We start from the raw sequence: 60948 nt of genomic DNA, 5'->3' as shown, positions 1-60948 counted from the left end.
ATAGGAAATGATCTCTAATACATATTATCATGAGAAAGTAAATAAAAATATACCATGCTATATATAGGATGCTTCTATTTCTCTATAAGAATGTATAAATACATACATATGCTTATATATCATCTGAAGATTTTTGTAATGGTATATAAGAAACCACTAATTGTATTTGTCTTTGGGAAAAAGACTGGAAGTCTCAGATAAGAGGAAGATTACTTTTTACTCTATACTCTTTTTGTACTATTGTACTATTGTAAATTTTACTGGAAGCATGTATAATTATTTTCAATTTTAAACATTTTCTTAGACTCTAGTATTAAATATGTACATAAAATACTATTTGGTGATATCAGACTCATTTTGCCTATTATAGTAAATAAATGATTCATCTAACATGATTAATTAACTCTAATTTTATACCTGTTAAAATATGTAATTTGGAAATTCACTTAAGTACCTGTTTTAGAATAAGACATTAAAAATGTGTCACCATTTTATTACAAAAGCAAAACATGATTATGAAAGAAAAATAGAAAATAAAGACAAAAGTAAACATTATTATTTCCACCAACAAGAGATTATCAGGTAACAATTCAATGAGTATCTTTCCAGAATTTATTTTATGCTAAAATATGTATACATAGAAGGGACTTATACATAATTATAATTTTCATTGATAATATATCATTAACATAATTTCTACATTTATAAATAGAATTAGTCTTCTAGAGCTGAAGAAACCTTAAAACTAATTTAGAACAGTATAAACAAAAATGGGACCTACATACAGCACTGCACACATTTCACCCTCCTTCTTTGCATGCCCATGACAGATTGTTGAGTCATCATGGCATGTTCCTATAGAGTTGAGACAGCCTCAAAGTCATCCTCACAAAGTGCTACACAAAACCACAACCAAAAGATTAAAGTTGTGCAAGGTGGATCTGTTTATTTTTGACTAATCTAAACCAATAATGAGGAGTCAAGAGATTTCTTGACCAAAGCTACATAATTAGCAGTAGATCCAAGGTTAGGAACTTGCTAAAATATTATATTATTGCAAGTTTTTAAATACTAGTTTATGGAATATACTTCAAAATATTAAGTGGTTTTTTTTCTGAGTCCTTGTGGGATTTTTTTTTTATTCAGACAGAAAGTCACAAAAATTATAATCATCCCCATCAATTCACTCAGTCCCATGTAATTAATTTTTTTTCATCCTGATCTTTTTTAAGTGCTTTTATGAATTCATCAGTTTTCCATTAGAGTTCTGAAAATGCTTATTCATTCAGTTCAGCAGTATAGTCAGTTACCAGAAACCTGTACTTGTCAGAGTCTTTTCCAAGAATTCCTTGAAGATGAAATCCTTTTATAGGAACATTTTTGCAAAAGCAGCAGAGTACACTCAGAACTGTCTGTAAATAACAAAAGACTTAAAAATGACCATGGTTAAAGATTTGACGAAAGTTCATAATAATGCAATTGACAAGGAAATTTAGTTATTTCTGAGATACACATTTTAAAGTAATAACTAGAATTATGACTTATAACATTATACCAGAATATATAAGATTTTTAGAAATTTCATGTAATGTCTGAAACATTTAAATTAACATATTTCCATACAAATAACCCAAAGAAAGTTTAGTATTAGTTCTTCTTTTTTGTTTGTTTGTTTGTTTTTATACTGCAGGTCCTTATTAGTCATCAATTTTATACACATCAGTCAATCCCAATCGCCCAATTCAGCACACCACCATCCCCACCCCACCACAGTTTTCCCCCCTTGGTGTCCATACATTTGTTCTCTACATCTGTGTCTCCACTTCTGCCCTGCAAACTGGTGCATCTGTAACATTTTTCTACGTTCCACATACATACGTTAATATATGATATTTGTTTTTCTCTTTCTGACTTACTTCACTCTGTATGACAGCCTCTAGATCCATCCATGTCTCAACAAATGACTCAACTTCGTTCCTTTTTATGGCTGAGTAATATTCCATTGTATATATGTACCACAACTTATTTATCCATTCATCTGTCGATGGACATGTAGGTTGCTTCCATGACCTGGCTATTGTAAATAGTGCTGCGATGAACATTGGGGTGCATGTGTCTTTTTGAATTGTGGTTTTCTCTGGGTATATGCCCAGTAGTGGGATTGCTGGATCATATGGTAATTCTATTTTTAGTTTTCTAAGGAACTTCCATACTATTCTCCTTAGTGGCTGTATCAATTCACATTCCCAACAACAGTGAAAGAGGGTTTCCTTTTCTCCACACCCTCTCCAGCATTTGTTGTTTGTAGATTTTCTGATGATGCCCATTCTAACTGGTGTGAGGTGATACCTCATTGTAGTTTTGATTTGCATTTCTCTAATAATTAGTGAAGTTGAGCAGCTTTTCATGTGCTTTTTGGCCATCTGTATGTCTTCTTTGGAGAAATGTCTATTTAGGTCTTCTGCTCATTTTTGAATTGGGTTGTTTGTTTCTTTAGTGTTGAGCTGCATGAGCTGTTTATATATTTTGGAGATTAATCCTTTGTCCATTGATTCGTTTGCAAATATTTTCTCCCATTCTGAGAGTTGCCTTTTCGTCTTGTTTATGGTCTCCTTTGCTGTGCAAAAGTTTTGAAGTTTCATTAGGCCCCATTTGTTTATTTTTGTTTTTATTTCCATTACTCTAGCAGGTGGATCAAAAAAGATCTTGCTGTGATTTATGTCAAAGAGTGTTCTTCCTATGTTTTCCTCTAAGAGTTTTATAGTGTCTGGTCTTACATTTAGGTCTCAAATCCATTTTGAGTTTATTTTTGTGTATGGTGTTAGGGAGTGTTCTAATTTCATTCTTTTACATGTAGCTGTCCAGTTTTCCCAGCACCACTTATTGAAGAGGCTGCCCTTTCTCCACTGTACATTCCTGCCTCCTTTATCAAAGATAAGGTGACCACAGGTGCGTGGGTTTATCTCTGGGCTTTCTATCTTGTTCCATTGATCTACGTTTCTGTTTTTGTGCAAGTACCATATTGTCTTGATTACTGTAGCTTTGTAGTATAGTCTGAAGTCAGGGAGTCTGATTCCTCCAGCTCCGTTTTGTTCCCTCAAGACTGCTTTGGCTATTCGGGTTCTTTTGTATCTCCATACAAATTTTAAGGTGATTTGTTCTAGCTCTGTTAAAAATGCCATTGGTAATTTGATAGGGATTGCATTGAATCTGTAGATTACTTTGGGTGGTATAGTCATTTTCACAATATTGATTCTTCCAATCCAAGAACACGGTATATCTCTCCATCTGTTGGTATCATCTTTAATTTCTTTCATCAGTGTCTTATAGTTTTCACATACAGGTCTTTTGTCTCCCTAGGTAGGTTTATTCCTAGGTATTTTATTCTTTTTGTTGCAATGGTAAATGGGAGTGTTTCCTTAAATTCTCTTTCAGATTTTTCATTAGTGTATAGGAATGCAAGAGATTTCAGTGCATTCATTTTGTATCCTGAAACTTTGGCAAATTCATTGATTAGCTCTAATAGTTTTCTGGTGGCATTTTTAGGATTCTCTATGTATAGCAAACAGTGACAGTTTTACTTCTTCTTTTCCAATTTGTATTCTTTTTATTTCTTTTTCTTCTCTCATTGCTGTGGCTAGGACTTCCAAAACTATGTTGAATAATAATGGTGAGAGTGGACATCCTTGTCTCCTTCCTGATCTTAGAGGAAATGCTTTCAGTTTTTCACCATTGAGAATGATGTTTGCTGTGGGTTTGTCATATATGGCCTTTATTATATTGAGTTAGGTTCCCTCTATGCCCACCTTCTGGAGAGTTTTTTAAAATCATAAATGGGTGTTGAATATTGTCAAAAGCTTTTTCTGCATCTATTGAGATGATCATATGGTTTTTTTTTTTTTTTTTTTTCCTGCGGTACACAGGCCTCTCACTGTTGTGGCCTCTTCCATTGCGGAGCACAGTCTCCGGACGTGCAGGCTCAGTGGCCATGGCTCACAGGCCCACCCGCTCCGCGGCATGTGGGATCTTCCCAGACTGGGGCACGAACCTGTGTCCCCTGCATCGGCAGGCAGACTCTCAACCACTGTGCCACCAGGGGAGCCCGATCATATGGTTTTTATTTTTCAGTTTCTTAATATGGTGTATGCCATTGATTTATTTGCATATATTGAAGAATCCTTGCATCTCTGGGATAAATCCCACTTGATCATGGTGTATGATCCTTTTAATGTGTTGTTGGATTCTGTTTGCTAGTATTTTGTTGAGGATTTTTGCTTCTATATTCATCAGTGATATTGGTCTGTAATTTTCTTTTTTTATACTATCTTTGTCTGGTTTTGGTATCAGGGTGATGGTGGCCTCATAGAATGAGTTTGGGAGTGTTCCTTCCTCTGCAATTTTTTGGAAGGGTTTGGGAAGGATTGGTGTTAACTCTCCTCTAAATGTTTGATAGAATTCACCTGTGAAGCCATCTGGTCCTGGACTTTTGTTTGTTGGAAGATTTTTAATCAAGTTTCAATTGCATTACTTGTGATTGGTCTGTTCTTATTTTCTGTTTCTTCCTGGTTCAGTCTTCGAAGGTTATACCTTTCTAAGAATTTGTCCATTTCTTCCAGGTTGTCCATTTTATTGGCATAGAGTTGCTTGTAGTAGTCTCTTAGGATGCTTTGTATTTCTGCAGTGTCTGTTGTAACTTCTCCTTTTTCATTTCTAAATTTATTGATTTGAGTCCTCTCCCTCTTTTTCTTGATGAGTCTGGCTAATAGTTTATCAATTTTGCTTATCTTCTCAAAGAACTAGCTTTTAGTTTTATTGATCTTTGCTATTGTTTTCTTTGTTTCTATTTCATTTATTTCTGCTCTGATCTTTATGATTTCTTTCCTTCTGCTAACTTTGGGTTTTGTTTGTTCTTCTTTCTCTAGTTCCTTTAGGTGTAAGGTTAAATTTTTTTACTTGAGATTTTTCTTGTTTCTTGAGGTAGGCTTGTATAACTATAAACTTCCCTCTTAGAACTGCTTTTGCTGCATCTCATAGGTTTTGGATTGTCATGTTTTCATTGTCATTTGTCTCTAGGTATTTTTTGATTTCCTCTTTGATTTCTTCAGTGATCTCTTGGTTATTTAGTAACGTATTATTTAGCTTCCATGTGTTTGTGTTTTTTACGTTTTTTTCCCCTGTAATTCATTTCTAATCTCATGGCATTGTGGTCAGAAAAGATGCTTGATATGATTTCAATTTTCACAAATTTACTGAGGCTTGATTTGTGACCCAAGATGTGATCTATTCTGGAGAATGTTCCGTGTGCACTTGAGAAGAAAGTTTAATCTGCTGTTTTTGAATGGAATGTCCTATAAATATCAGTTAAATCTATCTGGTCCATTGTGTCATTTAAAGATTCTGTTTCCTTATTTATTTACATTTTGGATGATCTGTCCATTGGTGAAATTGAGGTGTTAAAGTCCCCTACTATGATTGTGTTACTGTTGCTTTCCTGTTTTATGGCTGTTAGTATTTGCTTTATGTATTGAGGTGCTCCTATGTGGGGTGCATGTGTATTTATAATTGTTATATCTTCTTCTTGGATTGATCCCTTGATCATTATGTAGTGTCCTTCCTTGTCTCTTGTAACAGTCTTTATTTTAAAGTCTATTTTATCTGATATGAGTATAGCTACTCCAGCTTTCTTTTGATTTCCATTTGCATGGAATATCTTTTTCCATCCCCTCACTTTCAGTCTGTATGTGTCCCTAGGTCTGAAGTCGGTCTCTTGTAGACAGCATATATATGGGTCTTGTTTTTGTATCCATTCTGCAAGCCTGTGTCATTTGGTTGGAGCACTTAATCCATTCACGTTTAAGGTAATTATCGATATGTATGTTCCTATGACCATTTTCTTAATTGTTTTGGGTTTGTTTTTGTAGGTCCTTTTCTTCTCTTGTGTTTCCCACTTAGCATTTGTTGTAGAGCTTGTCTGGTGGTGCTGAATTGTCTTAGTTTTTGCTTGTCTGTAAAGCTTTTGATTTCTCCATCGAATCTGAATGAGATCCTTGTGGGATAGAGTAATCTTGGTTACAGGTTCTTCCCTTTCATCACTTTAAATATATCATGTCACTCCCTTCTGGCTTGTAGAGTTTCTGCTGAGAAATTGGCTGTTAACCTTATGGGAGTTCCCTTGTATGTTATTTGTTGTTTTTCCCTTGCTGCTTTCAATAATTTTTCTTTGTCTTTAATTTTTGCCAATTTGATTACTATGTGTCTCGGCATGTTTCTCCTTGGGTTTATCCTATATGGTACTCGCTACGCTTCCTGGACTTGGGTGGTTATTTCCTTTCCCATGTGAGGGAAGTTTTCGACTATTATCTCTTCAAATATTTTCTCTGGTCCTTTCTCTCTGTCTTCTCCTTCTGGGACCCCTATAATGCAAATGTTGTTGCGTTTAATGTTGTCCCAGAGGTCTCTTAGGCTGTCTTCATTTCTTTTCATTCTTTTTCTTTATTCTGTTCTGCAGCAGTGAATTCCACCATTCTGTCTTCCAGGTCACTTATCCGTTTTTCTGCCTCAGTTATGCTGCTATTGATTCTTTCTAGTGTAGTTTTCATTTTAGTAATTGTATTGTTCATCTCTCTTTGTTTGTTCTTTAATTCTTCTTGGTCTTTGTTAAACATTTCTTGCATCTTCTTGATCTTTGCCTCCATTCTTTTTCCGAGGTCCTGGATCATCTTCACTATCATTATTCTGAATTCTTTTTCTGGAAGGTTGCCTATCTCCACTTCATTTAGTTGTTTTTCTGGGGTTTTATCTTGTTCCTTCATCTGGTATATAGCCCTCTGCCTTTTCATCTTGTCTATCTTTCTGTGAATGTGGTTTTTTTTCCACAGGCTGCAGGATTGTAGTTCTTGCTTCTGCTCTCTGCCCTCTGGTGGATGAGACTATCTAAGAGACTTGATGGGAGGGACTGGTGGTGGGTAGAGCTCAAAATATTAAGTTTTAAACACTGAAATTTGAAGGATAAATGAAGTTTGGGGCAAAAGTATGAAATAATTAGGTACAGCTTAATTTCTATTTATTCTTTGTGTTTAACCTGCATTGACACATGTGGCAATTTTGCCTCTGTTGTAGCACACTGTCCTAGGAATACAATTGCTCCTCTACTCAATATTTTGAAAGACTGCTATAGATAATTCTAAAAGGTCCTTCAAAACTCTTGTTTATGAAAATCATCTAGGGTACTGAGATCCCTTGAAGCCTATGGTGTGCATTTTAGAATGTGATGCATAGGAATGTCACCTCTACCCTGAATTTGGGACCCTGGGAGAAGAAAACTATCTCTGCATGATTTATACTTTGGATTCCCGAATTTTTAAGGCACATAGTTGTCTGTGGCCTTAACCAAGTGGTGTGTAGTAGTGTCTTAGGCCAGGTTCACATATTGTATCAACAGTGTATTATAGCCTATAATGCACATCCTGGGATCATATTATACCAATTAATGATGACAAATACTCCCCAGTTGAATCAACAATACTCAACAAGCATTTATTGAGCACTTATTTTGTGCCAAGCACTGTGTTAGGTTCTGAGGCTACAAAGATTAGGCAGACACAGTTCCTGGCCTGAAATACCTTGCAGCAAAACAGGAGAGACAGACGTAAACAATATCGTTTTTTCTACTTTGGACTTTCCCATGGTTTGTACTTATCTCATGGATGAAAAAAAGAAGAGGCAATATTTACAAATCAGATCCAAGTTATAATCTATTTTTCCTTAATATTTTAAGAAATAAATGAGTAAATGGGACATAATTAAACTTAAAATTAAATGTTAACTTAAGTAAAATTGAACAAACTAAACAGCAAAGGAAACCATTAACAAAACGAAAAGACAACCTACTGAATGGGAGAAAATATTTGCAAATGATATGATTGATAAGGGGTTCATAACCAACATATATAAACAGCTCATACAACTCAACATCAAAAAAAGAAACAACCCGATTAAAACATGGGAAGAAGAACTGAATAGACATTTTTCCAAAGAGGATATGCAGATGGCCAACAGGCATGTGAAAAGATGTTCAACATTGCTAATCATCAGGGAAATGCAAATCAAAATCACAGTGAGATATCATCTCACACCTGTCAGAATGGCTGTAATCAAAAAGAACACAAATAACAAATGTTGACCAGGATGTGGAGAAAAGGGAACCCTTGTTCACTGTTGGTGGGTATGTAAATTGGTACAGCCACTGTGGAGAACAGTATGGAGGCTTCTCAAAAAACTAAAAATAGAAATACCATATGACCCAGCAGTTCCACTCCTGGGTATATATCCAAAAAAACCAAAAACACTAATTCCTACAGATACATGCACCCCAATGTTCATACCTGCATTATTTACAATTGCCAAGATATGAAAGCAATCTAAATGTCCATCAACAGATGAATGGATAAAGAAGATGTGGCATATATACAGAATGGAATACTACTCAGCCATAAAAAAGAATAAAATTTTGCTATTTGCAGCAACATGGATGGACTTGGAGGGCATTATGCTAAGTGAAATGTCAGACGGAGAAAGGCAAGTGTTGTATGAAATCAGTTATATGTGGAATCTAAAAAATACAACAAACTAGTGACTATAACAAAAAAGAAGCCAACTCACAGATATAGAGAACAAACTAGTGGTTACCAGTGGGGAGAGAGAAGGGGGGAGGGCAACATAGGTGTAGGGGATTAAGAGGTACAAACTGTTAGGTATAAAATAAGCTACAAGGATATATTGCACAACACGGGGAATACAGCCAATATTTTATAATGACTATAAGTGCAATATAAACTTTAAAAATTGTGAATCACTATATTGTACACCTGTAACTTACATAATATTGTATAGCAACTATACTTCAATAAGAAAACATAAATAAAAGCTCCTGTTAAAGTAAGAAAAAAAATTATGAAACACCAAGTTGTAGAATAATGTCTTTTTGTTTATTTTATATTCATAGCATATATAATTTTATTTATTATGTTGTTTATTTATTTCATGTATATGTATTAGATATACCTGTAACACTGGTTATATCAGAGGAGACGTATTGTCTGCAATGGGGCAGAGTGGGAAACTTCCCTATTTGTTTTACATTTGCTTTTCTTGCAAACTTTCCTATTTGTCTTACATTTGCTTTTCTTGAAAATATATTATTTTATACTTTTAAATAATAAAAGATATCTGTAAATAATTTCCATTATTTCAAGAATAGTGGTATATTTTCTTATGATCCTTTTAAATCATAAAAGTATGTTCTTTAAGAGATTTAACTAATTTTGAAATTCATGAAATCAATAAATCAAAACAGGTCTGCCCTGTTCCCAATGTGTAGCATAGTAAGCATGTTTTATGGTGATTAAAATATTTCTACAAGACCAAGTAGGTGTTAGAAGAAGAAAAAGGCTTGGCATATGTTCCCAATAATTTTGTAAAAAGTGTTTTCTCGAACTGAAACGACCATCTTCAGTCCTGCAGTTTCTTTGTGGACTTTATCCTATTCCAGGCTTTCTCTTGAGGTCAACCGGAGCCCATGTCCTTTCTAAGGAGCACAAACTAGATGCAAAGCTGCAATTCTGGGCTTCCCTGGTGGCGCAGTGGTTGAGAGTCCGCCTGCCGATGCAGGGGACACGGGTTCGTGCCCCGGTCCGGGAAGATCCCATCATGCCGCGGAGCGGCTGGGCCCATGAGCCATGGCCGCTGAGCCTGCGCGTCCGGAGCCTGTGCTCCGCAACGGGAGAGGCCACAACAGTGAGAGGCCCGCGTACCGCAAAAAAAAAAAAAAAAAAAAAAAAAGCTGCAATTCTATCTGATAGTGTTGACATACTAAGAAAGAAGGCTCAATCAATAGAATCACACAAAATTACTATACTGTCATCAGCACTATCCTATCATACTCTCCTTGTAATCCATGTTTTTACAGGTTAATGGTGAGTACATCAAGCCCTCAATATAAATGGGACACCAGAACAATGAATGCAATCCAAGAATTAATAATAATGATGATAATGATAACAACAGTATTGCTTACACGCAGAAAATACTTTGAGTGACAGAATAAAACAACTATAAGGTAGCTAAAAGGCGTGAGAAGATTGAGTGCTGAAAGAGAAAATTAAGAAAGGATTTTAAAAAATGTTTTAGCATTATAACAGAAAGCAGTACTGATATACAAGACATTAGGCATCCCATGGTGACAGCATCTGGACAGGTGACTATATTTTCCCTCCACCTTTCACACAGTCTCTGGTTTTGCTTTTTGTTTTTGTATTCTTTTTTCTTATGGTAAGATACACATTACATAAAAATTACCATTAAGTGTACAGGTGGCATTAACTACATTCACAATGTTGTGCAGTTATCAACTTTATCCATTTCCAGAACTTTTTCATCATCCCAAACAGAAACTCTGTACTCATTAAACACTATCCATTCTCTTCTCCCCTCAGCACCTGGTAACCTCTAGTCTACTTTCTCTCTCTATGAATTTGGCTACTCTAGGTACCTCATATGATTAGAATTATACAATATTTATCCTTTTGTGTCTGGCTTATTTCACTTAGCATAATGTCTTTGAGATTCATTCATGTTGTACCATGTGTCAGAACTTTTTTCCTTTTTGAGACTGAATAATATTTCTTTGTATGTATATATACCATACTTTGTTTATCCATTCATCTGTTGATAGACATTTGGGTTGTTCCTACCTTGTGGCTTTTGTGAATTCTGCTGCTATGAATTTTTATACCACAGCTGGGTGGCTATCTCCTGCTACTTCAAAGGCACAGGATTTTGATAAGAGCATATATTAACTTTGGAATGGTTTATTTTGTTTTTGCCTTGAGTGTTTGTACTGTGGCACTAAGGAAGCCACAAATTCAGAGACTCGGACCAATAACATTAGTACAGAGTGAAAGACAAGCCTCTGAGCCCGAAAGAACTCCTTACTTTTGCCTAACTTGATCTGTGGTATTGCCATATTTAAAGAATGCGTCAACAATTGGAAATGGCTTGTATGAAAGTATAGAAAAAGCAGAAGCTGAAGATGCAATTTGAAGTTGGAGAACCTTGATAAGCAAACTGTAAATTACAAGTCTATGGAACAGATACATCCATTGTGGAGACAGACAGCAAATTATTACAGTATGATAACACATATTTAACTAAATAAACAAAAGGCCAAATTGTAAACCTTAAAGTAAAAGGTCTTTCTTCATGAGCTGCTGGATGAGCATGCTCTGTCATGTGCTTTATAACTCTGAGGACTTTTTTACTCTGAGTTTTAAATTTAATAATTAGTTGTATGTCTCTTTGTTTACTCTTTCTCTCCCTTAAGTTCAGTGAGGATGGGGATTGTGTTTATCTTTTGCACAGTGCTTGCTACATTTATACATCAGTCTCTTATAAATTTGGTTGGTCTGATCCACTCAGACCAGAACCTAGAAATTAAATGCTAGAACTTGGAAAGTTAAAGCTGTAGATTTTAGGCAATTCACCAATTTACCTTATAATAAAGTCAATCAGGCAGCCTTCCCTGCAAAATCTTTCCAGCACACCGGGAGCCTCTCAAACTCCAATAGTACTCAGAATCGTTCAAGCACCACAAGGATATGATAGAAATTTTCATTGATGTTCCAAAACGATCTCTGTAGAAATGTGCACAAGCTCTTAAATTACTATAATTGTTTCTTCCTACCAAGATATTGTAAGATTTTAACCACTCTGTCTAAAGTGGAAACTAAAATATACATGGAATAATGCAAAGCACAAGTATAATATTGTTAATAATTTTCTTAATGACTCATTTACCTTTCTACTCAGATTTTTCAAACAATTTAGATACCATGATAATGGGGATGAGAAATTCACCTAAAGAACAAACAGAATCATGGAGAATCCCTTGCCTGTTCTCAGAACAGAGCAATGGCAGTGGTACGAATAGAACTGGCATGTCTTGGGTTTCCAATTTCAGGGTTTTTCTTTTTTTTTTTTCCCCAAAGAAAGACTATTTTCTGCATATGAAAGTGACCTGAGTGAACTATCTTCCACTGCAAGTCATGTTGCATATGGCAGAAATAAGCTTTGTTAAAGCAACTCCTATAAGCTGCTGTGTATCTCATTTGCCCTCTTGGAAAACCCATATCCTAACTCTTTCGTTCAAATAATACCCATCAGTTCAGATCCTATCAATAACAGTACTAGACCGTGAGGACTCTTTAATAGAGAGGTTTATGAGCATTAAAGAAAAGTACTTTAGAATGACTCACCATTCCTCATAGTGGGAGAAGAAGCAGGTATGGTTTTCTACATGGTTAACATGAGCAAAACTCTTGTACCATTCCGTAAGTTGCTGCTGCTAATTTTGGATTCCTTCTCCCTAGGAACCGTAGAAAACCTTTAGCCAGGGGTAGCTTGAGAAATGGTTATAATATGAATTTTTCTTCTTATTGGTCTTGAGGACCCTCTTTTGTATGTCCAACTGGGTTACTGCCTACATTTCATATTCTAATATCTAGGTTCTTACTTCCATTAGAGATTTTCCTAGGCTCCCTTGCATAACAGCAAATACTTATATAAAGTTTACTTTGTACCAGATACTGCTCTAAATATTTACATATTAAGTCTCACAACAAACCTCATGAGGTGTGTACCATTATAACTGCATTATACAGATAGGGAAAATAAGGCACAGAGAGGTTAAGAACTTGCCCAAAGTCACACAGCTAATATGTGGCAGAAACTGAGGATTCAAATTCCATGTGATTAACTATTGTTATATTGCTTTTCTAAGTACCAGGTACTTGATCACAGAATTTTTAAGGCTTGCTCCCACCAGTACGTTCAGAAAAATACCTATTTCTATTCCTTTTTTATCCAGTTTGGCATTCTAAACTCTAAATTAGTTTGAGTGGAGAAGGACCACAGGGGTATGGGAAGTAAGACCACACAGATACTATCTGTGTTTCCTTCGTAGATGAAATTAAGATCTTTCAGAATTTGCACTTGCAAAAGTACATGCAATTGTCTTAAACCTCTCATTTTCTCATGCCCTTAATTTTTAGGGCCTAGTGAGTTAACCGAAATTACAGTCCTATTTAAGTGTCAGAAAATTAAAGTACGTAAAAGATCATACGTGAATTTTGGGATCTAATCATTAGACCAGGCCCTGCCTTTAGCAATTCATTAATTTTTATTTTTTAAAAAATAGCCTTTTTTTTTGAGATTTAATGGATCACATATTCCTAATCAGAAAAAATAAAACAATTTCCATTTTGAGATATATATCTATGGTGAATCCAGGAGAAAAAAAAATACTTTTGGTGTCTCTTCTACAGCAGATCTACTTCCTTCCTTTCTTATCAACTGAAACCAGGCCATATGGTTCCAATAATGGAAAATAGATTCACTTCTCTCCAGGATTAAAAAATATAATTGAAATACATGCAAAATTTATTATATGTTTGTTGACACTAAATTTCTTTGCAAAGCCACACTTCTATTACTTAATAAAAAGATAATGCATACTGATAAGACTTTAAATGTCTCTTGAAAAAAAATCACAGTTGATTAAAAATGTTGAATTATTTTTATCTTATGCAAAGATATTTTACTGTTGTGCAAGATTGCCCTCTTGTGTTTTCTCTAGCTAAATCATTATTATTATCAATTTAATATTCAGCTTGTAACTTTTCAATCTAAAATTAACTCAGTACTAAATGAACTTCAAAGCCTTATATTCAAAACCATATAAATCAGAAACTAATGTTAGTGCTATGGCTTGTGATACATTCTACTCCTTTAAATCTCTGAATTAATCTATAAAATACTATGAGCTAAAGTTAACAAAAAGCAGAGTTAAGCAGAAGTAATTACATAAAGAAAAATTTAGAATTATGTCAAGGAATACTAAAACCCTGATATTAACTACCCACTTTACCAAGTTATGGAAAATGCAGCCAATTAGCCTATTAATATAGGTCTGGCTTAATACCCTTGCAGTCAGTTTCTCCCTTTAGCTCACTTAGTTATTATGGGTACATAAAAGCACTGTTAACATTTTAAATTATTTTCTATGATTTTTTCCTTGTGTATTAAATTAGCAGTTTTCTTTTAAAAGTTGCCTAATTAAAACAGGTACTCTCATATGTTGAAATGTAAATTTGGTACACTCCTTATTTGGTAAGTCAAATTGACAGTATATGTTAAAAGCCTTAAAAAAGGATTATCAGGTTTGCTTCTAGGAATTTATCTCAAAAGCACAAACTTAAGTACCCCCAAAACTTAATGCTCATACTACTAATCATAGTATTATTTGAAGTGCAAACATTCGTAACAACCTAAATATGACTGTGTGTTGAATTAGATCGGAATAGAATGATACAATGGAATTTTTTGCAACAATTAAAATTTTAATTTAATATTTAAAATAATACAATTTTTGTTCTGATGTTAAGTTTAAAAAATTCAGGATATAAACACGTGTGTGTGTATCACAATGATTTTCTAAAAGCAGTTCTCCCAAGACTAAAGAAAGTCTAAAAAAAAAATGCCTTAAAATATTAATAGTGGTTGTCATTTGGGGGTAGCACTATGGTAGCTTTTTCTGTATTTCACTTGTTGGTACTTTACCATGTTTTATTGTTGAATAATGTATTATTGTTATAATGGGGGAAGTCCCCATGTTCCTAATATCAGCAGAATTGAGGTACTGCCTTCAGATCTGGAATTTTTCGGGCTTTCTGTACAAGCTCAGAAAGCTTTTGTAAAGGAAACTAAGACCTCAGAAACTAGCTCAGATATAGCCAGTTGAGCCACTGAAGAAAAGTAGAGGGGTCCCTAGATCAGTGAAAAAGTGGGGAAAGTTCTTAGGATGGATACTTTCTCTCCTAACACTTCATCCTTTAGAAGAGAAAAAGAGTCAGGTGATGGTTGATTCCTTCTCCAAACACGTAAAAGAGCAAACAAAGCAACAACCATTTATTAAATGCTAAATATGTGCTAGGATGGTTGAAAAGGGTCAGAAGCTAAATGTGATGAATGGCTGAGAGAAATGAAGGATGGCTACAGCATTTCACCTCCAGCCCTCATGTAGGAACTTATCAGCTAGATTGGAGCTAAAGAGCTGGTCTTTCTACATGCAGTCCTGCAACAATTTTCCAGACTGCAGCAAGAGTGATCTTTTCAAAGAGCAAACCTTCAACAGATTCCCAGTGCCCCTGGGGATAAACTCTAAACTCCTTATGGTGGCTGACAAGGCCCTTTATCATCTGGCTTCGGCTTACATCTCTAGCCTCCTCTTCAGCTTCCACTGCACATTCCAGGCATTCTGACATTCACCAGGCTTTTCCTCAGGTGTTCTCTCAGGTTGGACTCATCTTGTCTCCTTTATCTAGCTAACTCCTGCTTACTTTTCAAGTCTCTGGTTAAATGTCACCTTCATCGGGAAAACTTAGCTGTACCCGCTGTGTGCTCCTATTATAATCACTGCTTCCCTTGTCAAAGCCCTTTCTGTATATAATTAAATTCTCTGGTTTAATTGTCCTTCTCATCTGGACTGCAGGCTCAGTGAGGGCCAGGGCTGAGTCTCCCCCGTTCACCTTGATACTATAATGTATGACCAGGGAGCAATAAATATTTACTGAATGAATGAATAAGTGCATGAATAAGAGAAATAGCCTAATTATATTCAGCTTCTCCAAACTTTCTTTAAAGAGGTACTCTAATTGATGCAAGTGCATATCAAAATAAAGAGGACACATGTTGTGATGGTGGTGGTCCTGGGGATGCTGGGAGTTCTCCACTCAGCACTTTAGTCCTGCATTGTTGTTGTCCTGCAGTTGTTTCAAAATTTGTTTTAAGACTCAAGGATAGGCATGAATATTTTTCATGCAGCACAGATATACTTAAAAATATTTTATACTGAATAGATTTAATAATGCAATGACCTTTAATGCAGATGCTACGAGGAGACACTACAAAACTATAATCATCTTAAATTTAACTTAAATATCCTTATGTTCAAAGTTTTTCGTATTTCTCAAGGGGAAACAATTTTATTAAAGAATATTTTGTGGACTTCCCTGGTGGTCCAGTGGTTAAGGCTCCGGGTTTCCACTGCAGGGGGCACAGGTTTGATCCCTGGTTGGGGAACTAAGATCCCACACGCTGCACAGCGTGGCAAAAAAAAAAAAAAAAAAAAAAAGAATGGTCTGCGAAATGGCTTAGAAAGTAAATTAACGCACATATTATTATGCCAAGCACAAATAAAATGACATTTTAAAACAAGACTAAAGGAGAGGTTAGAGGCAATTAACTAACTGTATAGTTACTCGAAGTGGATTAGGGGAGAGGCTAACTTGGGCAGAATTACCACTTGAAATAGTCAGGCCATAAGTAGCAGTTCAGACAGCTAGTCTGGGAAAGTCCCTCACCTGCACCACCTATCTCAATAGATCTAGGAAGTTGCTTTTTCTTTTGCTTGAACAATAGGCCCAGTGATAAGCAAAACTGTCCTCCTCCAAAGCTCCCTGAAGTGCAAAAAGACTAAGGAGATCAAAGGGACCATTAGCCACTCCCTGAACTTCAAAGGTTTGTCCTATGGGAACTCTGAGAAGCAGCTGTGAGATTACTTGGAGACTTCCATTACAGTGTATAAATATAACATTACAAATATCTTGGTCACCATATTCTTTTTATTTCCTCACTGTGGTTGCATTTTAGGTTTTACAGTTTTGTACACATATTAAAAGGAGTAACAAATCAAAATATATTAGGACTAGAGACTTACCCACCCCGGTGAGTCCTGAGGCACTATTCTTAGCATTACATTCATATCGTGCTAAGTCTAGATTTTCAATGTCTTGATCATTTCTATACTTCCTCATTCAGAAAAAAAGTAATAAAACAAGCATTTAATTTCACATAGTTTGTGTTTTAATGCAATATTCAAACAAAACAATTTAACTTTCCTGGACTAGTTTCACAGACCCAGTCCCTGTAATGATCAACGTGTCTGTTCTAAACCAGCTTTAGGATGGAGCTGACTCTATGAATGGCAGAAGAGAGGAAAAAACCTGGATTCTCAATAATATCATTGAACCAACTAACCCTGAACTTCACCCTGCTTCTGATCTCTTTTACATGATCTAATTCACTCACTTATTTAAAAACTAGATTGAGTTGTTTTTTCTGTTATCTGTGGCCAAAGTACCCCAACCAAAGTTTAGATTTGATTATTTGGCAGTGGGGAGTCACTGAAGAGATTTAAACAGGAGACTGACATAATCAGTTTGCATTTTATGAGGACAGGAGTGGCAGAAGTGCTGAGGTTGGAGGGTGGGATGGGAGACAGGCTAAAAGTTACTGAGGCCTTACTATGTGCTTTGTGCTAGTCTAAAACACTTTACATATATTAATTCATTTAACACTTCCAAAATTCTATGAGACATGTAATATATTACCCACGTTCAATAAGAGGAATCTGAAGTCCAGAAACATTAAGCTGTCCAAGACCACATAGCTAGTAAGTGGCAGAGCCAGGATTTGAAGCCACTTTTATTATAGACATTTCTTTATGCCTCCCTCCTACCCTCCAAGCCATAATCAGAAGAAGCTCATCTTACTCTCAGCCTCAAATAGACCTAATTGATATAAAAGTAAGCCCAGCCCCTTTCCAGTAATTGACACAGAAATAGGCTGGCAACTCAATTCTGGTTTGACTCCTAACCATCAATTCATACTGCATACTTCATAGGGTTATTGTGAGAACTGAATGGGTTACTGCTTATAACATACTTGGTATGGGGTAGGCCCACATAAACGCTAGCTACTACTATTATGATTGTAGACCACTATTATCAAGAAAAACAGAGAAGGAATGTTCAGAGAAGGAGGGCAAAGGATAGTGGTATGACAGAAGCCAAGCAAAGAGTTTTCAGTAGAGCACAGCAGGATCAAATGCCATGGAAGAATAAAGTGACACGAGAGTGGAAAAGAGTTTATTGGGTCTAGCCTTTATAACGGGTGACTTTTTTTTGGCCAACCTCTGCGGCTTGCAGGATCTAAGTTCCCCGACAAGGGATGGAACCCATGCCCCCTGCAGTGGAAGGGCGGAGTCCTAACCACTGGACCGCCTGGGAATTCCCATAAAGCATGACTTTTGCCAGAAAGGTGTTAGTGGAAGGGCTGAGGTGGAAGCCAACCAATTGGCTGAAGAGCCAACTTGCACCTGAGTGGAGACAGTGAGTGGCTACATATCTATTGCAGACTAGCAGTTTCACTGTGATGGAAAGAAGAGGAAGAAACCATGGTAGCAGGTCTCCAGATGGAGCACATTTATAAACTTTGAGGCAGTAGCTAGCAAAGGTACCATTGACAATTCAGGAGAGAGAAACAATGATGGGACAAGTCCCAAAGAAGACTGAAAGAGATGGCATCAAGCTCACAGGTGGAGGGAGGCATTAGTCTTGAAGAACTGGCCATCTCCCTCCCACTGAGACTAGGGGGAAGGAGGTTAAGAGTAAGTTCAGATATAGATGCATTTATAGGAGGGGAGAACACTGAGGGAGTGCACCTATGGAATACTTCATTTTTCTTAGTGAAACGGTGGCAGAATCATCTGCTGAGAAGGAGTGTGAAGCAAGCACTGTAGTGGTCAAGGATAGCTGCTGCTGGATGAAGCAAGCCTGGAAGACAGGTAAGATAATTCTAGAGTGCTGTGCTGGGAGCATAGCTAAATTGAAAACCGAGCGTTTTCGATAGCTTTAATATGTAGGTAGGAATACCTAATTCTCCCCAGTCCAGTTGGAGATTTGTGAATCAGCCTGTCCATGTCTTTGGGCAGGTTATGAAAATTAGAATGAGGTTGAAAGTACTAGAAATGGGAACCATTTGACCATAGCACTCTCCGGTTCCTCATACTCTCCTGGGGCCTCAGTTCTACAAGCAAAATCTGTGCCTACAATGGGGCTTGCCAACCACTGTTCTCAAAGGGAAAGAGGGTCAAAGAGCAGACTGTCAGCACTCACCCCTCCCCACCACAAGTTCAAGGGGAAGAATCAAATTGTTAACTAAAACACTTTACCTGGGAATCTCATAGTGTTCCAGGATTACAGGTGGTAAAACAATATACTAATATTCATACTTTGATTAAATTCTATAGCCCTCAAATTTGATACATGCCTTTTCTTTCATTTAGGATAAAACAAAGCTAAGGACACTCATATTCATGGCTTTATGTATAACAGATAGGATTAGTAGGAATAAGAACCACATGGCATGTAAAATAAAACTACACAAATATTTAATTGTGGTTTGAAACAGACATATCTTTAAACATTGTATGTACACTTGGAAATATAGCTTTGTTTTGTACTTTTTAAAAACCATACATGGGATCACATTGTACTTATTATACATCTCATTTATTTACCCTTAAGGTATTTAGGAGGTCTTTCCATGTAAGCACCTGTGGCAACTTGTAATTTCCAAAGACGCCACAGCCAATACTTCTGGTCCCACATGCTGTTTAAGAACTTTGCGTCTCCCCAATCAAGAGATAGGGTCTATTTTCCCTCCTCTGGAACCTGGACAAATAGAGTGCAGCAGAAATGACACTGCATAATTTCTAAGGCTCAGTGATAAAAGGCAATATGCTTTTACCTGGCTCTCTCTCTCTGTTAGCACACCTGCCCTTGGAACCCAGCCACTAAGCTGTGACGAAGCCCAAACTAGCCCATACTAAAAGACAACATGGTCTACATGAGATCAAACTGCGGTCTCCCAAACTGCGGTCTCCAGCCAGCAACAACCGTCAACAGGAGAGTGAAAAGTTTTTAGATGATTCCAGTCCTCAGCCTCCAGTCTTCCACCTGAAGCCCTATGCACGATGGAATAGAGAAAGTCATCCCTGTTGTGCCCTGTATGAATTCTTGACCCACAAGAATCTGTGAGCATAAGTAGTTGTTTTATACCACATGCTGTGGGGTAATCTGCAATGCAGCTATAGTAGCGGGAGGAGTGCCAATATATGTCTGTTTCAATCTTTTAAACAATTACATAATTAACAGTAATATTCTATAGTATTTATGTATCATAAGATCATTCCTGTATTGATAGATACTTAGGTGGTCTGGAATTATTTATTCCTACTATAGAAAAGGCTGAAATAAATAAGCTTCTACATGTCTATTTGTGCACAAATGTATTTCTATAAAAACCTATAAATGAGTTAATACATGTAAGATATTTAGGACAGTGCCTGGCACATAGTAACACATTATATTATTTTTATCACTATAGGTTGACCTTCTAGATAGAAGGTGATAGTACTTGCTTAACATCTTTGGTGACAAGGACCTTAACGGCTATCCAACAGCTACGCTACAATGTATTCTTTTTTTTACTTTAGATTACGGCAAAAATTGCAGTCAGAGAATTATATCCCTGAAAACATTCATCTGCTGCATACCTGCCCGGTTCTACATTCAGTTTAAAAAACTTAACTTCCTCAGTGTGCTGGTGAGTTAACACTACCTGTGTTTCTCTTATGAAAATCGTGGCTGTGGACCAGAGCGGAAAGAGCGGAACCTCCCGCTCAGGCGCGTGCGGCAGTTCTCTTCCCTCTGCATCCGCGCAGGGGGACCACTTGTTAAGAGAAGGCTGGGAGCAGGTTCAGGACACCTCTTGACTGGTGCTTCTCACCCTGTCACAATTCGGGTCACAGGTTTAGGAATGTGCTTCTTAGCCATTGTCACTCTCTTTCAACATCTCTAACTCTTCCCCAGGCGTGTTTGCAGCTGCCCCCGCACCTGTTAATCCCATTTACTTCCAGTTTTCCTGGGCGGGGTGAAGGGGATAAGGAGAGAGGAAGAGGACTACCTGTCCACTTTCTCTTGCTTCGAAGCGGCAAAGACTAAACCTAATTCACATTGCAAACGACCAGGTTTCATCAGTCATTCCCATATTTTTCACAGTTCAAAGTTTTTAACTTCCTCTCCTTTTCAGGGATTTTTCTCTCCAGATTTGCTCCATTTTTAAGGGACGCGGGTAGCCCTCCCCCCGCCCCCGGTCAGAGGTAAGGTTAAACGTTGTACAGTCGAGGAAAAGCATTTTTAGGAGACTTGTCCAAGGCCGGGGCAGCAGGCCCGGAGCGGGCGGGCTTCGCGACAGCACCGTGGGAGCGCCTGTCCCGCCCATCCTTCCCGGGCCTCGCGTTGCAAGATCCAGGGTTGAGCCCCAAGGCCGAGGACAGTGGGTTGGGAGCTGGTGACTCCAAAGCCCTCTGCAACTTCCCCGCCCTACAGCCCCACCCATTAGCACGCGGTCTCCCCCGGGGCCCGTAGGAGACACCTTCGTCCCCGCCCCTCCACAGGTCACCTCCCTCCACGCCCCTTTCCCTCGGCCCCGGCAGCCGGCAGGCAGGGAAGTGTCGTAAAGCCAGGCCCAGGAAACTTTACCCGGGGTAACAGCCGAGGCGCTTTACGGCGACGGCGGCTGAGTGTGAGGCTTGGCGGCGGTGGAGGCAGCCGCGGCGGTGCGGGAGGCGGCGGCGGCCGAGGAGGAAGAGGAGTGGCGGCAGTGGCGGCGGGGACCTGTGCGGGGTGAGCCTGCGGTGGGGACGGGGAGGGGCCGCGGGTGACAGGGCTGGCGGATGGGCGCGGGCGGACGGGGACGGTGGCCGGCTGAGCAGCTGGGCGGCGCTGAAGAGTTGGGGGGGGCCCGCGGAATTGGGGCGCCAGCTCTGAGGGACGGTTTCTGCCTTTGTTTCCCCCCCAACCCTGGCCGCCCCCCGCCCCCCGCCCCCTCTATTCCGCGCTTGTCCGCCGGGTCTCATGGCTTCCCCTCTCGGTCTGTGTCTCCTCTAGGATGGCGGAGGTACCGCCTGGGCCTAACAGCCTCCTCCCACCACCAGCACCTCCGGCCTCGGCGGCGGCCGAGCCCCGCTGTCCCTTCCCGGCGGGGGCCGCCCTCGCCTGCTGCAGCGAGGACGAGGAGGACGACGAGGAGCACGAAGCCGGCGGCGGCGGCGGCGGGAGCCTGGCGGGCGGCGAGGCGACGGCGGCGGCCAAGGGGCATCCGTGCCTCCGCTGCCCCCAGCCGCCGCAGGAGCAGCTGCAGCTCAACGGATTGATCAACCCCGAACTGCGGCACCTCCGGACGGCCGCCTCCCTCAAGAGCAAGGTTTTGAGCGCGGCCGAGGCGGCCACGGTCACGGCCACCCCCGCCGGGGGCCCCAGAGCGACTGCAACAAAAGGAGCCGGGGTACACTCGGGCGAGAGCCCCCCTCCTTGCCTCCCCAATAATGCAAGAACTGCGCTCCCCAGCCCCGCAGAGGCAGCGGCGGCGAGCGATCCCGCGGCGGCCCGCAATGGACTGGCGGAGGGCCCGGAGCAGGAGGAGGAGGAAGACGAGCAGGTGCGGCTGCTGTCTTCATCCCTGACCGCCGGCTGCAGTTTGAGAAGCCCTTCAGGCCGGGAGGTTGAGCCTGGGGAGGATCGGACTATACGTTATGTCCGATATGAATCCGAGCTGCAAATGCCCGATATCATGAGACTGATCACCAAAGATCTGTCTGAACCCTACTCCATTTATACCTATAGATATTTTATCCACAACTGGCCACAGCTGTGCTTCTTGGTAAGTGGGTGGAACGAAAATAGGGTGAACCCAGCAGACAGATCCAGGCCGTGCGGGGCAGGGAGTGTGAGGGCAGGAGTGGCAGTGGATGTATCCTGCATTTCATAGTATGTTACGTGATGTAAAGTGCGTGTATGCACTCCTAATTATTTAATGAAACTGCTTTGGAGGTAAGGGTTCATGATCCGGGTTAACTTGATACTGATGTAAATGCAATAAGCCTGTGTGTTGCATGTTGGGGGTCTTGTATCCTGTTTACATTAGCTTATAATCATGTTTAACCGTCTTTAATTATCCTCCCTCATCCTCAAAGCACTTTGCAGTCATTTAATTTGAACATGGTTCTGTTCGGATACAGGCCTTATTAATCTCTCAATTACAGCCATAATCAGGGAAGAGTGTATGCATAAACATGTTTTGGTGAACATGATTGTCAGTAAACTTGCTGTGGCCACAGTGGAGAATTAAATCTTAGAAGCGTATTCCATAATTATGGAGATTGTTTCCTTTTACTTAAGCAGGGCAGTTAGCAGTTGTAGCCAGCCTGCTTTCTGGTGCACGGTTGCAGAAGGTGCTACTAACACTTCTGGTGGCTGAAAGACTCCAGAAACTTGAACAAAATACCCTTTTTGGGAGTGTAGGAAACTGTGAAATTGTTAAGTAATCTAATTTTTTTTTCTTTTTTTAAAAGAAGCTGGTCATAGATATGCTTAAGTTCTAGTACTATTGCTGGCTTGTGTGTAATGTAGTTGACAGAAATTTTTTGCTTAATATATGAGTAAAAAAGACTTGGCTTAACCAAACAAGCTGAATTTTTTTTTTTTTTGACTTACGTAGTACTGGTAGTACCAAGAGTTTCCCAATAATATTGACTAATTTCAGTCTGTATGAAACCTTTCACTTAAATATTGGTGGCAGGTATGTGCTTTATATCATGTACTCACAAGCATGTTGTTTCCATTGAATTTTATTGAAGAAAGACAACATGCTTTTAAGGAGTGCTTTATGATATGTGAAGGGAAAAGCCACTACCATTATTTGCTGTTTTAGAATTGACTTAATTGCATTTACTAATTCCCTGTAAGATGCTTTGACAATACTTCAGAAATCTGTCTTTTTGATTCTATAGCTTGGTAGTGATCTGAAAATATAACCTCAGTATTGTTGATAATGGTAACTGTGCTATTTTCTGCGTTCACTTTGCTAAACTTCAGTTTAGTATGTTTGTTTAAACTGGGACCTATTTTATATTCTACAAAACTGCTCTTACAGGATTCTAACCATTGCATCAAAATAGAAGTTCTAAGACACGTCTGTGTCAAATGAATATGGGAAGATGGTTTTCATAGCATTATTATAAATGTCATATCAAATGCTATTATAAATGCTGAAGATTGTAGATTGATTTAATTGTAAGTTAATTCATAAAAGCATACAATTTAGTTACAGTTTAAATAGAAATAGTGTATGTATTTCTGTTAATTCGAGAAAATAGTTGTGTATGTGTGATGATTAGTCAGCTTTTGAGTTCTGGTATTACCTAGACCTCTCTCAACTTGTCTGCCATTTTAAACTCTGATAAACTGAGTATTAGTAAACTTTACTTTGATTTTACATAGACTCCTCCCAATTCAACAGCTAATTTGAACTTTAACCCTTAATAGCCAGTTTGTTTAACATTAAACTCTCAATATCTAGAAATTGTGATAATATGCAAGTGGTTGACCTGTAAGGTTTACTAATGCAAGTATGGATCTAGACGTATTGAACATAAAACAATAGTTAAACAATCAGAGGCCATTTGGAACTGGGGCCTTTATATTGGCGTTTAAAAAATTTGAATTTCTCATGAGAACTAACTTAAAACAAATATAAGTGTATGTTTATTTCAATTCATATTATTTTAGAACTATAAAGGATCCTAGAGATAATCTAGTTCAGCTTAATTTTTTTTTTTAATGAAAAAAAATTAAAGACCAGAGTGACTTAAAATGTTCGCATCTCCAGATATTTAGGGTCCAGAGATGTAAAGCTAGAACCCAGGTCTCCTGGCCTGTCATTATGGAAACAACTAAGAAGCTGAAAAATGACATACCCTTGAGTCATTCAGCCAAGATCCTTGTGTCACCAAGTTATGCTTCACCAAGTAATAGTTGTCCTTGCAGACAACAATACTAAGAGACTAGAAATCTTCAGAATGTTCCTGGTTTCCATGAGTAACCTGCAGTGGATCAGATGGAATATATGTGGTTGGACCTTAGAAAATCGCCAATACTTGACCATATTTGACTAACAAAAGTGACAGTTTCTAATGATTCTTCCTAATAATTGTAACAGATGTGAAAGTATGGTACTGTACAAATGGGAGGCACTGTCATTTACTCTGTACTTAAATAATTTGTCTCTTTTGAGTTCATGGTATTTTCAGTTGTTGGTGCCTTTTTGAACTTCTTAAACTTATTACCAGTGATATACTATAGTACTTCTGTTATTTGTTCTAAATTTAAATTTCCAGATTCCTCTGTTTTCCTATTTGTGATATTCTGGAATTTGGGAATCTGTATTTCACACAGCTTGTATTTTTCAAGTTTTATAGATTGACAAGCATTTGGCCTTGTAGAGTTAAATTTTAATCTTGCCTGGAATTTTTCAGTTCCCATCCTTGAAAAAAAGAACACATTTTAATAGCATGAGTTCCAAATTTATGTGCAGAAGCTTTTATTTGTAAAAACTTAACATGCAGTTCAGTGATTCTTGTAAGTGTATATTCATCAGCAATTTACAGAAAAAATACAGAATTGGCCTTCCTCACTAAACATCTTACTAATGACAGTGAATCATATATTGGGCTTTTATTTTTAAATGATGTGTACAACTTGATTTTTGTTCCTATAGATTCTTGATTAGTAAGAACTCAATCTAGTCTAAGTGAACTAATATAATACTTTGCTTATTACTTTCTTGTCCGAGGACAAAGAAGATTTGTTTGAAATGCCTATCCAGTTTGAAAGTATTGTCCAGTTATAGTGTGTCTAGTGGTTTTAATTTTTTCCCCTTTTGGATGGTTTATTAACTGTGAAATGTAGCTGTCCTATAATTTTGTATCATAGATTGGTATAGATTTCCATTTCTCCTAGCTTATGAGGTCAGGTCAAAAATTTTTTAATGTACCTCTCATCTCTGATATATGCACACACACACACAACCACACACATCTATTTGAAATAAGTTATGTTCAAATCAGAAAATGCTGTTCAACCAGGCAACTTTGGTATATGTTTCAGGACTTAATACAGAAAGAAATTATACTTTTCAAAAGAATTTTGAAAGAACCAGATTGATATATCATGAATGAAAATGGAAATAACAGTTTTAGAGGTTTATTGACCCCAAATAATTTTGGAATGTGTTGATAAAACAGAAATGAATTAGTGTGGATTGTTGAATTTAATATCCCTTCAAAGTAAATCAACTATACTTCAATTAAAATAAGTAAATAAAATTAATATCCCTCCTGACCTAGTTTAGGCTTGCGTGAAATGGATTAGAATTATCCTGCCTAAAGATTTCTCCACAGTTGAAAAAAGCTTTTTAATCAATTTACAGAATGATGAACTAAAAAAAAGTCATAACAGATTCAAGATAAGAGAGGTATTAAGTGTAAATTGGGCTTTGCTTATTGATTTTTTTTTAACCCATTCCTGGTTTTTGTTGTTGAAATAGTTTCTGAAAAGTTAATTTTATTAAGAGATGATTTGAAGCTTTCATATTTTTTTTATGAGGGCTCTTTACAGCAAACAAGTATTTCTGTCTGACACATTATTAAACAATTGGAACTATTGCCCTGTATATTTACCAGAGTACAATATTTACTAGAACTTTTTGTTGGTGATGGAATTTTTGAAAAACATATTTTCAATGGTGATACTGGAAATTTTAATGAAAATGGAGGCTGATTAGCTTTTATTTAATAAGTAATCTTTGTGTGGAAGGCTGTACATTTTTATTAAAATAGAAAGCTCTGTAAAAATTACAGCTTTTGCTTTAATATGAAGCTTTGATTTTGAGATCTAGATATTCTGTGAGCTTTATGGCAATGACTCACACTGTCAGTAGAGCCCTAAAAATGAGACCATCGTATATCTAGTTTTTGTAGTCCTTCAATAACAAAAACCCCTTGGGTAGGATCTAAGGAATACCTTAAAAATAATCCTTTTTCTTTTAGATTTTTTTTCCCTGATCAAAATCTAACTATTATTCAGGTGTAAATATTATGTCTTATATCTGTCTTTCACTAAAACTTTATTATAATTAAATATAAATTTATAGTACTCTGTTGATAAGTTTCACAATATTTTGTGATATCTAATGAAAAGACTTTCTTAAAAAATTATTTTCACATGTTTCCCCTTTCCTAGATCTTAAACATGTAGCTCTTTATTGCAACTAATTGTAAGCACCTCATAAAGTACTTGAATGTTTACCATGTGGAAATTTGCTTTTTTTTCCCCCCTAGGCTTTAATAATGAGCCTAAGAAATTCATGTCCTAAAGAATGTTGTAAGATTTTAAAACTAGAACATTTGAAGGAGTTCTGGGATTTAGATTTCTGACACTTCTGTGACTGCTCTCTTGCTAGAATTCTCATTATTTCTTCCTCCCTCAGAAACACTGACCAATGGTTGGCTGCTGTTTCTGTGGGTAATTATGCAATACCTGATGGCAATGTATTCTTTGTAACTGTTTGTTTATTTTTAAGGCCATGGTAGGGGAGGAGTGTGTAGGTGCCATCGTTTGCAAGTTGGATATGCACAAAAAGATGTTCCGCAGAGGTTATATAGCCATGTTAGCCGTGGATTCCAAATACAGGAGAAATGGCATTGGTAAGAAAAATATTATGTCACAAAAAAATGCCTAAGTTATTTTCATTTTTTTTTTTTGAAGCAGAAGACTTAAATGTAAATAGTATGTAGAAATGAGCATGAAGCTGAGGGAAGAAAATTGATTGCTTTTATTTCAAAATATTTTCAAAATGTTTTAAAAATGAATTGTTTCCTTTATTACTGTTTAATTATTTGAGAGATTATCTTTCTAACAATTAGAAGGTGATCAGTTTTCATCTCCAGACATTTTTTTGATCATATCCAAACTGCTTTGCATTATACTAAGTTCTGCAGTTTTTAATAGCATTATTAGGGTGCTTGATCACAGCACTCAAGCAGCTGTGTGTACTTGGGTTAAATGGTCCTCAATCAAGGCAAAATTATGGAGAAATTGTTACCATTATTTAGTACTAGTCATCAAACATTATATTAGCAATTCGGGAAGGACCAGGAAAAAGGAGAATTGTTTCTTACTACTATTCCCAAACTCATCTCTTTCCTGGGCTACCTTTCCTGGCCTTTGCAGTTAATCTTATACTCATGGTTTATAATGGTCATTAGAATCATCTGGGTGGTTTAAAAACAAATGCTTAAGCCCCTCCCCTTGAGAATCTTATTTGTCCTGTTAGAAGTAGGGCTGAAGGTGGCTGTGATGTAAGCCTGTTAAGAACAGCTGTCATAGTGTCTAAGACCTACTGGCTCTTTGTTCAAGATGGAGGATCAGGTAGATAAGCACTTGTCTGAGCATGGCACATTCTGAGAGGTACTGAAGCTAAGTAAGTATTCATGAAAAAAGAGTTTGATGCCTGTACCAGTATTTAATTACTAGCAGTTTTGTCACTTGTAGTTTTTTCTTTTTAAACTATGAGTGTCCAGTTTAAGACTGCTTCACACAATCTGAGACATCATGAGAAGTCATTATGAATAGGTTTACTTAGTACATTAGGTTCAGCCAACTTTTCTTATAGTGTTAGTTTGCCACTAAGATGTTTAATGAATTGGGCTTGTTATACAAGCCAAGTTTGAGTCTTTGATGTATTAAAAAGAGCTGGTAAGGACTCATGGAAAATGATAGGCAAATTGCCTGGCTACTTCAGAGGGCAGAAACCAGTGCCTTGAAGATTGCATCCTGGCCCTCAGACATATTTTGTATGGCCCATGTAACGTGTGCTTGCTTGTATTCATGGTTTGAAAATTGAGAGAGAAAATTTGGATTTCTTCTCTTAAGATCAGATTTAGCATTTGTTTTCCCTTTAATGTGCTAAGTATACCTGACCCTAAACTAGGATACAGACACACCACTGACGTCATTTGGTGTGCCCAGGCTTACTATAAGGTTTGTGGAAACTAACACAGTGTCTTGGGCCCACTCTGGGTCACAGCAATTCTGGTGTGATCTTTGGCAAGATTGGCTCAAAGGTCATGGAGTGAGTTCTTACCAGCTGAAGAAGTTCCTGGGTTGCTCTGGCCATATCTTACCTTTTTTCTTGGAATTAAACAGCATTTACACCTGAGAAAAGGATATATATCAGGAGATAGGTCTTTCAAGAGGAAACTTGTATTGCTATGCACAGGTCCTATTGGGCTCTCAGTTTTAAGTCTAAATTTTTTTCCCCACTTATTTGAGATAATCTGTGTATCTCATTCAGGGTAGAACCCAGCATTTGACATTTCTTTGCTTCTTATGAGTATTATAATTTAGGTATCTTTAAGAAACTAATTACATTTTTTACTTCATTAATACTCAGCTCTGTATTCTAGGTACTAACTTGGTTAAGAAAGCTATATATGCTATGGTTGAAGGAGACTGTGATGAGGTAAGTCTTCCTAAATGTTTAAGACCTTTTATCCTGGGCTGTATTCTACTGGGTATTTTTATAAATAGCCCATAATAAATTGTACTGCAGATTTCATTGCAAGCTATTATTATACAAATGTAACGTGCTGAAAATTACATTCCGTTGAAAAACATATGAACTTTGACCTAGAACAAATTTTAAGATGATAATGGGAGCTAAAATTTGTGTCAGAATGTAAAGGTAAAATTTTAGATATTTTTAGTAAATGGTATTCAGAACTCTGATTTGTTATCAGTTAAATCATTTAAGGTAGCTCTTATTATAAACCTTATTGTAATTTACTTGTGTATTGGCCTTGGTTTCTCTCTAAATAATACTTTTTTTTTTTTTTTTCCTGTGGGCCAACTGTCAGCCCATATGAAGAACATTTCACATTTGAAAAAAATCTCTGCATTAAATAATAAGGCTGGAGGGAGGGAAAGACAACCACTTTTTAAATGTAGATCTATCTATAAATTAGCATAAAAGCGTCTTCTCTCTTCAGATTGTTTGTAAGGCCTGAAGGCAGGTAGTATCTTTGTATCCTGCAGCACTGTGCTTTACATACGGTAGGTGCTCAATAAATAATAGTGATGGTTGGGAATGTTAAGATTTACTATTATGTAATGTGGAAGGGGATAAGTATAAACTAGGGAAGTACAGATATCTTTAATATAACAGTGGTGACTAAGAAGGACCAGAGTTGTGCTAGTAATTTTATGAGCATTACTGCTAACACTTGTCTTTATTATTGGAGGGCAAATGTGCCTTAGAGAGTTCTCAAAATACTTGAAATTAGGTAATTTTTTTCTCAGACTGCAATAAGTAACTTGTTTTGGTTACTTTTTTTTTTTTTTAAGTGGGGTTTTTTTGGTACAGAATTTATTCACAGTCACTAACCATCATTATTTGTGTGTATTTGGGGTGCAAAGTCCTTTCTTTTACCATCTTCACGCTTTTCAACTCTTCATCTTTCTTTCCACTAATAGCTGCTATTAATCTTGCAGTTTGCATCCTCCCATTTTCTAAGCACATGTGAATGCAGATGTTTACACTTTTTTTTTTACAAATGAAATCACAGTTATTTTGCTATAACTGCTTTTTCCACTTAACAGTAACTCATGAACAGGATTCCATGTCAGTACAGATGTACAGCAGAGTATTCTCACGCTCCTTGTCCACATTCATAGTTCGTAGTTTGACAGATCACACTAAACCGTGGTTGTATGAGAAGGCCTACAGACATATTGGGCAGCACGGGGAAGACATCCTGGGATTTACGGATATTTAATTTTTTTACCCCGAATAAGAAAATTCACACATGGCAAAGGATCTCATATTCACAGCTTTTAATTTCAAAATGTAAAAGGTACAGTGATGATCTGTAAAAAAAAAAAAGTAAAAGATACCCTGATTATCTACATCATTGGTAACTAAAATTTGAGTATAAAATTGAATATAAATTTTTTCATCAGTGTAAGTCCAATATGGACCATGGCTATATTGGCTTAGACAGCTCATCAAGAATAGAAGTCAGGCTTCACAAAAGCTGCTTAACAGTTCGGAGAAATCTTTGGGATGATAAGACCATGTTTTGATCCTCTACTGAGTAGTGTGGTTCCCAGTGAACAGGGATGTTATAAGGAGGGAGTATTATGTCCCTTATGAAAGCCTTTTCTGAGTTATCCTAGTTACTGCCTATGAGACAGGTAGTATGCTTTACCTTAACTGATCAAATGTTTAAATAGTGTTGGTTTTTCTTTGAAAGTTCTGAGGAATGATGAGATTTTGGTTATATTGTTATAGTCTTAAGGTTAAGGCCTAAATTAGTGATACATTTTATGGTAGAACTATTCATTGTGGGCTTAAAATTCTGATTCATTTTTCTTACTTTTCAAGCAATGAGTTTTACTCAATCTTAGACTGAAATGGGTATAGTTCCATGAACTTATTTCTGTTGTATGGTTTTAAGTGGATGGTTTGTGCAGTTTGAATAGCTCTGCCTCTGGATTAGGGAAGTCTTCCATGGTTTAAAAAAATTGGTTATCTGTGCCCCATATTGTTCAGATAAAGGATTTGCTGTAGAAAGGGACAGAACTCTTGCTTACTCTTTATTAGGCTTTCCCTTTCCCTTTCATTGAGTTTTAAACCATATAAGCAACAAACTCTTCTGTCCTCTTTACCCTTCTAATTTTTGATGGTAGTGTGTTTGTTGGTTCTACTTCCTTATATTACCATCTCATCCTGTTTGGTTTGGTTTCTTTCCCCTCCACTCCAGTGTAACTACTTTGTATTTGCTAGACCCAGTAGCTTCTTGGTCTTCCTCTGCTTATTAAAATGCTTCTCAGTCTTTAAGACCCAATTCAGATATCAACAACTCCTTTTAAGTTTTCCTTGAAAACCACCTTCTGTGGTTTTCTTTACCTCCCTTTCTGTAATACTTACTATGCTTAAATTCTTCAATTTACTTGTTCAGAGACTGTGCCTTAGCCACTGAGAGCAGAGATACCTTTTCTTGTTTACTGCTGTATTCTTAGTACTTAGTACAGCATTTGTGATAGAGTACATGGTTCATAAATATTGGTTGAATGATCAGTTTTGTGTTTACAGTATCTTATCTATGCCTCTTTTTTTGGGGGGGGTGGACTTTTGAATTTCGATTTGTCTATTTTTTCATTAAAAAAAATTGTTTTTTAGTTCTTTTCTTTTTTTAGTTTTATTTTTTTATACAGCAGGTTATTAGTTATCTATTTTATACATATTAGTGTATATATGTCAATCCCCATCTCCCAGTCTAATTAGTTTTTAACTTGTCTTTCTCTCTAAGCTTCTAAGAACAGCAATCGTCTTTTTTTGTGTGTGTGTACATAAAAAAAATATCTGAAAAAAATATATATCTGCAGGGTTAACCAAGTTATTAAAGTACCCTTTGATAAAACAATTATATATAAAAATAGTTTTGTATATAATTCATGGTTCTGAGGAAAACTTTGAAATTATAATTCTCCAAGAATACAATGACCAAATTATAAAATAACTGACATGTGATGTTACTTTCATTAAGTTAGATCAATCTTCCTTTCTTTTAAAGTGTTAAGAAATTTTGACAAATTATCAGAAAGACATTTGTGAAGGGTTTTAAATTACATCTTCTACTGCTTAGGTCGTGCTGCTGTTTTTTCAATCTTAGAGAGATTTTTGAATCTATGAGCCTATTAAGAGAGATACATTTGGAAATCTCTATGAAGCTTTACTGTACACATCCAGTCAATTTTTACTTTCTGTTCTGTTTGCAGAATTTATTTATGACCTTGAGTCATGTTTATATTGCTTTTGGTTGCCACTTGTCATTTTAAGATAAATTCAGAGTGAATTAAACTGAGGTTAGTTGAAATGTAGATCTGTACATTTCACAGAGTTGAAATGTAGATCTTGCTTTTGCCCAAGTAACAATGGTATTATTCTTCTGGTCTAATAGATCTTTTCATTTTGCCTTTACTATGACTTTCCTAACTTTTTATATCAGAATTAGACATGTTTAAACAGCGTAGCTAAAGATCTTTTCCATTTTGTGTATATTTGGATCTGACTAAAAAGTTATAGCATCAGAAAAAGAAACAGGTGGATTCATTACTTCATGAGTAAGAAATGCATTACCTGTATTGCTAAACTAGCTTGAATTTGGTTACTCCTCTATGTGGTCTGGCTGCCAAACATTTAGTGGCTACTAGGAGAAGCTTCTTGAGCTTGGGTTTTACATTAGGGGAGACAGTAAGAAAAATATATACAAATAACATGAATGAGTTTTCTTGTGTACCTAAAATAATGAACCCACATGGTGGCCATTTACTTTTATGTACTTTTTTGGGAAATAAATTAGAATGAATGGAGCAGCATGATGAACAGTACTTTTTAAGCTGTAGATGTCCCTGAAATGTTCACCTCTGGAAATTTAAATTTCAAAATTTTTTTTAGATTTATGGTATGGTTACTACGATATTAATACTCAGAACTAACTCATAAATGATGAAAATATACTGGAATCAGAATTTCTTAATGGAGGTTAAGTGTGCAGTATGTGACCTTAAAACATTTTTAGTTGACCAGCATCTTCCTATTTTCGTCTATCCCCAGCCCCTTGGAGCCACCATTCTACACTCGGCTTCTATTAAGTTTGACTGTTTTAGTTTCTGTATATAAGTGAGATCACGCAGTATTTGTTTTTCTATGTTTGATGCATTTCACTTAGGGTAATGCCCTCCAGGTTCACCCGTGTTGTCACACTGGCAGCACGCACCACTTTATCCATCCATTTGTTGATGAACATTTAGGTTGTTTCCTTATCTTGGCTACTGTGATAATGCTGTAATGAACATGGGGACCTCTTTGAGGTCCTGATTTTACTTTCTTTGGTTGTATACCCAGAAGTGTGATTGCTGGATCATATGATAGTTCTATTTTTAATTTTAAGGAACCGTCACACTGTTTTCCATAATGTCTGTAGCAATTTACATTCCCACCAACAGTGGGAAATTTATTTAAATAACCAATAATAAACCTGTTACATGTTAACAAAATAACATACATTTTATAGTAATGTACAAGATGACTTTTAAGCTTTTTGTGTTTAATAATTATATGTTTAACATTTTTAGTTTCATTGGAAACATATAGTTTGGCTGTGAGACAGGGCAGCTAGGTAAGGAACAGAGTAAAATGGAATTATTTAAACTGTAAGGATTTTTGGTTGAGTAGTTTGGCCTAGTTAAAGATCTGGATATGATAAGCCTGGGTTCTAGATCCATCTTCTGTCGATATAGTTGTGTGATTATAGGAAAGTCATTTAACTTCTTAAATCTGTCTCTTTGTGCAATGTAATGGTGGTTCTGATCTTAAAGGGATGTTATGAAGAGCAGTAAAATTGTTCAGTCAGATTGTCGGTGTAAGGCCTGTGAGGTGCTAGACAATAAAATAGTGCTTGCCGTCCCTCCAGGAGCTCCTAGCCTGTAATATTAAAAAAGGTTTTCTAAACTGTAATGGTTTGGCTCATCCTGACAATGGTTTGTTCCTGAGAGAATCCGTAGAACTTCACTGTAACCCTTATTTTCTGTTAAGTAGAATTCAACTTAGCCAAGTTTCTTTAGGATTAAAATAACCTTATTATGCTTTGGCTTCCTATATAATATTCCCATGATGTGAACTAAAAGAATAATTTTATAGAGAGTTTCCAGTATAAACCCAGATCCTCTTTTAGTATGTTTATAAGAATTTCGTAATTAAGTGTTAAAAAGTAGTTACTTCTTTTGTGGCGTTTTCTGTTGTGTCAAATAATACATGATCTCTTTGATTAGAGAATGTGAGTGTGCTGAGAGAATCTTTTCATTTTATCCAAGGTGTTAGCACTTTGTGTAATGTTTTTCTGTAAATTGGGCTTTATTTTATTAATCCGTTAGGATGCCAACAAACCTGAATTCAACTCTTAACTTACACGTCAAGTGTATATTTATGTAGCTATAGTTAGCCTCAGCTGTGTTTTGAATATTTTAGATTGCTGGATATTAATGAATATGGACCTGGATCCCCTTCATTATGTTAGATCTCCCATTCACTGCTTTGTTTTACTTTGGGGTGCAATCACAGGTACAGAAGAGTGGATACTATTAAGCTCTAGTTCACATTTGGAGTCTGGTTTATTCTTGTTCTACTGGTGGCCTTGAGTTTCATTCACTTGTAAGTTAGAGATATATCTGTTTCGTAGGGTTCTTGTGAAAATAACATTATGACATATGCATGTAATATGAGATAATGCATGTGAAATGCTTTACGTAGCACTTAGTAAGCCTTCAAAGAGTATTATTTTTTTTACACTGTCGCTCTCCTTTTTATTTCTGTGAAATCAGTTCTAAGTTTTGAGTTGTTGCAGCTTTATTGCTTCTCATATTGTTTTGATTTAACATTTTAGCTGTAATTAGGTGCTGGCATAAAACAGAATTCTAGGAATTACTCAAGAGAATAGTTCCAAACTGGTAAATTGCATTGACCAGACTGGGGTGTTCCAAACTGGAGGATGGCATACATTACTGAACATTAAATTCCATTTTTTTAAGAGCAGAGAGAAATTGTTGACTTTTTATTTTCATCTTGAACCAGTTTGCTTGCTGTATAACTTTTATAGGAACATTTTCCCTTGATCTTGAACTATTAATGACTTGGTTTTAGATCTTTTTAAAGTTTGGATTAGTGTGTGATTTGCTCTCATGAGTTGTTTGCATAGGTAATTGCTGTAAGATGATACTTTCTGTTTGAGTACTCTGGTCATTTAAAAGCGTGGCAGTACTTTCGTTTGTTTCCTATTTATGTAATGTATGTAATATAATGAAAGGTACTAAGGGCATATATAATTAACAAATGTTTAAGAGCCTTCTATGTGTCAAGCAGTGTGTTACGTGCAGAGGAAATGGCTGTGAACAGGGTACCCATGATCCCTGTCCTTGTTGGGCTCACCAGCTGGGAAAGATGTCATACTCATCAAACATTGAATGAAAGTGCAGTTGAACAAGGAGCAGTGCCAAGTGCTGTGGGGTAGTATGAAGGGAAAGAGATACTCTACCCAGTCTGGAAGTGACATGCTAAGGCCAAAAGCAAGAAGAGGAGGATGGGAAGAGTGTTCTTCCAGACAGAAAAAACAGCTTATGTGAAAGGTCTAAGGTAGGAAAGATAATGGTGGGTTCCAGAAACTTAAAGTTTAGTGTTGATCGTGGCGAATAACGGGGGGAGACCTAAAACACAATTAGCAAGGTAGGTAGAGGCCATATCTTGACGGACCTTTTAGGTCTCTTTAGATTACTGTTAGATTGTGGACGTTTTCTTGAGGACAAAAGAGAGTCAATAAATGATTGTAAGCAGGGAATTAACGAGCATCACTGTACCTAGAGTGGGAGACCTTTGGGTTAGGAGGTTCTTGTATTTATAATAAAAGTTGATGGCAGCTTAGACTAGAATGTTGTCAATGGGGATAGAAAGAAGAGGATCAGTTTAGGAGAGATTTAAGAGAGAAAATTGAAATACTCAATGCCTGGATGTATGTAGCGGGGTGGAGAGGAAGGAGGTACAGAGATGACTCTTAGGTTTTAGGTTTGAGGCATTGATGGGATGGAGATCTTGTTACTGATGTGCGGAATTGTAGAGGAGTTGATCATGAGTTTTTTGGATCCGATGAGTTGAAGTACAGTCTTTTCTCTATTATTTATATCTGTTGCTTGAATTCTTGTCAGATTTTTTTTTTTATAGCTTGCGATAGAACAGGAAGAGACTCGTAGGCTTTACTTGGGCCTCTGTTTAATTATACTTTGCCCTTTTTTCCCACTCCAAACACCTCGGGGTTATAACATCCCGACAGTAACTGTGACTCACTGTGTTGATTCTCAGTGAGGTAGGTAGAGAATCAATAGAAAGGCAAATAGAGCTATGTATGTAAAAGTTGGGAGGATGGGATAGAGGATATTTTGGTAGGGGAAGGTAGAAGTAAAGTAGAAGAACATCACATAATAGTCAAAAGTATCAGTTCTTCATTGTCAGGGCCACTGGTTCAGTAATATTTTAAAAGACCCAGATAGAAGTTAATACCTCTGTTAAGTGTTGATATCCATAGTGTCTAGACATTCTCAGAATGTAGTTCTCAGAATGTCGTCCCCTTACCAGCAGCGATCCACATCACCTGGCAATTTTTAAAAAACGCAGCTTCTTGGGCACCACCCCCAACCTACTCAGAAACTCTGGAGGGGAGGTGCAGCAATCTATTTTAATAAGCCCTCCAGGTACACTAAAGTTTTGGTACCTTTGATCTAGGTTTGGTAAACTTTCTCTACAAAGAGCCTGATAGTAAATATTTTAGGCTTTGCAGCCCACAGGTCTCTGGTGCGACTGCTCAGGTCTGCTTTTGTATTGAGAAAGCAGCAATAAACATCATGCAGACCAATGGACATGGCTGTGTCTCAATAAAACTTTATTTACAAAAACAGGCAGTGGGCATATTTGGTCTAAGGACGATAGTTTTCAGACTCTGGTCTTGACTGTAGACAAATATGGTAGTTGTCGCCAGGATAAAGGATGACATATTAATGAAAATATAGGAGTTGGAGGTCAATCTGAATAGTTTCAAGTACTGGTTTATTTTCTTAAATCTTTGATTGTTGATTTTTTTCTTCATTTTTTTGTCACACTATACAGGGAACGAATTCATCTTTGTTTTAGTATAAAACATATATTCTCATTGCCAAAAATTCCAAACATTTCACAAAAATCAATAGAAAAGAAAATGTCCCCAGTGTTCCCACCCCACCCTTGACTTTTATAATTCTGATGACTGTTTTTCTGGGTTCTTCCTGTACGTCATTAATATTTACTGTTTTCACCATCAACTTTAAGACAATTAAATGTAGTTTCTTTTTCTTAAATATTTGATCTTATTGTTTATAAGTGATTTGTCAAATTATGAAATTATAAATTAGTTTCAAATATTATAAAATTATAACTTAGTTTTCTCTCTTTTTTTGAAGGTTGTTTTGGAAACAGAAATAACGAATAAGTCTGCTTTGAAACTTTATGAAAATCTTGGTTTTGTTCGAGATAAGAGGCTGTTCAGATACTATTTAAATGGAGTTGATGCACTGCGACTTAAATTGTGGCTGCGTTGAGAAACTGACATCAAGGAACAACTTTCCAACGATGCAGAATCGACCTTTGCATGCAATGCAATTTGTACAGAATTGCTTTGCAGGTGGATTTAGTGATTTCCATGCAGCTCTTATCTGTCAGTGTCTCATTTGAGTGTCGCACAATATTTGTTGCACTTTGGCATGGCGCATTTGTTCTGAATTAAAAGAGATTGTTTTAAACTTAAAGAGTTCTTTTGGTACCAACAAGATGTGCCAGTTGATAGCCAAGACTTGTTTGTTCATTTGCAAAGTCTGCTGACATTGTTATTTACACAGTGATAATTTTATCACAGAACCAGGAAGTGGAACATGATTTTTGTTCCTTAAAAAAGCCAATGTAGATTGTAAAAATCTCTGAGTATACTAACATTTCACACGAAACCTGCCATAGTTTTCTGAGGGGGTGGGGGAAAAGCTTCAATTTTAGGTTTTATTTTTTCAATATTAAATTTCCATTCTTGAATATTGGTACCTCAGTGATTAGTGAATGAAAAAAAATGTTATGTAGGGTTGGGTGTGTCTTAACAATGAGTAAAGATAACAATTAAATTGCGTCTGCCAGTGCCTGTGTAGATAAGTATATTTGTCTTCATCTCTATAGTTTTTGAATGCATGCTACCTTTTCCTTTTCTTTAAGGCCTTTGCAAGCAAACTTTTGTTTTTATTTAAATTCTAAATTTGGTAATAAATTATTTCAGATTTTTATAATTTGGATACTTTTTCCAGGTGAGTGACAGAGTGGTTTACTGTAGAAGTCCCTTCTTTTCTTACAGTAAGAAGTTGAATCTACTTGGAAAATCTTTGAGAAATGACTCAAAAGGGATGAGAAAAGTTGATGAAGCCGGGAATTGCTGGGTTTTAGATGCACTTTTTTTTGAGAGTGAGGGAATTTTTGGAAAAGAGTAGAAAAATTAATGTAAATTGGTATGATTTTATTTAATCAAAATTGTTACTAAGCTGTGAGGAACAGCTTTTACAAAGTAGTTGGAACTTTTTTCCCACTTGGTTTGGATTCACATTGCTTCCATTTCTTAAAATGCTTCGCTTTTGGTTCTTGGTCTTGAAAATAAATTCCAAGGTGCACTGTATCTGTTTTAAACTGATTTTATTTTCTTTTCACTTACTTGTGCAAATTCTTGGGGGAGCTTTGCTTTATTAGTTCCCAGAAGAACTAAAGGGAGAAATGGAAAATTCTTGGAATGAGTTCTATAGGTTTTCTTAATAGCCATCACCATGTTCATTAGTTACATTGTGTTTTGGCCAATCTGTGCAATGTAATTAATTTTAAAGTTGATTGCTTTCAATGGAGTCAGGAAACCTGTGATGGATAATTTATTTGACTGGAAAACCTAGGTACCCATTAAAGAAAAGATTCATTCTCTGTGAAAAATGTTTTGTAGGAATGTATTGTTTTTTCATTAATTTGGATATGCTTTACTTCTGCTCTAGGATTTGGTTTGAATTTTATTTTATGGCTATAATTACTGTATTTTTAAAAACCCTACCTCCATTAACAGTTGGTAAAAGCCCCCTTTCAGGAAAGTTTGTTGCCTTTTTGTTATGTTTTTTTTTTTTAAGGGAAAGCTGCTCCTTGCTCAGTGTAGTGTCTTGAAAGTGAACATGGTGACAAGTATTTTTTAAATAAAGATACATAAATTTGGTGAAAATAAAATCTTCCTGTTGATGGGATCATTTATAATTCCTTATTTTTAAAGAAAACTTTTTCTTTTCATTTTATATTGCCTTGAAAGTTTAATGGGCAGAATACTGGTTACATTTAAAATATGAAGACCACACAATACTCAGCTTTCCAGGTGACCATTTTGAGTGCGTTTTTGGTCAGACTTCATTTGGACTCTAGCACTTAGAGGAATACCAATCATAATGATGATCCTGTTATTCTTAATATGGAGGGAATTGAACTAATAAAATAGTTCAGTACTTTCATTATCAAATTTTATCTCACCACTTTATATTTGACTTGCTGGTTCATAGGTAATGATTGTTGATGAATGTACATTTGCTTGACTCACTAATGAGGACAGTTCTAAAGTAAATACATGCTAGATTTTTAGCTCAGCCATTAATTTTTTGGCAGATTGTCAATGAAACCATCACTACTGACCTTTTCACCCAGAATTGACCAAATTTTGCTGAATTGACTGGGTGTTTTAAACACAAACTTAACTGTGTGACTGAAAAGTCAAATGGTTGTCATATTGTTTAGCTGGTGTTTGTTGAATATCTGTGTCTACCTTATGTCTTTAATTGGGTGTGCAGAAATTGTTTACTTAAGTGGACTAAAATTTTATCCTCTAGCATGGTAACCCAGCACCAAAATTAAGTCTCCATTTCAGGTGAAGTAGCATCAAACATTAACTTAATTTTTGATATTGGGCTTTCATTTTTCTTATATAATCTTAAAACAGCTCCACTTAAAATTGATAGAGTGAGTTCACTTGGCTAAAACTGAGCAAAATTGGTGCAACTTTCTTTTAATGGGGTGCTGCCTCTTTAAGACTGACTGTACTATCCACTGACACTGGTTTGGCAGTTGCTACTGCTGAACATTTTTATACATGCTACCATGAAGCTATATATGTTAGTATTGAAGAAGCTAACGGGTATACTACCATTTTAATGTGTGGGCTGACTATAATTTCCCTTACATTAGGATGAAACTAGAGAATTCCACAGATCATAAACCAGACAGTAGTTTTGAAGCTGAAGCCAGCAAAAAAAAAAAAAAATTACTATTAAAAAATTGGTTCTAATATTTTCTGCCTCTTCCCTAAAGTACCCTCCCCATTTGCTTGACAAATCTATGTAAAGAAGTTTGTTTGTCACATGTTTTAACTTTACCTTGCCCTGTGTTATGGTATTGGCTGACATGTATAAGACTGGATGTGTATATTTATTATGGTGTCTAAAAATCATAAAGTTCATCACTTTCCAGGAGCATAGATAAAAGCAAATTGGTAGTGCATCAGAGTTACTTTTCAGTGCACCATGACATCACTAAAATGAGTGCTATATTGTTATAGGGCTTTCAGGTTTGTAAAAATATAACCGTAAATTATATTGACGTCAGATATGAGTTGAGTATCTATAAAATATCATGTGTATCTCAAAATATTGGACTGCTGTTTGATGACTGGATATTGCTGCATAATTTTCTTCTATTGTCCCATATCCTTTTGGAGAGAGAGTTTTAATGGGATTTGAAATGTGCAAGCTGTCTAAATAAGATGCAGTCAAATAAAGTATGGTTAAGTTGTGTTTGCATTTTTCTTTTAGATACAGCTGTGTGCATTTTATGTTCAAGTTGTTTTACTTTCACCTACTAAGAAGAAAAAAGAAAAAAATAGGCAATCTATTTTGTTCCCCACTTCCTGCCTTGCATCTAAGAGTTATTTGGAAGAAGTGATACACAATTGTTATCTCTCTCACCTTGTGTTCTGACAAATTTGAAAATAACAACATGAACTTGATCTTACTAAAAGTATTCAGAGTTATTAGTCAGCTCATATATCAGCTATCAATACAAATGAGAGCATTTTCTCATGCATTAAACCAAAACTTGTTTTTCTGTCCTTGTCCCATAGCAATTTATTTGTAAGACAGTTTTTATTTTAATTTACTCTTTTTTGTTTATACTTAAATAACGTTTTGTTTTGTTTTGTTTTCCCCTTGCTAAGACCAAAGGAAAATAGAGCAATATCTAAAGGGCTTTTTGTCCCATTCTTGTGAGATTTAAATGGCAGTTATGTATTCTTTCATATTTCAGGGTTTATGGATATTAGTGGAAGAAGAGATCTGTTTTAATTGGGACTGCTAAATTACTCTCATCATGCCTGTCAAATCTGCACTTTGTTCTTTTATACTCAAGTAGTGAAAATATCTGAGTTCCTGTTTTACTTGGGCCCTATATGGAATTCTAAATACTTCATAAATTGTCTTAATAAGGACCAGAAAGTTGATACCGTTCTTTCACACCTATGAACAGAGATCAATAATAACCTGTAGCCTAGAGATGTAGTGATACTTTTAAGCAACTTTTTAAAAATGAGTTTGAAAAATTTCATGAGCAGATAGCACAATGCACTTTCTTCAGATTCAGAGCCGTCCCATAGCACTTTTTTTGGATAGAAATGTTAATTTGTGCTCTCCAATATGATAGTCACTAGTCACGTAGCTACTGAACCCCTGAAGAAAGGCTAGTATGATTGAAGAACTGAATTTTTAATTTTAATTAATTGAAATTTACACAGCCACATGTGGTTTAGTGGCTCCTGCATTGGATAGCATAGCTTTAGATAATATTTAGACAGCAATAACTGAGGAAAACAGCTTTTGAAAAGGATTTTTTTTAAAACTATCTAATTCATTGAAGAATGAAATAGGATCATGATTAAAAATTACCTCTGAGCAATATACTCTATACAAAAGAGTATACCTACAGTATTTATGACGAAAACCTATTTCATTAAAACAGTATTTGTCACCACCCCTCTCCCTGCTTTTGCCGTGAATTAGCCATTCTGAGAAAAGCAGCCCTTGCAGTTTTTGTTATTTGGTAGTTCTCTGGGTTGCAGAGGTTCCGAGATTCAAGTGCCAAAAATTGGTTTCTGATGAGACGCCTGTCTTTTTAGCATTAAAATATTTTACATCATTAAGCCTAATAACTTGTCATTTTAGATGAATTTGAAATAATTTTACCTGTAAATGAGATTGGTCATTTCTCGTTTTATGAGTGGTCAAACTGAAACATGGAGGTGTGTCATGTTTACACTTTTTTTTGTTCCTAAATTCTAGAAGATTATGTATGTTGATACAAGGGCAAGTGTTTTTGTTTCTGAGAGAACCAGATTTATTTTCCTGTGTTCTCTGGCCACGATGTGTCAATCTTGATTCTAGCTGGACATCTCGTAAGTGTAATTCATCAAAAGAGCAGGCGTGGAGATGGGAAACACCTGGCAAAAGGGAGTGCCAGACTTGGTATAGCCTGTTAACACTGCTGGGGAAAGAGCTCAAGGCACACGTTCTATTGATATGAATCAGTGTTTAATCTTCATGTGAAAAAGACCTAGGAATAATAAAGATCACCAAAGTGCCGAAATCTACCTTCTACTACTTAGAAAAATGTAAACAATGCAGGGTTAAAAATGTAAGGTTTTTATAATGCTAAGAAATAAGCTCGTTTTTAGTTGATGATGGATTTTTATGACTACCTCTTTGCTGTATGAATATATCTCAATTTTTTAATACCTCAATTTCCTGAGAATCTGTATGTATGTTTTGTAAATAAAATAATTTACCATATGCTAGAGAAAGGACATGGCTTTTAAAGAAATTGTATAAAGACATTTGTGACTGAATTTGTTACACAGTGAATCTATTTGAAATTTCTTAAAAACAGCCTTTTCTGGCCCCCTTGACTGAGGTTTTCTTTTTTGGTTTTTTTTTTTTTGGTTTGTTTTTTTGTTTTTTTTAGTAAACATATTCTTATTTAGCGAGATCTGTGTTCCAGGATGCGTGTACCCTCATTTGTTCATTTATAACTGCAAAGATTTGTATGTCTCCTGTGTTTTCCTTTCATGCCAAAGAAATTCACCCTTTTAAAAAAAGTCAGCAGGTTGCACGAACTGAAAAAAATTTTTTGCCCCTTAGATAGGAGTTCTTAAGAAGCTTTATTTCCTAAGATTTAAATATTTTCCAAAGGAAAATATCTTCAATTTTTTAGTTAAAACCAGTAGTAAAAATTTGTAAAAATACTTGTGTTTTTAGGAATGCACTAGTTCTGTAGGAAACAATATTGGCAATGTTAAGGAACTGTGCTGCTTTAAAATCCACAGTTGTATGAAGCTGATACAAGATATAAAGTAATTGCTAAATTTTATGTATGTTTGTGAACTGCTCAGGGTTCAATGCCCTAACATAGGTGATCACTGACATCTGTAGGGCCAGATAGCCTGTGATTGTACATGTTTGTTGATCATTTTAAGGGAGCTGAAGTTGCTGCCTTAAAGCTAAACCTGCTGCCTTAAACTTTGCTACCTCCCTCCCTACAATCATGGCTGTAAACAGTGACTCAACGGTCAGCTAGCATTATATTTGATTTTATTGTGAATGCTAATAAAATAAAATTTGTAAGTCCACCAAGTATTGACTTAACTAGGTAAATGTAAATTGATTTCAACCTTGTCTTTGGCCAAGTCTACTTGATAGCTTATGATAATATGAAATGAAGTACACCAATATGGATGTGAGCATTGTGTTTGAGTTATTGTGAGAATAATTATTTTCTTCATATTTGGAACTGTTAATGAGCATTCAAGGTGTTTATTTCCATCAGATGATACTGAGCAAGTTTCTTAACCTCTGTAAACCTTTAGTGATAAATACTTGATAAGCTTAGTGCAAAGAATAAATGAAATAATGTATGTAAATTCACCTTAACAGTACCTAGTAGCCTAGTATATAGTAAATAATAAACGATAGCTATTATTAATATATATACCATAGTAGTATATAGTAATTTTGTATTTCGGTACTGGATTTTATAGCACCATTTAAATGGTAAAAGTCATCTAAATATTAGATCTTATGAGAATAGCCCAGACTGTAGCAAGTGAAGAGAAAAACTGTGTGTACAAATACACACAGACGCACACACAAATCCTTAATCATATAACCAGTATTAAAACTCCAATTTCTAGAAAATTGTTTTTAGTAGCAGTATGGAGATGCATAAGAAGTAAATATATAGAATACAGAGGAGGTTACTCTTTCAAAGAGGAAAGATTTCTGTTACAAGGACATTAGACACCTTAGTAGACAAGTTTGGAGGTACAGACAAATGATTATAGGAAAGAAAATTAGTGGAAAGTAGAGGTAAGTTTGAAAGTAGGGGGCTGTGTCTTGCATATCCCAAATACCTAGTGTTTTTCTATGAGCATAATAAGACACAAATGTTTATTGGGGGAAAAATGGGGTAGATAAATATGGTGCAATTGCCAACAGCAACAAAGGAATGACTTTTAGAAAGGGTTGGGTTTTTGAAATGTAATCAGCAAAGCATAGGAAGAAAGGAAAAATAGGTGCTAATATAGGCACAAAGTTTTAATAGAGATTGTTAAGCAAGTGAAGACAGTTTTGGTTTTCCTTTTGAAAGAAAACAAGATAGAGAAGGGTAAGGACAACCCTATATTCTAACACCCCAATGTTGCGTTCAAAAAGGAATTAATAGAGAAATAATTCAGGATAAATTTATCACAGCCGTTATCCGAATTTATAAAGAAACCTTAAACCACATGGCTTGACTAGGGTTGCCATTAATGCATAAAATCAGGAGGTGGTTTGATATAGAATATGAGCTACAGAATTGTGGTTCTCATACTAGGGAGTCCAATTTTGCACCTGACTACAGATACAGAAGAACACCTGGACATCTTTGCCCAGCCTACTGAGTAGAGGATCACTGTATTCTGGCTTGATTGTGGGATGCTTGCCATTATTGGGATGTGATCCCCTCAGCTTGGGGTGGAGAGACGTATGATTAATGTTCTTTCTTCATTGCCAGGAAGGCAGTAGAGTAATGATAATAAATAGCATGCAGTGAGCTTGCCTTCTTACAGTTTTCAAAGCAGTTTCACCTACTTTTACTCAATCTTTAGAAAGATCTTTTAAGATGGAAAGATTAATACTCAAAGTGCTTAAATGACGCCTCTAAGGTCACAAAGCAGTGATAAGACCTCAACCCAGGCCTGAGTCTCCTAGATCTGGTTTTCTTCCCATCACACTCCGTGCTTGATGAAACCCAAAGAGGATAGAGTCCAATATGTTTAATTCTGTTGTGTAAAATTAAAACTTTAATGACTCCTACTAAATTATTTAAATTCAGCTGTTTGATTCAGCATAAAATGTAAACGCTCTCTTAAAATGTTTAATAGGTCTAATTTGTAAAATCCATGAAAGGATTTAGGATTAAGTAGTTTTAACATCTAATTGGTTTCTAATAATTAGGTATATAATATATTTAAGGGGCCTGAAATTGATTTCTTCTTTAAAAATGAACTTTTAAAATTTATTGCCCTATGAAAGTTGAACTGAATCCGCTTATTTATATAATTCATTTATGTTTAAAATTTTCTAAATATTATGCTCCAGCATGTAACTCTTGCCATATTTCCAGTAAACTTTTACTCAGTCAAATTTCTTTTCTAAGGGAAAGGAGTTCATAGAAAAAAAAACCTATACTGATTATTAATCAAGTTTGAAGTCTAATTAAAATATGTAGAAATACTTAAAAACGCTAAAAAATCAGGTCATATTAGTATTCTCTATATAGTGCTAAGCCTACAAAAACGCAAACATTAGGAAATTATTTTTGTGTATATGTGTATATATATGTGTGTGTATGTGTGTGTATATAATGTGTGTGTATATGTACAAATGTATATACATTTATACATATACATAGACCCCTTTCCTGGTGGTAAAAACTTGTTTTAATTACAATATCAGCTGCTGGTGATACAATGTTAAATAGGTTGGTCTGTATTTGCCTTCAAATAGAGTAGGATGCTAACATGCAAAATCCATGCCTCTTCAAACACTGGACAGGTCGGGAAGGTCAATCATACTATCTCTACTCATAAAAATGGGGTTATAAATACTTGCCTTTTAAGATAGTGATGTGGGTCCCGCTGGAGTGTAATTCCGTAACAGTAGGGAATTTGTTCATGGCTGTATTTATTCACTACCTAGAATAGTACCTAGAGCATATTAAGCATAACATAAGTGCTTATTACATAAATGCATTAATTGATGTGGAATGCTTTTTAAGGTGCACAACAGAAAGTTTTCAGGCTTAAAATCATCAGAGTTATCAAAGGTGTTAACTGGCACACAATCTCTATGAATTTCCCTCCCTTCCTTTCTCCCTCCTTCCCTACATTTTCGTGAAAGTATACATCCTCTGCTAATGTTCTTAACCTTTACATCATAAGTGGTTATTTTTTGCCATGAGGCAATAGCTCTATTCAGTTAGCCATTAAACAATTACTGAGAACCTGCTCTGGGCCAGGCATCGTGCGAGGCACTAAAAAGACAAAGCCAGGTAAATGGCTCTCTTGGGGTTCACGGACCTACCTGAAGCTCTTTATGATACACAGAGATGGTCGCTATATTACTTTTTATGGTGCCAGAGATGTTAACAAGGCAAAAACTCTGGAGAATCAGTGAGTTCCTAAATATTTTTCTTTCTGTATTATTTTCCTGCATTTTTCAAAAAGAAGCAAAGGCCTCTTGTATTTGTTGTGAATATAAAGGAGATTTTTCTTTTTATCATGTCAAACATTTAATTGCTCAGATGCATAAATCCAAATACAATCAATCCTGAATTGTAAATTAGACCCAGGAATCTGAACAAGAAAATTTTATGGAAATTGAGATGTCTAATTTATATATTTTATCCAAATGAAACCATTTTTTATTAACCTAATGTGGTTGGACACTTATTTTGTTTTAATGTTATTTATACATACACTCAGTTATGAGGAATAACTTCAGTGCTTTACAACCAGCAGTGCTTTTAAAATGTGCAGTGTACATTTTGAAGTTTTTCTAATCTGTAACCTAAATTTTCACATTCCTTGACCACCTGATATGCCACTTCTGGCTTCCCCACCCACAGAGCCTTGCCAATTCAGCTATAAAATCAATTTACTGGTAAAGCCAAGAACATGAACACACCTTTTCAGTAAAAGCAGCCTACTGACAGCAAGGAGAATCAAGGCCAGGAAACAGGGTCATTTTTATACATAGAAAAACAGACAGAGGCAAAGGGGATCCAGCTAAGGCCAAGAGTCTGCTTATTTAAACAGACAAAAGAAGGGGAAAGAATATCAGCAGAGATTTTGTGGATCGAAATAGAAGCTTCTGAGTCTTAATCCAGAATGATTTTGTTTTTACAAAATTTTTAAAAAATATTATAAGGATATAATTTTTTCCAAGTGCAATGTCAGCAAAAACCATTACATCTACTTTGAAAACAGGTAACTTTTGGGACTAAATTTAGTTTGCCTTTACGAAGGAAAAGTGGTTGACTTGTGTGTATGTGTGAGTCAACCATTTTTTTGACTTAATTGCAAATTACTGAATTCTCTTTTGAATGATTACTTTACTATGTGTGAGCCTTTGTTTGTTTTTTTCAAGTCTCAGGGGTTTAACTAAAATAACTACTAGTTTATGTATTTGGATACCTGGGTAGAGGGCTGCCTGGGAGGTAATCTTAATCCTTTTGGTCCCAAGTCTGAGAGCATAGCTCCTGGAAAATGGATCTATGCCTTGTGTAGCCAGTGGGAGACCATGTGGCACAAACATGGAGGGAGTGGTGAGATGCTGCTAGCATTAGAAGGAATGTTTTAAGTTTCCAACTAGAACATACCCTTTAGTCATCTGATCTATCTTTATTGAGCACCTACTATGTGCCAGACACTGCACCTGACACTGTGGAAGAAAACCTCCACTCCTTTAGCATCAAATAGCCTGTGAGGTCTAAGACAGCAGAAGTCTAGGGAAGGGAAAACAAAGTGCTAATTGAAAGCCTGCTGGCTCTGGAGTTATCTGTATTCTTGGAGCAGACAGCAGTCCCCAAATTTGAATGGGAAGCTTGGAAACAAATAAGCATTCAGATGTATGGTGAGTCAGAGTTATGGAAGGCAAATTTTGAAGGATTAATTAGGCAGCAAGGGAGAAGTCCTCTTTGTAAGCAGTTTAAAACTGGGCCATAAAGGAGTTCCCTGGTGGCCTATGGTTAGGATCCCCGGCTTTCACTGCTGTGGCCCAGGTTTAGTTCCTGGTCTGGGAACTGAGATCCTGCAAGCCGTGGGGCATGGCCAAAAACAAACAAAAAAACTGGGCAATACAAGTAATGCAAATGTGGCTGGATCTTTTCAGCAGTCTAATTCTCTCTTTTCAGTTCATAATCAGTCTTTTGTAGCATCTCTCTGTTCCTTCTCTTAAAAAAAAAATCTAAAAGGCATTGGTGAGTGCCGTGGATTTTATGTGTGTGTGTTGGGGGGAGGTAGCAAAAACAAAAATCCCTCTGAAATAATCCTGTCCCCCTTCAGGAATGAAGACCTCACTCTCTCCCAGGGCTGGGAGTGCTGCTGGCAGACTGTCCCCAGCTGTCAGTCCCCTTCAGGAAGTACCTCAACCAAAAAGAGCTGCTTTGCCCAGCGTTACACCCCTTTCCCGAACAGTCTGTATTCAAAGCCTAGTTCTTGTGGGCATGTAAAGGTCCAGCTACTTCGCCCCAGTTCTGATGGGCCACCCCAGTGCCTAAATTCCCCCTGGGAATTGAGGGAATTCCCCTCAATTTTCTCATCTGGAAAATAGGAATAATAAAAGTTACTTCATATACTTGTGATTCTTAAATAGCCCATGCTGTGACATGATGTACTTAAATTTACTGCTACTACTACTACTACTGCTATTATTTAATGCTAAAGTATTCGGAGCCTATTTCACACAGGGGCACCAAAGGCAGACCTTGGAGGTGGCCCTTGTGCCATCAACCTGTCCAGCTCTCTGGGTTCTGGGAATACAAGGGTAGAAACGAAATATTTTTAAAAGATATTTTTATTTATTTATTTTGGCTGCACTGGGTCTTAGTTGCAGCACACGAGATCTTCGTTGTGGCATGCATGTGGCACCTAGTTCGCCGACCAAGGATTGAACCCCAGCCCCCTGCATTGGGAGCATGGAGTCGTACGCACTGGACCACCAGGGAAGTCCTGCAGAACCCAAATGCTGATATAAGAATACACAAGTAGTGGCTGCCATCTGGTCTGAGGAACCCATTCTCTGATCCTTTTGGACCTTGACCCTATCCTGTCAACTTTGAGTCAAATGTGCCTACCAAAGTCAGGCCACCAGGGCCTGGATGATAACATTCTACAACCAGAGGAGTCCTGTACGTGGGAATGACATAGCGAGACAAATACTGCATGATCTCACTTATATGTGGAAACTAAAATAGTCAAACTCATAAAAGCGGAGAGAAGAATGGTGGTTGCCAGAGGCTGGGGGTGGAGGTGGGGAATGAGAAGATATTGGTCAAGGGGTACAAAGTTTCAGCTGTGCAAGATGAATGAGTTCTGGAGAAATAACATAGAGCAAAGTGACTGTAGTTAACAATACTGTATTGTAGACTTGAAGTTTGCTAAGAGGGTAGATCTTAAGTGCTCACCACACACACACACACACACACACAAAAGAACGCAAAGAAAATAGTAACTATATGAGGGGATGGAGATGTTAAATATCTTGCTTACACTGTTCATTTCACAATGTATATGTATATCAAAACGTCAAGTTGTACAACTTAAATATACACAATTTTATTTGTCAGTTTTACCTCAGTAAATCTGTGTGTGTGTGTGTGTGTGTGTGTGTGTGTGTGTGTGTGAGAGAGAGAGAGAGAGAGAGAGAGAGAGATTTCAAGCCCTGCTCTCCACATCACAGTCCTTACCACCCTATCTCTCAGCTTATGATGGAGAAGTCCAGACTTGATCAGTACAAATTCTTGGGCTAGAGCAATTTCTAACAGACTTCTCTGCCATCCTTCTTTCTGATCTGCTATTGTAGGGATCTAGATAAAATAAAATAATTTGCAAAAGAGGGGAAAAATGCAATAGTCCTGAAAGAAGCAACAATCGAATTTAACCTAGAATACGTATAATAATATGTATCATATCAATAATAATACCTATCATATCCATAGCTATTTGTGACTTATTACCAATAATAGTTGGCACTTAAAAGTTTACAAAAGGTATTCTTTTTCATAAATTAGAATCGATGGCTTCTGTATAATAATGTCACTTGAGCTCACTTGATTCTGATTTCTTTTTCTAAAAAACTTTTTTTGGATTATACTTGATTTACAATGTTGTGGTTGTTTCAGGTGTACAGCAAAGTGAATCTGTTATACATATACACATACATATATCCATTCTTTTTTTAAATTCTTTTCCTAAATAGGTCATTACGGAGTTGAATGAAAGAGAATTGAGTAGGGTTTCAGTTAATCCTGCAGGAAATGTGCAAGGGGGTGTGTCACACATTTGACTATCATCCCTTGTGTACTGAAGCAGAAAAGAGTTTGAGCATTCCTAGGACTGAATTAAGAGTTGAGGATGATGATTTTCTTCTAGTTTCGTCCTGGCTCTTCGATGCTCCCATTTTATTTTAGTAGCTACTGTGTAGGAGCAGCTATTTGGCATACTTAACAGTCGTGTGTGAGAGAGAGTCGAGGGACTGAGTCGAGTCCCTTGAAAAGAGAAATTAATTAAATAAATAAAGAAAAATTAATTAAAGCTAGAGATGGGTATTTTTCAGTATCTTTCCCAAACAACCTCCCCCTCCTGACCTTTAACCAAAGCAGCAAAAGAGAGCTGAACGCTTATCAGTTTGCCACAGCAGTGAGGCACCAAAGGCATTAAACAGTATGATGTGAGTCAACTATGACCTAGGGTAGCTCTTATTTGTAGAGCGGTTGCCCTTTTTCTTGGGTTTATATTGAGATGGTTACCTTAAATTGGTTTCCTTTTGGGCACCTCAGGATTTTTTTTTTAATTGAAGTATAGTTGATTTACAAAGTTGTGTTAATTTCTGCTATTACAGCAAAGTGACTCAGTTATACATATACATATATATATATATACACACACATTGTTATTTATATTCTTTTCCATTATGGTTTACCCCAGGTCATTGAGTATAGTTCCCTGTGCTATACAGTAGGACCTTGTTGTCCATCCATTCCATATGTAATAGTTTGCATCTACTAACCCCAAACTCTCAGTCCATCCCTTCCCCCACCAATCCCTTGGCAACCACAAGTCTGTTCCTTATGTCCCTCAGGATTTTTTTTTTTTTTGGCTGAGATGGTATATCTGTTACATGATTGGACCCTAAGTTATTACTATAAATTGGAGTCTAGAGGGAGCCACAGAATGATGAGGAATAGCATAGCATCCTATATAGCAGTTAATTACCTGGACTTTGATATTAGAAAGCCTGGGTTCAAACTCTGATACAGCCACTTAAGATCTTGGTGATCCTGGAGACTTGAATCGCTCAGAGCATCTTGTTTCCTTATTTGTAAAATAAAGGGAACAATAGTGATTCATACTTCATAGGGAAATGGAGATGAGTAAATAAAACAATGCACATAACGCACTGAGGAGAGGTTCTGACCCCAAGTAAGTCCTTAATACATGTGAGTTGCTTATATTATTATTATTTGGAAAATATCAGAACTTTCATTTTGCAAAACAGAAAAAGAAGGACCTTTTATTTTTTATTGTGATTATTATTTTAAGTTTATTTTACTGAAGTATAGTTGATTTACAATGTTGTGCTAATTCCTGCTGTACAGCAAAGTGATTTAGTTATACATGTATATACATTCTTTTTCATATTCTTTTCCATTATGATTTATCACAGAGTATTGAATATAGTTCCCTGTGCTACATGGTAGGACCTCGTTGTTTATCCATCCTGTATATACTATTTGCATCTGCTAATCCCAAACTCCCAGTCCACCCCTCCCCCACCCACCCCTCTCCCTTGGCAACCACAAGTCTGTTCTCTCTGTGAGTCTGTTTCTGTTTCGTAGATAAGTTCTTTTTTTTAAAAAAAAAAAAAATATATATTTATTTTTGGCTGCATTGGGTCTTCATTGCCGCACGCGGACTTTCTCTAGTTGTGGCGAGTGGGGGCTACTCTTTGTTGTGTTGCGTGGGCTTCTCATTTCAGTGGCTTCTCTTGTTGCAGAGCACGGGCTCTAGGCACGTGGGCTTCAGTAGTTGTGGTGCTCAGGCTCAGTAGTTGTGGCTCACGGACTCTAGAGTGCAGGCTCAGTAGTTGTGGCGCACGGGTTTAGCCGCTCCGTGGAACGTGGGATCTTCCTGGATCAGGGCTTGAACCCATGTCCCCTGCATTGGCAGGCAGATTCTTAACCACCGCACCACCACGGAAGTTCTGATAAGTTCATTTTTGAAAGATCTTTTATTTTAACTTTGAAGATCTGAACATTATGTTACTTTATTAAGATAAGAATTTAGGCAAGAAAATCAAACTGTGGACACAAGGTCATCTTTGCAATAGGTTATAGCCCAGAAAGCTGTCAGCAGAGCCTTCTGTTGAGTGGTTATCCTACACTCAGCCTGAGATCTGTTGTCTGACAGATAAGGCTGCATTTCTTACTGAAGAGCTCTGAGGATGCTCTAAATACCCTGTTCTACCTGGATTAAGTTACTAATGTTCCTTATACGGCCCTCTTCCTCAAGGATACACGCTTACTACTCACTTATTTATGGAAATTAAATCTTTCCTTTTACATTCAATCCATCCTTCAGAGTTCACTTCTTTAATAAACCAATGAGCTGGCAATATTTTTAAAATTAAATTTCCAACTTGTGAGGATGGGGTGTACATACCTTTGAAACTTTTTGTTTCGAAATAATTTCAAATTTATAGAAAATTTGCAAAATAGAGTACAAGGAAAGCCTATATATCTTTCATCAAGATTTCTCACTTGTTAATGTAAGGACTCACTCAGAACCCCAGATTTGGTGTAAAGATTATTTTAAGCTCAAGATATTTGAGAATCAACAGTTGCAGAAGTATTCTTGGAGCTTCCCATATCTTGCTAAAAGCAGCAATGTCTGGGAAATGAGGCTGCCATAAATTCCTTATTTGGAGTGGATTTACTCCCAGATGGAAGAATGTGAATAAAATCTATCCCAAATTTCTTCTCCAGAGGAGTTTTATGGCCCTGAAGGAGACAGAAAGAGCACTCATACCTGTACAGACAAACATTATCACTAACTTTCTTATCTCTTGATTGGTCTCCTAAAAACCCATTTGTCTTTCCTAGAGAAACCTATTTATTTTGCCCAGAAAAACCTTTTCTCCCCTCTCCTTTTTCCCTAAGTTAGGGTTATAAACCTTTAACTTAAACCATTTAATAAGCCAGCTACTTCTTCTGCTGGGTCCCCTGTGTACATGAATAAACCTTTTTCTCCTGTTAAGCTGTCTTTCGTCAGTTTAATTTGCAGGCCTCAGGGAGGAACATAAGCAAATAAAGGACAATTTTTTTTCTCCCCTACATGAACATTTTACCACTTTTCCTTTATTATTCCTTCTCTTTCTATATTTTTATTAATTTTTTCTAAACCATTTGTAGGCTATAGACATGACATTCCATTGTCCCTTAATGTTTAAATTCCCTAAAAATAGACTCTTTCTTATATAGCAGCAAGAAATTAATGTTGAACAATACTGTCATCTAACCCATAGACTTCACTAAAAATTTGACAGTTATCCAATAATGACCCCCAAATATCCTTTGTAAGTCTGGGATCTGGTCTAAGATCACGTGTTACAGTTAGTTGTCCTTTATTTTAGTCTCTCTCAGTCTAGAAGAGTTCCCCAGTCCTTCCTTATCTTTTATAACATTGACAGTTTTAAAAATTTACTCTGTAAAATGTTCCTTAATCTGGTTTTGTCTGGCATTTCCTCATGACTAGATTCAGATTACACATTTCTGGCAGGAATACTACAGAAGTGATGTGTTCTTCTCAGTGTATACATATAAGGGGGCACATGATATTTATTTGTCCTATTGCTATTGATGTTCATTTTAATCACTGGGTTAAGATGGTATCTGTCTGGTTAGTCTATTATAAAGTTAGTAACTATTATGTACTTATTTATTAATAAGCATTGAATAAGTATTTTATGGAGAGGTGCTTTGAGATATGTAAATATCATGCTTCTCATCAAATTTTCACCTAATACTTTTAGCATCTGTTGATAATCCATGATTAAATCAGTTAGTACCATGATGTTTGCCAAATGGCGATTTTCTAATTTCATTGTTTCCTTTATATTTATTATTTGAAATTTTCTTATAAGGTAGAGCTTTTCATTTCCCCTCATTAATTAATTAATTTATTTATTTATTTTCACTCTTTATTTTTTTCATTTTAACATCTTTATTGGAGTATAATTGCTTTACAATGGTATATTAGTTTCAGCTTCACAACAAAATGAATCAGTTATATATATACATATGTTCCCATATCTCTTCCCGCTTGCGTCTCCCTCCCTCCCACCCTTCCTATTGCACCCCTCCAGGCGTTCACAAAGCACTGAGCTGATCTCCCTGTGCTATGGGACTGCTTCCCACTAGCTATCTACCTTACGTTTGGTAGTGTATATATGTCCATGCCTCTCTCTCGCTTTGTCACAGTTTACCCTTCCCCCTCCCCACATCCTCAAGTCCATTCTCTAGTAAGTCTGTGTCTTTATTCCTGTTTCACCCATAGGTTTTTCATGACATTTTTTTTTTCTTAAATTCCATATATATGTGTTAGCACACGGTATTTGTCTCTCTCTTTCTGACTTACTTCACTCTGTATGAAAGACTCTAGGTCTATCCACCTCATTACAAATAGCTCAATTTCGTTTCTTTTTATGGCTGAGTAATATTCCATTGTATATATGTGCCACATCTTCTTTATCCGTTCATCCGATGATGGAAACTTAGGTTGTTTCCATCTCCAGGCTATTGTAAATAGAGCTGCAATGAACATTTTGGTACATGACTCTTTTTGAATTATGGTTTTCTCAGGGTATATGCCCAGTAGTGGGATTGCTGGGTCATATGGTAGTTCTATTTGTAGTTTTTTAAGGAACCTCCATACTGTTCTCCACAGTGGCTGTATCAATTTACATTCCAACCAACACTGTAAGAGGGTTCCCTTTTCTCCACACCCTCTCCAGCATTAATTGTTTCTAGATTTTTTGATGATGGCCATTCTAACTGGTGTGAGATGATATCTCATTGTAGTTTTGATTTGCATTTCTCTAATGATTAGTGATGTTGAGCATTCTTTCATGTGTTTGTTGGCAGTCTGTATATCTTCTTTGGAGAAATGTCTATTTAGGTCTTCTGCCCATTTTTGGATTGGGTTGTTTGTTTGTTATTAAGCTGCATGAGCTGTTTATAAATTTTGGAGATTAATCCTTTGTCAGTTGCTTCATTTGCAAATATTTTCTCCCATTCTGAGGGTTGTCTTTTGGTCTTGTTTATGGTTTCCTTTGCTGCGCAAAGGCTTTTAAGTTTCATTAGGTCCCATTTGTTTATTTTTGTTTTTATTTCCATTTCTCTAGAAGGTGGGTCAAAAAGGACCTTGCTGTGATTTATGTCATAGAGTGTCCTGCCTATGTTTTCCTCTAAGAGTTTGATAGTTTCTGGCCTTACATTTAGGTCTTTAATCCATTTTGAGCTTATTTTTGTGTATGGTGTTAGGGAGTGATCTAATCTCATACTTTTACATGCAGCTGTCCAGTTTTCCTAACACCACTTATTGAAGAGGCTCTCCTTTCTCCACTGTACATTCCTGCCTCCTTTATCAAAGATAAGGTGACCATATGTGCGTGGGTTTATCTCTGGGCTTTCTATCCTGTTCCATTGATCTATATTTCTGCTTTTGTGCCAGTACCATACTGTCTTGATTACTGTAGCTTTGTAGTATAGTCTGAAGTCAGGGAGCCTGATTCCTCCAGCTCCATTTTTCATTCTCAAGACTGCTTTGGCTATTCGGGGTCTTTTGTGTTTCCATACAAATTGTGAAAATTTTTGTTCTAGTTCTGTGAAAAATGCCAGTGGTAGTTTGATAGGGATTGCATTGAATCTGTAGATTGCTTTGGGTAGTAGAGTCATTTTCACAATGTTGATTCTCCCAATCCAAGAGCATGGTATATTTCTCCATCTATTTGTATCATCTTTAATTTCTTTCATCAGTGTCTTATAATTTTCTGCATACAGGTCTTTTGTCTCCTTAGGTAGGTTTATTCCTAGATATTTTATTCTTTGTGTTGCAATGGTAAATGGGAGTGTTTTCTTGATTTCACTTTCAGATTTTTCATCCTTAGTGTATAGAAATGCCAGAGATTTCTGTGCATTAATTTTGTATCCTGCTACTTTACCAAATTCATTGATTAGCTCTAGTAGTTTTCTGGTAGCATCTTTAGGATTCTCTATGTATAGTATCATGTCATCTGCAAATAGTGATAGCTTTACTTCTTCTTTTCTGATTTGGATTCCTTTTATTTTCTTTTCTTTTCTGATTGCTGTGGCTAAAACATCCAAAACTATGTTGAATAATAGTGGTGAGAGTGGACAACCTTGTCTTTTTCCTGATCTTAGTGGAAATGCTTTCAGTTTTTCACCATTGAGGACGATGTTGGCTGTGGGTTTGTCATATATGGCCTTTATTATGTTGAGGAAAGTGCCCTCTATGCCTACTTTCTGCAGGGTTTTTATCATAAATGGGTGTTGAATTTTGTCAAAAGCTTTCTCTGCATCTATTGAGATGATCATATGGTTTTTCTCCTTCAATTTGTTAATATGGTGTATCACGTTGATTGATTTGCGTATATTGAAGAATCCTTGCATTCTTGGAATAAACCCCACTTGATCATGGTGTATGATCTTTTTAATGTGCTGTTGGATTCCGTTTGCTAGTATTTTGTTGAGGATTTTTGCATCTATGTTCATCAGTGATATTGGCCTGTAGTTTTCTTTCTTTGTGACATCCTTTTCTGGTTTTGGTATCAGGATGATGGTGGCCTTGTAGAATGAGTTGGGTGTTTTTCCCTCTGCTATATTTTGGAAGAGTTTGAGAAGGATAGGTGTTAGCTCTTCTCTAAATGTTTGATAGAACTTGCCTGTGAAGCCATCTGGTCCTGGGCTTTTGTTTGTTGGAAGATTTTTAATCACAGTTTCAATTTCAGTGCTTGTGATTGGTCTGTTCATATTTTCTATTTCTTCCTGGTTCAGTCTCAGAAGGTTGTGCATTTCTAAGAATTTGTCCATTTCTTCCAGGTTGTCCATTTTATTGGCATAGAGTTGCTTATAGTAATCTCTCATGATCTTTCGTATTTCTGCAGTGTCAGTTGTTACTTCTCCTTTTTCATTTCTAATTCTATTGATTTGAGTCTTCTCCCTTTTTTTCTTGATGAGTCTGGCTAATGGTTTATCAATTTTGTTTATCCTTTCAAAGAACCAGCTTTTAGTTTTATTGATCTTTGCTATCATTTCCTTCATTTCTTTTTCATTTATTTCTGATCTGATTTTTATGATTTCTTTCCTTCTGCTAACTTTGGGGTTTTTTTGTTCTTCTTTCTCTAATTGCCCCTCATTAATTTATATATTCATTCATTTATTTATATAAATATGGGCTTGCAGTCTTCTATTTTATTCAATGTGTTCTTACCTGTTACAATTATTATTTATTAGACCCCCTCAAGCTTGTTCCTATGTCCTTTTGACATGTTCCCATCATTTTTGAGCACTTCCTTACTTTCTGGCACAACAGTGTTCTAGGCTCATCTGCTATTCCTCTGCCACAGCCCTGGACTTAGTCATTTCTTTAAAGAGTCCTCATTCCTTTAGGGGAGAATGTAATTTAGAAATTGCGATCTTAGTACTCATTGGTATTGGGTGTCATTGCTTTTAGTTCTTCTTACAGACTAGGAAATATGTATGTACATACACACATTCATATATATACACACATGCACCTATATCTATTTATCATCTATCAATTATCTATCTATCTACCTACCTATCTATCTATCATCTCTCTATGTTAAAAAATCGTGAATTCACATTGACCCCTCTGATTCCAATCCAACACCACAGGGTTTATCCTTGCTTCTTTTACCTATTTGTAACTCCCTTCAGCACTGAAACACCTGGGTCTCATTAGCCTCAATATATTTACTTACTTAGTCAATTCTCCCGAGTGTAACCAATATCCTAACCACAAGGCTGCCTCTTTGGCCCCAGCCCCATTTACCATGCTAGCTACATTAGCTAAATTCTTGGTCTGGAGTAGAGGAAATGGAAGGGGAAGACATGGTATATTTTTTTCTTTAATAAAGCCTGAAGTGGAAGTTCTACTACTCAGTGTAACGTAAAGTGTTTTTCTTACTTGAATTCAATTCTAAGTTCAAAACAGACATGTAAAAACCCAAAGTGAAGGTTCATATTCAATTATCACAGCTAGTAATTAAGTTGTCAAGTGACTATCTACTGTGCTATTCTTATTATCAGAGACTGATGTAACACCCAACTGAAACCATTGAAGTCATTTTATTGCATAGTGGACAGATCTGCCCATTTGAGCGCAACCAACGTGCTTGATTGATGTAGGTACAATTCCCCAAATCCGATTTCCCATCAGTTTATGCTTCTCACATTGCACTCATTTAAAAAAAAAAAATCATAACCAAATACTTTGGAATTCAGCATTTCGATATATTTAAACGTTCTGGTTTGAAGTATTATCTATTACATATAGCCCTTGAAGCCTTCGTAGTTTGAATGATAATTATGAGTTTGCTTAACCAGTCCTCAAACTGGTACCAACCCTCCAGAGTCCGGCCCCAAAAAGGGTTCTTCTACTGGATGTTACTCACACCAATAGAATGAGACCAAGTTCTTCGGTTCAGAAGGAAAGGAAAGCTTTATTCTTTGATCAAAGAATGGAGAGGTATGAGCTCCAGCTGTAGAGCAGGCGCTCTCCCTGCAGGCTGTGGGCGGGGCTGATTTATAGGACTATATATTACCAGGGAGGGGGCGGGGTTCTTCGCAGGTGAACGCAGCTGTACTGCGCAGGCTCCAGATCGCAGTGCTGGGTGCAGCGTCTCTGTAGAAGGTTCCTCCAGCTGAACTGTTGGTGCTGCCTTTTCGCACTAGGGACTCTGGTTCCTAGTGCTGGGTGCAAGGCCTCTATACGCGACACCCCAAGAGCAAGAGAAACTGGACGAAGCACAAGGGGGAAAAAAAGGTTAGACTTTATTTTATTACCTAAATTGTATTTTTATTCCTTTGGAATTGTTTACGGGCTTTACTGGTGACAATAATAAGCATGCAAACTCCTGTGGTGCCGTTGCTGATCCCTGGGTTCACACCCAGAGATTCTGATTCAGTAGCTCTGGGGAACGCCTGCATTTTGTTGTTGTTGTTTTTTTTGCGGTACGCAGGCCTCTCACTGTTGTGGCCTCTCCCATTGCGGAGCACAGGCTCCGGACACGCAGGCTCAGCGGCCATGGCTCACGGGCCCAGCCGCTCCACGGCATGTGGGACCCTCCCGGACTGGGGCACAAACCCGTATCCCCTGCATCGGCAGGCGGACTCTCAACCACTGCGCCACCAGGGAAGCCCGGAACGTCTGCATTTTTTTTTTTTTTTTTTTTTTGCGGTATGCGGGCCTCTCACTGCTGCAGCCTCTCCCGTTGCGGAGCACAGGCTCCGGACACGCAGGCTCAGCGTCCATGGCTCACAGGCCCAGGCGCTCCGCGGCATGTGGGACCTTCCCGGACCGGGGCACGAACCCGTGTCCCCTGCATCGGCAGGAGGACCCTCAACCACTGCGCCTCCAGGGAAGCCTGGAACGTCTGCATTTTAATGAGATCCCCAGCAGGTTCTGGAGCAGGGAACCATACCTTGAGAAACACTGGATTAGCATGTTTTTACTCCGGTCTAGGAAAGTTCTAGCTTAGAAGTTGTGGTCAGTCATTCCCGGTCATATGTGAGGTAGAACTTGTCATTAGTATCCATCAGAGCTTTCATAATTGACAAGCAAATCAGTGTGTTGAAACTTGGCTTGCCAACACCTGCAATTACAGGACAAATGTGTCAACTTGTTCATCAACTTCCGTGTGTCAAGGCTGTGCTAGT

At 36.9% G+C, this 60948-nt stretch overlaps 1 protein-coding gene across 1 annotated transcript; it reads left to right on the top strand.

Annotated features, from left to right (window-relative positions):
• Nucleotides 1-21470: 21470 nt before the first annotated feature.
• Nucleotides 21471-44575, top strand: NAA30 (N-alpha-acetyltransferase 30, NatC catalytic subunit). The gene is made up of 5 exons (XM_079912901.1): nt 21471-21644; nt 21909-22680; nt 27439-27562; nt 29324-29379; nt 37959-44575. Exons 2-5 carry the CDS (start codon nt 21910-21912, stop codon nt 38094-38096), a joined length of 1089 nt encoding a protein of 362 aa, XP_079769027.1. The 5' UTR covers nt 21471-21644; nt 21909; the 3' UTR covers nt 38097-44575.
• The last annotated feature ends 16373 nt before the right edge of the window (nt 44576-60948 follow it).

This window comes from Stenella coeruleoalba (assembly GCF_951394435.1).
Source record: "Stenella coeruleoalba genome assembly, chromosome: 2".
NCBI lineage: Eukaryota > Metazoa > Chordata > Mammalia > Artiodactyla > Delphinidae > Stenella > Stenella coeruleoalba.
This window is presented reverse-complemented; position numbering and strand designations above follow the sequence as displayed.

What these genes read in the sequence shown, in the direction of transcription:
- NAA30 (XM_079912901.1), top strand. Translation starts at nt 21,910, where the DNA reads ATGGCGGAGGTACCGCCTGGGCCTAACAGCCTCCTCCCACCACCAGCA. An exon ending in ATACAGGAGAAATGGCATTG is followed by an intron (nt 27,563 to 29,323) that starts GTAAGAAAAATA and finishes TCTGTATTCTAG; the next exon opens with GTACTAACTTGGTTAAGAAA. An exon ending in TTGAAGGAGACTGTGATGAG is followed by an intron (nt 29,380 to 37,958) that starts GTAAGTCTTCCT and finishes CTTTTTTTGAAG; the next exon opens with GTTGTTTTGGAAACAGAAAT.